Source organism: Hibiscus syriacus, unplaced genomic scaffold, assembly GCF_006381635.1.
Source record: "Hibiscus syriacus cultivar Baekdansim isolate YM2019G1 unplaced genomic scaffold, ASM638163v2 tig00110020_pilon, whole genome shotgun sequence".
Taxonomy (NCBI): Eukaryota; Viridiplantae; Streptophyta; class Magnoliopsida; order Malvales; family Malvaceae; genus Hibiscus; species Hibiscus syriacus.
Window position 1 is genome coordinate 1,112,412 of NW_024062568.1, and position 71,773 is coordinate 1,184,184.

Below are 71,773 nucleotides of genomic sequence, written 5' to 3' on the forward strand. Positions count from 1 at the left end.
TTTATTGTATATGTATCGATACGTATTTAGAAAATTATTAATACCTGGTATCAATACTTTAAAATTTTAGATTTTTTATGACCGTTATCAATACTTTAGCATTTGAAAAAGTTGATGAATGTTAAAATATCGATAATTAATATATGATGTATCTAAATTTTATAAAAAGTTGATGAACTCCCCCGCCCCCACATCAACCTACAAGTATCAATACTTTCGAATTTAAAAAAATCAACGGTTAAGTTGTAAATATTTTACCGTTTACATTATTATTATACCTTTAAACAAACCAATAGCTAGTTTAACGTAATATGTTGCGTCTATTTTATTTTAACTGATTAAGTTATAAATATTTTACCGTTTACATTATTATTATACCTTTAAACAAATCGGTAACTAGTTTAACAAATATGTTTCGCCTATTTTATTTTAACTGGTTAAGTTGTAAATATTTTATCATTTACATTATTATTATACATTTAAACAAACCGACAGCTAGTTTAACGTAATAGGTTGTCTATTTTATTTTACCTTTTACATTATTGTTATACTTTTAAACAAACCAGTAGCTAGTTTAATGTAATAATTTGTGCCTATTTTATTCAGTTTACATTATTATTATACCTTTAAACAAACATATGACTAGTTTAACGTAATAGGTTGCACCTATTTTATTTTAACCGGTTAATTTGTAAATATTTTGTTGTTTACATTATTATTATATATTTAAACAAATCACTAGATAGTTTAACTTAATATGTTGCGTTTATTTTATTTTATCGTTTACATTATTATTATATCTTTAAACAAATCGGTAGCTAGTTTAATGTAATACATTGCATGTATTTTATTTTAACCGGTTAAGTTGAAATATTTTATCGTACATTATTATACTTTTAAACAAGCCAGTAACTAATTTAACGTACTAGGTTACAAGTATTTTATTACTGGCTAAGTTTTAATTATTATTATATTATCGATATTTTTACAACGATATTTTAATAAAAATTTTCAAATAAGTAACTTTCGATCTTAACTTGAACAATTTTTTCAGATAAACAAGTATTGACATTTTAATTTCTATCAACTTATCAAATGTTAAAGTATCGAACATAATAGAAAAAATATCGATATTTTACCATCCATCAAATGTTAAAGTATCGAAATATAAAAAAAAATACAACAATATTTATTTTAAAAAATCGATATTTTTTCTATTTTTTAATTTGAAAGTATTAATATTTATGGAAAATATTGAAACTTTGCAGCCTTTTCATTTTTCTATGTTTTTTAAAAATTTGAAAGTATCGATATTTGTGGGAAAATATTGATATTTTACAGTCTTTTCATTTATTCTTTTTTAAATTTGAAATTATCTATACTTGTGGAAAAGTATCAATACTTACCTATCAAATAAATTTATCGATTACGCTATTGTAATTAATATATTAAGTATAAATCAACATTTTCAGTTGCAGTAAATCAATTTTATTAAAGTTTTTTCAAATTTATGGTTGTGTTGTATTTTAACCTTATATTAATTTATATTTCCTTAGGTAATCCCTATAGGCACTATCTGCTAACTAAACTTATATTTGTCCTACGAACCGAAAATATACTATTTTAGAAATAATATTATTTTAATAATTAAAGTATAAAATGACTGTTATTCATTTATTCTCATAAATTACCCCTTCATTTAAAAAGAAATCTTTTCCATTCAAACTCATGGGTTGACGAACTTATTGAATAAGCCACGAGCAAAGTCCCTAAAATTCTATAATCACAACTTGAAGCATAATTAATAATTCTTAGGTAAGAACAGTTGTCATAATCACAAATTATTGATATTTTTATTAAAAATTATTTTTATTCTCCTAAATATTTATAAATTTAGCTCCTTTTAAAAATTTATCCATCACCTCTAAAATAAAATTTTATATCACAACCCTTCATCGACGGGAAGTCTCACGTGGGGCAACCTAATATATGGCTAAGGAAAAGCGTTACCGGAAATGTTTTTATTTTTTTAACATTTTCGATAAAAAATTACGCAAAACATTATTATTTCTACCAGAAATATTATTATTAGGTGTTTTACTGGGTTTGTTAATATATCCGATAAAATACTACCTAAAATATTATTTTTTCTACAATAAATGTTAATATTAAACAATTTACTGAAAATATTAAAAACATTAATATTTTAGATTAAAAAACATTTTAAATAATTTTTTATTGTAAATATTAAAAATAATAATATTTTCAGTAACATATTTTTTAACATTATTTTAAAACTTTCGTACGGTATAATTTCCACCGGTCACCCCACACTTCCGAAAATATGCATCTTGTCGCTCCTAGACAGCTCGAAAACCAACAAATGAAATTGTTTGACCTCTCCGGTCACCTCCACCAACTAAATGGGATAAATGGCTAATAGGTTAGCATTTTAGGTTCATGATGATTACCTCACTGGTAGACACTATGTATACTCACCCTAATCCCGAGAAATTAAATGTAGGTGAATAAAATTTGACTTTTAACTTAAAAATTCTAAACTTTTTAATTTGATCCATTTTAACGTGATTGTAATTTTATAAATTCCATCCAACCTATAAAAAAAATTTTGCGTTATGAAATATAATTCGAATAAATTAAATTTATAATATTTAGTGGATATATTTTTAAGTTCGAATCAAAACTCTAAAATATATAATATATATATACACGTGAAATATATATGTATATCATATATGATCATAAAAATCATGTTTAAATTGAAATCACTTAATACCAAAATATTGTAAATATTTAAAATCAAATTTAAATAGAAACTCAAACAACTCAACTTAACTAAAAAATTTAATGAACTAAACTTATAAAATATAACTCGTCAACTTGATTAATTAATTTTTTAATTCAAACTTTAATTGCATGTGACTCGATAGAACAAAATATATAAAAAGATTCTCTCTCCTTACACGAGTATACCCCCATTTCATACTCTTACTCTTTCTTTTTCCCTCTCGGCTATTGGTATAAGAATTTAATATATCAAAATTAAAATATTAGGATTAAATTTTATTATAGTATAAGAATATTGAAAATGTTTAAACCAAATTACAAGTATTTAATACTAATTTCATAACATGTCACATCATCAAATTAGGTATAACCGTTTTTGAGATAAAACTAATAGTTTAATAAAAGTATTAGTACTAATTCCATAACATGTGATATCATCAAATTAGGTATAACCGTTTTTGAGATCAAACTAATAGTTTAATAAAAGTATTTAATACTAATTCCATAACATGTGACCTCATCAAATTAGGTATAACAGTTTTTGAGATTAAACTAAAAGTTAAATAAAAAATAGAAAACTGTTAATTTACTTAATTTTAGGTTAAACTATCGAAATAGTCACTTTTGTTTCATAAGTGTTTGCTTTTGATTTTAGGTCATTTACGTTATCGTTATATAACTTTAGTCATTGGGGTGTCAAATACGGTTAGTTTGATAACGTGATAAACAAGTAAAAGGGTTAACTTTTAATTCAACCTTGAATTTAAATAAAATATTAATTTTATCCTTAGACTTTAGGGAATATCAGATTATTTCTTGAATTTTAAATAAAATATCAATTTTACCTCTAAAAGATAAGTGTCCCTAAAATCTATCAACCTCACCTTTCTAGCATATCAATTGAAACTTTTAAAATCTAGATCTGATTTTTAACTACTTAAATCAAGAAGAGTGTTGAATAACAACTAATTGGCTCATTGGTGTGACATGAAGAGGTGTGAAAAAAAATCCTTTTAGCACGTTTGTACACATATGCCTACCTCAGTCTTGCATGTCGCCGGTTTCGAAATTTGCTCAAGTTCTAAACTTATTCATAAGTTGAAAATTTTCTCAAAAGTTTCGAAACTGAGTTGGCAGTAAATTTACCGGTTTCGAAACGTCCCCTCAAATTTTAAGGTTATATATGCAAATGAGTTCTTGATTGTAAGATATAGGTTAAATTTGAGTGCTATATCATTCATTTATAATCGATTCAAATGATATAAAATTTTGATCCGTTAATGTAACATCAAACAAAGCATGTTCAAAGCATGGTGGGAGTTGAGGTGGCAGTAAAGATGTGTTGGACAGTTAAGATCTCGACAGTAAGTTCTCAATCAGTTTTCTTATAATTTTTACTCTACGGTAATGTGATAAGGTTGAATATCACTTAGATCAAGATTAATGCACCCCTCATCTATGGATAAAGTTTCATTATTAAAGATGAACCACTGCAAGCAGTAGGATACAACTGTAAAAGTGACACCGAAAACAGATCCACAAAAGACAGTAAAACTAGAAAGAACACAGAAACAAACACAACAACTAGAAAGGACACAACACAGCAAATCACCAGGACATACTGCATAAGCAAGACTAAACTCAACTGCAACCGCAATTTAATTCCCTAATCGTAACTAAAATTATAATTCTGAATGCGCCTCTTCGGATATCACCCGTGGAGTTGAAGCGGGAGAAGGAGCAGGAGCATGAGGGAGCTGAATTCCGTTTTGATCACAGTGATATTTTGTATCCGATAACTTGGGGCAGTCTTCAAGGTCAGCAGGTTCTCTTCCTTCTACCCTTTTATAACAGAAACGGATCTCCCACAGCTGAGTGTTTTTGTTGCATGCAATTTGAGGATTTACTTTATATTTGTCATTCAATTTTTTCTGTATTTCGGCTAATGTATAAGATTTTCCAACTTCAATTCCCACATCTGGTTGGAGGGCCAAAACCAAACCTCTAATCATTCATCTTATTTAATTGACTTACTCAAAAAAGATGAAATGTGAGTATAAATAAATCACCTTGTCTTAAATTTCCGAATTTTCGGTCGTTGAAGAGAACGGTAACACATTTGAAATAGGCAAGAGGATCGTTTTGGAGATCAGAACAGATCCCATGCCCGTTCCATTCAATTGACCACAATGCCGAATTACCACCCGCTTCATCCAAAAGGTTTGGCCAATCTTCCTTTAAGTTGGTGTAGAATGATTTCCTCGTCAAAATATTCTACAAGTTCAATAATAACAAACAAAAAGTTAATACAAAAACATGCATGCGATCCATAGATTAAAGATAAGTAGGATATTTATATGATTTTCATATGTAAATTCTTATACATTAGTATGCTAAATGGTTAAAGGAAAATTTATGCATAAAAATAGAGTTTTAGTCAAACTGGACATTTAAGTTTCAATTGCACTTCAAGAATTCAAGAAAGAAGAATCTTAAAATCTGCTCACGTCAAGTCTTGTAGCCGTAAAAAAGTTTTCGTTGCACTCGTAATCGGTGGGATGCACCGGGCTGGCATCTTGACGTTGTGGCCATAGACCATGGACGGTAAACTTTTCGGGGATGTCATGAATACACGTGTGTCCCGCAGGCAGGGAATTACAAACAGAAGGCGGCCATTGGAGAACGAGTGCGTAGTAAGTAAAGGGTTTGGCACAAAGTACAGAGCTTATGGTGGCTAAGAGAGCGGCACCTACCAATAATATTCGCCTCATTTGCATTTTCTACTCAATAAGCTTTGTTTTTGGGTTTTGCATTGGTTAAGGTATTCATGCAAGGCTTTTATAGGAAATTGAAATTTGTCTCGTAATTTCATCGTACTTACCGAGGAGCTAGAGTCAAATATGTGGTATGAACAAATATGTTCATTGCGTTCACAATATGAAAAAGACTACTCAATGACCAAAATATTAACAAATTACATAGGTACATGCTTATAGGGTGCAAATTGGTACTCGTATGTCATGAATACATAAAAAAGACAACTCGATCACCAAAATATAAAGAAGGGTTATAAATGGTCACTAAAATTTGAGTAAGTTTTTCTTTTTCCTATTGATGTTTTAAAAGTAATGATTTGGTCACTGACATTATCGATTTATAATAAATCAGTCACTTAGTTGTTAACACTTGTTATTAGAATAACAGAATGTTGATGTGGTGCATTAAGTTGACTGAACTAATTTAGTCATGCGGAGTAATAATTTTAATCGTAGTTTGACTCCTCCTCTTTAAAGAGGACCTCCCAATTCCTAAGGAAACCCTATTTACCTATTTTAAAATCAATTCCTCTTTTGCAACCGGAGGAGAATTTCTCAAGACAAAAAAAGATTCTTGATGCGATGATAAAAGCAATGAGGATAGGAACAATATATATATATACACACACAAAATAAACATACAAAACATTAATCAAGAAAGATCATTTTTACCTTGAGAGTGACTCCAATTCCATACCAGTGATTAGATATATCGGTCCTTCCACTTGACTGTAAGCACTGTAAAAAGATCATAGTCATGTCCTTAACTTTTTCATGGCCCAACGTAAGCAAACCTTTTCCAATTCATGCAAGTCCCGTAATGGCATGGATTTGAAGGGAGGTCAAATTTCTAGCACCATTACATAAATTATTTAAACTTCTTTCATGGACACCAATCAAAATTGTTGTCCCACTTGGCCAAACATTGTCAGATCAATTGGTTTAACGTGTCACGTCAACATTTATTAGTTCAGTAACAGTTAAATGATCGAGTGATTGATTTATTATAAATAAAAAATATTAGTTATCAAATTATTACTTTTTAAAATATAAGTGGAGAATAGAGAAACTTACTTAAATTTCAATGACCATTTATGTAGTTTACTCTATAAAGAACATGCACATGTTTATAGGTGCACTTGTATTCAAAGTATTAGCTTATCTCAAAAATTGTGGTAAACTAACTAACAAACGAGGCTGAAGATAATATAAAGAAAATTTACAGCTTTGTTAAGTTCGTTGTAACTACCAGACCCCAAACCTTAAATTAAAAGATAACATGAATTTAACACGTTTGAATTCACATTCTTCTAAACATTATTATAATAAAATATTAAACAAAACTTAAAAATTATAATCTTATTATAAAATTAATTCTTTTAAATATTAATTAATATAATAAAATGTTGAACAAAACTGAACTCAAGTGGCTTCCGTGATTAAAATAAATATTTTCCTCCTTAGAGTTTTTAGCTTCTAGGTTCAAACAGTTGTTTCTGTCAGTGTCTGTATGTTTTCAATAACTGAAAAAGATTTTAAATAGATATTATCTTGCAACCATACTAAAACTATTAAAAAATAATGTCGAACAAAACTTAAAAATTCCAATCTTTTGTGAAATGAAGCATGCATTTTATCATTAGTACGAGTTTTAAAATTATACGTAATTTTTAATCGAAAATCAAAGAATTTAGACAAAAAAATGTGTACGTTCAAATCTAATAGTAGATTCAGACATACTTTTTAGGGTGAATATATATAAGATACATATAAATAAGATTTTAGAATATATACAATAAATAAAATTTAAGGTAAATAATGTGTTTAATACCTATACTATCGTTTTGATCCGTTATAGTACTTAATCTTTTTTTTCAAAATCATACCTAATATTTAGTTGCTGTTTCATTTTAGTACCCCGTCGTTAAAAATTTAACTCGTTTAGTACTTAAACTATCAATTTTGGTCATCTTTCAATTTTTTAAAAACTTAACGTTAAGTTTTTAACGGGATACTAAAATGAAACAAAAAATAAATGTTGTATGATTTCGAAAAAAATAAAAATTTAGGTACTAAAACTAATAGTTTAAATATTAAAAACATAATTTATCCTAAAATTTATAATTAATTGAAGAAAATTTAAATTTTAGAGGAGAAAACATAAATCAGCCACTATTTGAACCGACGATTTTATGTTTTAGCCAAAGACATACTAATCACTAAGCTAGAGGCGTTGCTCAGGCAATGTTCAAACCGATCGAGACTAATAAGATATGCATGTTGGCGCGAACTTTTTTCGATCGATGTAAGTATTTATTGTCTTATTATTTTAAGTATTTAATATGTCACTACCGTTAAAAAAATATGTTATTTGGTGTGTGTGTATTATACTTTTTAAAACAATGTATTTAAAAAATTAAATTAATATTTAAAAAAACTTATTTAAAAAAAAAAATTTAAAAAAAAAAACTCAAATTCTTAAAATCTATAATTCTAATTCCCGTTACCGGTGTCGGTCATCTTCAGGTGTCATCCATCGTTGGCGCGAACTTTTTTCGATCGATGTAAGTATTTATTGTCTTATTATTTTAAGTATTTAATATGTCACTACCGTTAAAAAAATATGTTATTTGGTGTGTGTGGTATTTATACTTTTTTAAAACAATTGTATTTAAAAAATTAAATTAATATTTAAAAAAACTTATTTTTTAAAAAAAATATTTAAAAAAAAAACTCAAATTCTTAAAATCTATAATTCTAATTCCCGTTACTCCCGTTGTCGGTCATCTTCAGGTGTCCATCCATCATTGAACGACTACCCATTTTAGCTCCCCTACTAACTTGCTATAACCATTGTCGTCGTCTCAAACCCCTAAGTTCTCAAATCCCTAAACTTAAATATTTAAAATTCTAAATACTCAATCCTTGAACCCTAATAATCAATAATCACCAACCGCCGATGAACCTTTGGATGAAAACAACAACCACATTGCCTTCACATTCATTTGCGGCGTTGGTGGCGGGTAGCGACAATAAATGATTCAAATTAGGGATTTTTTGGGGTTTTAGTTTTTTCTTAGATTTTAGATAAAGAATTAGGGATTTTTTTAATGATAATATTGTTAATTTTTTAAATAAAATTTTTAAAATATATATATAAATACGACACGTGTCAGATAACATATTTTTAACAGGCATAATAGACCATGCACTTAAAATGGTAACATTAAAAACGTAAGGTATCTATATTGATCGAAGAAAAATTAAATATTTAAATAATAAAATAGGTATAATTTAAGATTTTTTTATATTAAGCAAAAAAAGAAAGTAATAAATCCGAGAATTAACTCGAAATTTAATGTACCAAATTAGGGGAGAAAAATATAGTTTAGGGACACTTTGTCAATTGGGCGTATAGCATTCGTGCGTTTGGCAAGAAGCCAACCAACCAAAAATGGCATTTAAGTTTGGAGCTGCCATTACTACTTTGACTTTTCTAATAGAATTATTCCTTTCCCATTGTATTATTCAAAATTAATTTAATTTTTGGTAAAATTAATTGAAAAAAATAAATATAATCAAATTCTGTGAATGTTTCCTTTCCCCCTTGTCCATTTATTTGATTCTTTTGGTCCAACTAAACTTGTCAATTTCCTATGCGAACCCTTCATTGATTTTTTAATTTGGTCTTCCCAACAATGTAAGAACAACCATTTTCTAAATTATTGTTTTTGGCATTAGTTTTCAATTTTATCAACAAAAACAAAGCTTCATTCTTCATTCCGATGATGCTCTTATGTTCAACAGAAAAAGGCCAAAGCTTTAGAATGTAAGATTTTCTTTTTTGGATTTCAGTTTATTGTTTTTGTTTCTTTGTTTAATGGATGTTTATGTTATTCTGATGCAGATTAAAGAACTCATAATGGGGGTTTCTAGATAATAGCAGTGATTAGGGTCTCCAATTCGAAGGGTGGAGATGTCTACCCAACATGGAAATTCTGATGCCAAACCCCCTTCTGGTAATGATCCATGCAAGCAATTTAAAGACACAACAGAATGTCTTCCTTTTTTTGTTGTGTTCTTTTACTTTTCAATAATTTCTTAAATGGAATGATTATGAACATGCCCAAGAAGGAATTGATAATCTCAGATTCTGTGAATTGTTAAGATTATGGAAACGCCTGCAATTTGTTTGACAAAATTGTTGTTGAAATCAATAACACTTTTTTTTCCTGATTTAAAACCATTCGGTGAATGCTGACCCTTGATGACAATGGCGGTACTGATGGTTATCTTCTATTTCGGATCGATCTTCAGGGATTGTGACTAATTGTTTACTTATTATGACATGCTGAACTTATTCTTTCTGATCATATGTTTGGTTTATTTATCATGTTGCGTTTGCAGGATCCAGTTCTCGATTATATGATCTGCTATGTGCGGAAACGCCATATTGGAATCGACCTAGTGATGCTGATAGTACATCTTGGTTTATCAGGAAGGGCTCGTGGAGAGCATCTAGTATGTTGCCTTTTACTCCAGTTTTGTGTTTTAAGCATCATATCCCAAGTTATCAAATAGCAATTGCAAACTTAAATGCAATGATGCACAAAGGACATAGTACGAAGCTCCGGTATGCTACAATGTATTGGTCCTAGCACAGATAATTGTACGGTGCATGTATACATACAAACTCTAAATTCATTGTTTGTGAGAGTACACATGTTTTCCTTTGTGCATTCAATCATTCTTTGGTTTATCCCTTTGAGTTACTCGGCATGTGTTCAAATCTGGAACTGATGGTAGCAGTTGTATCTCGTTTGCCTTCCGGTAAACCTATATTTTTATCCAGATTTGTTAATTGTTTATATGTTTTAACTTCTATTATTCATTAACCAGCTGCGAAAGGAAGGCTAGAGAGATTGTCGAAGGAGTCCGGGAACTGTGTTTGTGCAGATTGCGGATCCCCGGATCCGAAATGGGTGTAAGTGTTGTACTTTAATTCATTGTAATGTTTTCTCGTCTCAGATTGTTCACTTCTAGGATGTAGTCCGGGAACAGCATTTCAAGTTTAGTATTCTTTTTCGAGCATATCGATGTTGGATACATATCTAAATCCAACCCTTATTCCAAGCTCGTGCAATATACGTCTATGTGCCTTGAATCAAAAGTTTGTCACAATATCTGTTATAGTGTCAGTAATTCATTTGTTGGCCTCTTTTTCGCTGTTTTCGTTTTAATTTGTGCTTACGTTCGGTATATTAACTCGACAGTTACTCCATATTGACTATTTTTTTCCCGGAATATCAGATCATTAAATCTTGGAGTATTTATTTGTATCAAATGCTCTGGTGTACATAGAAGCCTCGGAGTACATATATCAAAGGTATGGTTTTTGGATTATGCTCGTATTTTACTTGAATGAAGTTTCAAGTGATTATACTCCCTATTCCATAGTGGATTATCCAAGTTACTGTGTCTCTTCATTTTTCTCGGAGTATCCATGTCCAAAGCCATGTATGACGCATTGACGCATATTGAGAGCATTTGACATCCAAGAATCTCCAAGTCCTAGTCACATAGGCGATTAATGTGTTCTCTCCGTACATACACTTATCTTTCGAATTTTCTAATTTGATATGCAATTGTGCTAGGTTTTATCAGTGAAGCTCGATGAATGGACAGACGATCAAGTGGATTCTCTGGAGAATTTGGGTGGCAATAATTTGGCAAACAAAAAGTATGAAGCTTTCCTTCCTGATAACATCACAAAGCCAAGACCAGATTCGTCCAATGAGGGGCGCGCCGATTTCATTAAGTAATGCCAAAATAAACTTGCCGGTGCCTTTTTTTCTGGCTAGAATTCTTGATTTATTATACTCAGTATTGTGTTCCTTGAATGCTTAGGAGAAAATATGAGATGCTGCAATTTTTTGATAACAATGAACATGCGATTTCCCCCCATCCGCCTCATCAACGTTCTCCGTCGTCCTCTTCACAAAGTTCTTTGCCCAACATGTTTGCCCAAGATAAAGGACAGTATGAGAAACAACCGACCAGACATCATCGTATAGGGCACAGATTTAGAAACAGCTGGGTAAGAAGAGAGAACGATCATCATAAGCCCATTAGGAAAAGTAACTCATTGGTAATAATTACTTCTTTTATCGATGCTTATTTTAATTTTCCGATTCCAGAAGTGCTTCTTTCCTCTAGAACTAGCTGATTGATGAATTTCTGTTAGTACTCTTCTCATCAAATACATTTTCTTGCTGATGCTACTTTACTGACAAGTAGATGTCTCTAGATCTGATCCAATCTTCTATACCTAGGATTCCCGAAACGAAATATTGACATGATCATAGAAAAGCCTTCAATGAATTTATTTCTCAGTGCCTCTTAAGGCAAACGTGTGCATGCGCATAGAGTAAGCACATGTGTTTATTAGAGCTGATAATTCCGAAAATGATGGATTTCAAAGTTGTTACAAGACTTACTGAAGCTAAAGAATGGGAAATATATAGAAACTTTATATATTGATTATTAGCTAAGAGATGTTACATACGCAGTCCTCCGAGTAAGCACGGATTTATAACCGATGGCATATAACACTTACTGTATTAATAATATGCACTTTTTAAAGGATCTTATGGCATTAAATTGTGGATATTGTTTTTTCTCTGTATGTGCTGTTTATAGGCAGGTATGGTTGAATTCATTGGGATGATTAAGGGGAATGTAGTCAAAGGCACCAACCTAGCTGTCCGAGATATGGTTTCGAGCGATCCGTATGTCATTCTCACGTTGGGTCAACAGGTATGCTTCTCTGTTACACAAATAAGATATTATTAAATGAACTGAAATGGACAACTCCGGTGAAGCAAATTACCATAGTGATTCGAATTCTTCATAATTTCTTTGATTGCAGTCGGTCAAGACCCGAGTCATAAAGAACAACCTAAATCCAGTCTGGAATGAAAGCCTCATGTTGAGCATTCCGGAACACATTCCTCCTTTGAAAGTGGTGAGTTCAATTCTTTAACTGAAAAACCAAAACACGTAGAATATTTTATTTTGTTCGAGAATGAAACCTTAAAATCAGGTTAGATTGTGGTATTTTGCTTTTATCGTACTCGGACTTTTCATATTTTTTTCTTGAAATCCCGTCTCCGATGCTTATGCAGACATCAATTTGGGGAATACCCTCCGAATACATGAAAAACTTAGACAAAATTGAATATATACACATGCATAACCTGAGTTCAAGCAACATAGGTTTGCTTTGTCATTTGTTGAACACGCAAGTCCTGTGTTTCTTTGGACATCATCATCAGTACTTTTTAGTTCGTTTACTTGTTAACGATATCCAGGACTTTATGTGCAGATTGTGTTGGATAAAGATACATTCTCACATGACGATTTCATGGGGGAGGCGGAGATTGACATTCAACCGCTGGTTACCGCTGCGCGAGCCCATGAGCGTTCCGAGATTGATGAATCAATGCAGCTCGGGGAATCAATTGCGAGCAAAGACAACACCTTGGAAAAAGATGGTATTATTACCGTGACGGATGGGAGAGTAAAACAGGATATCTATGTTCGGCTACAAAAGGTCGAGAGCGGGGTGCTCCAGATCGAGCTCGAATGCATTCTTCTTACTCATTAGCTGTCTGAAAATAATGACTCGGGCACATATGGGAATGCCTGAAAATTTGCTTATGTAGCTAATTTGAATGGATAAATGTAACTTAGGAGGAAATCATCACAGAAAGTTTAAAACAATGCCCCAATGATGATTAAGCTGCACGCAAGAACCCATTCATAGAATGAAACAATGGTGTGTATAAATCTGTAGCACTTCACTCGTACTCGAGTGTATTCGTCGAGTACGAGTGACACAGAGATATTTAAGTTTCATTTTATATTTAGAGAATCATTATCTTATATTTGTATTTGAATATATACCTGATACGAATACTTCAAAACTGATCATGAAAATGTGTATCAAATACAAATGTCAAATATTTGTGAAAATAAAGAATTCGGATATCATGGATAGAGGTGTTCATGGGCCAGGTTAGGTTCGAGTCACATGAGATTTACACACTTCATACTTATCTAAGGTCAAAACGACCTAGAATATAGACCTCAATTTTCACCTAAACTTGTCTAAGGATCGATCTTAAATGTTAGTCCAAATTTGGCTCATATTTTAAACAAGTTTAATTTTTGTCTAAGTTCATTTTCTGGACCCACTATTTTTGTCCAAATCCTCTCAAATTTTAAATAAACCTTCGGACTCGGATGAATAACTCGACCCTTAAACAGGTCTAATCAAAAGCGTCATTCCACGGCAACCATCCCTGCTGGAGAATTTTATACTAATGATAAGATGAGGATTGAAGATGAAGATATTAATGCCTACTCCAAGCCTGGGGAGATTTGATGGCGACTACTCATCTGAATTAGATGGAGATAGATTGTCCAGACAAGCTTAAGTATTGAGTGTTTGATACGACTTACGAGTATGTGTCGGTATGAATATATTCGAATTTTTTCTCTTCGTGTATTTAAAGAGTCCTCATACTTGCATCCAAATATGTTTAGAGTATTTAAAGTAAACCGAAGAGTTGGAAGAAAATAGCAAAGATGAGTTATGCAGGAGATGAAAGCAATAAAAATGGGAAGAAAATAGGAACCATCTTTTAGGTGAAACAGACTTGTCAAGAATAACACACTCCAAAAATGAAGATCAAAATCCTATAAACTAAATTTAAAGAAAATAATCTAAACAGAAATGCAGTAATCATGCAACTCATGGCTCCTAAATAAATAAAAGACTTGTCCCACAAGAAAGGTATAGGATGAAGATAAGAATGGTGTTCTAAACGATCTGGATGTAAGTTACCTACGTTACTCTTAACTCTTCATTTTACCTACGTTACTCTTAACTCTTCATTTTTCCTTAGCAATATGCGATCATTGAGTTTAAGACGTTAAACAAACCAGAAACCAATCCCCAGTCTTGGTTCTGTATGAAGTATGAACAAGAACTAAGGGAGGCATGCACTGCAGCTTCTATAATTACAAAGTGAATTCAAGAAAAGAAGTAGAGTATAAACAAAGTCTATTCTCATAACAATCTGTCACAAGATATGTGAGTCCATTAAATTAATATAACACTAAATATTTACAATATCATAAAGGAGAAATTCCAGATCTCCTTCGAAATCGAAATGCCAAAACCAAATATGGCATTCTGATTTTACATTGCAATACTATTGTCAACATCCAGTTGAACATGAAAACTAACGATCATCAGCTCTCTGCTAATGAAGCGTTGCATAACAAGCACATTAAACTATTACATACAACATCTACATAAACGAATTAAACCAATAAAGACGATGTCTAAATGCAATAACGAAGATGAAAACGAAGTTCTAAATATATCTTACCACCCTGTAGCAATGGAAGCTTTAAGAGCAACAATCTGGGCAACGAATCAAGCCATTTTCATTGCATTCCAAGCATCTTTTAATCGACTCTTCATCTTCGTCGAACACTTTTCTACTCCCACTACAGTTCCAACAAGGCACAAACCTGGCATCCCCACAACCCCGACAAGTCCACCCAGGTTGTCTCTTTGGAAACCCATCAAGAACCTTAGCCAATTCCCCAACTTCAAACATGCTTTTAATCACATCGGCAGCACCAATATACTTGCCCTTTATGAAAACCTGAGGCAAACTCACAGTCTTCTGTTTCAAAACGCTTTGTAACTCTTTCTTGTAAGCTGCATCCATGGAAATATCTCTCTCATCAACCCAAACTCCAAACCCTCTAAATATCATCTTAACAGCATAACAATCCTCGTAAGTCCTTCGAATCCCTCGTAAACTAGTCAAATAAACAACAATTCGATCTTCGGTTCCAGGTAATCTTATCAACGTGTTGTTAAAGCTAGAAGAAAACGAAGAAGAATACGCAATCGATTTCGAGGGTCTTAAAGCAACCTTAGGACTTGCTGAGTTCGACGAAGACTTGGCGGATTCGAACAAATTGCAAAGCTTTTTAACTTTACCTTTGACGGAATCGAATGAATTGTAGAACTTCGAGACGGAAGCCGCCCGATTAAGAGACGATGGGTTGTTAAGAAGAAGATGAAGTTTGGGGGTTTTCGATTCAGCTGCCGTCGCGTTCATCGTAAACGAGCGGTTCAACAACAACGGCCCAGATGACGATTTCTCCTTGTTGTTTTCCATTTCTGGCATCGACCCAGATCAGAAAAGAAAAATGACTCAGAAATTAACAAATAAAATACAAAAAATAATGATTTTTTCAAGAATATTGGGATTTGATGGGAGTTTTAATCTGGGTTGTTCTTGTTTTTAATGTCTGATGAACTTAAAAAGAGGAGCAGTTCCGATCAGTTGAAGGAAATGAAGGCTTCTCTTTTCTCTTTGATTTTATTGTTTTTTTTCCCATAAAGATAACTGAAGACAGCAGAAGCTTTGCCTTTTTCTAGGCGTAGCATTAAAGCCAGAATTTCTATACTTCTCAAATTATAATATTTATTTAATATTATTCTTAATAGAGAGAAGATTTCTTATTTAAATATTCTTTTTTTTAAATGAAAATGTTTAATTATTTCTTAATTCAATATTCATACATATTTTAAATAATTTCATTAAAAATTGTATCTGGAAAAATATATTATGAAATATAAAGTTCCTTAAAAAATAAGATAACGTTGGTTTAAAAACAAAGAAAATAATACTAATAATAATATTTTTTTAGAAAAAGGTGTTTTTTACACTAATTTAATTATTTTTGTTTTTATAAAAAAATAAAGGGTAAACTACAGAAAAGATCACTAAACTATGCTGAACCAATTTTTTAATCACTAAAATTTTTGAAATTATAAAATAACCATTAAATTTATCGAACTATTGCAAAATGATCAATACAAAAGTAATAATAAATTTTGATAAATTTAAAGACTATTTTATAATAATTTAATAATTTTTTATGATCATTTTATAACTATTAAAAAAAATTAGTGGTTATTTTTTAACTTTTGAAATTTTAGTGACTAAAATGATCATGTCAATATACATTAATACCTATTTGTGTATTTTTTTCCTAAAATAAAATAGAAAATAGAAAACTTGCATTTTTGGTGAAGGGTAGGAAATGAGGCGGAACTGTCTATTTGAAAGACGCGGTTTTTAGCTTTGAATTTTTGGGTGTGATGTTTTTTGGACCAAAGTGACTGACTATTTATATTATTTCTTTATTATTCAAAAACTCACGTGTATAACACGTGCTATTAAAAAATACTATATCAAATATACTATTTTTAATTTTTTAATCCCTAGTAATAATAGTGTCTTAATATGGTAACAATATAATTTTTTGGGGGTGTAAAGGACACGAATGGTCCTTTAATTAGAACGATGTTTTATTGAGTCAATCAGTTATTAAAAGTTACAAATGATCCCCTGACTATAGGTCATTGTTTTGTTGAATCCCTCGACTATTAAATGTTACAAAACAGTCATTTGACTATTTATATGTTACAAACTCGTTCTTTTATGTTAAAAGTTAACAAACCTCTAAGCTGGACGATAACTTGGTGACTGAAATATTATAAAATTTGTTTATAAAATCTCAAACAACTATACAACTCAAATGGTTCTGAGATCAGATTTTATCATATTCCAATTAGCATGTTAATGGCCAACTTAAACGATTGTGAAATTTTCAACGAAAAATGATGATTTTGGATCATATAAATAGTTGAGTGCCTATTTTGTAACTTTTAATTGTCGCATGACTCAACAAAACATTGTCCTACAGTTGAGGAATCATTTTATAATTTTTAATAATCGATGGACTCAACAAAGCATCGTTCTATAATTTAAAAGACCATTTGTGTACTTTACCATTTTGACAAAATCTAAATTTAATCTTAATTCTACTAGAGGAGAGGGAAATGGGAGACTATAAAAAGAAAGATGGATACTCATAGTAAATCTATATCTCATAACATAAAAAAAAATATGAGGGAATACAATTATACAATTTGACCAACTGGTCAAATGTACTTTAACAATATAATTGTTTTTGGGTTGTACCAAAAGAAATATAATTACTACGGCATGCTCTCTTAGTTTTCATCCCATTATTTTTCTTCTTTAATTAATTTATTGATATGTTTTAAAATTTTACTGTACTTGAAAAAAAGATTACAATTTATTTCTATTTAGGGTAATGTTGATCAGGTATGGGTGGAGGGTAAAAAATCTCTAATCCTGAATTGACCCAAAAGTAATAGTGTAATTTTTACATATAAATTTGAAGATAATTGTTATAATATCATCTCTCTTTATAATTTTTTAATTAGGTCCTTATTTATGCCGGATCGAATTTATACTCTAAAATTCTTGATTATATCGGATTCGAGTACAAAAAATAAATCTTTGAATCAATTCATATGAATGATATATTTTTTCTGGTCGAATTGATTAAAAACTCAACCCAACCCGATCTATTATCATCTCTACTTGGAAACTACTACCTACAATCAAATTGATTTGGAATTAAAATGAAAAAATTAATTAGACACATTGGTTAATGCTATATATGTAGAAATAAAATAAATGTAAATATGGAAAATATATTTTTAAAATTCAATAGATTATCTATACAAATTCGCTTAATTTAAACTTTTTATGTATAGATATTGCCTGAATTATATTTAATTTTAAAAAAAAATATTGTCTGAATATAACTTTATTATTAATTTAATTGTATTTTGAAATAATTGATTATTGCAGTGATTTTTTTACATAGCATTGGTGATGGATGATGCCGCCACACTCGAATAGCACATATAAACACCGTTAATTATGAACACTATTAAATTAATTTATAAAATAGTAAATTATAAAATACTAAACATATAATTATGAATTAGTTAAAAATATAAATGTAATTTAATTAAAATAAAATAAAATAAAATATTTATAAAATATTAGTTTTAGGATAAATTATACCATTGACCACCTAATTATTGACCCCTTTTACTTTAATCACCGATTTTTTAATTTTGTCAATCGAGTCACCTAACTATTTAAATATTGTCAATCAAGCTACCTGCCATTAAATATTAAAAGATGAGATGATGTGGCAGTTAATAAATTTTTAAAATTACACATTTAGTCCTCATAACTTACATATTCTATTAATTTGGTCCTAACTTTTATTTAATTCAATAAATTTTCCGTCTAATCAAATGGTACCACGTGTCACCAATTGAATGAATGGAAAATAAATTAAATCAATAATTGTTGTTGGTGGGATTTGAACCAGGGACGCAAGCCGAAAAACTAAACATTCTAAACACTAAGCTTGACCACTAAATTTATCTAATATACACAACATAATTTATAATGTAGGCAATGATAATAAATGACCTTATAAGGACTCAAACATGAAATAATTGAATATTATGAAAATATAAAATGTATATAACAATATTAATTGATTAATAAATGAATATGTTTTATTATATTTTAAATCAAAAATTAAAATAAAAGTAAATTTAATATTTTATAATTGAAATGTATAATTTTACATATAAAATAAGTTACCCTTAAAATTTTCTTCAAATATAATGAATAAATAATAAATATAATTCTACTCTAACCATATACAAATATATATGTAAATGCTTACTACGATAAGTTCTCAATTATCAGGAAAATTCTAAGTCAACGAAGCTCTTCGTTATATTTCAGTTATAATATATTAAAATTATTTTTATCTTGATTTGTTCGTTAAAATGATTTAAAATATAAATAAAATACATTCACATATTAATCAGTTATAATATTTGTGTATATATATCATATTATCGTATTATTCAATTATTTCACGTTGGAGTTCTTATTATGTCATTTTTCCTTTTTTATTTTCATTAACTATATATATTATGTAGTGATAAGTTTTTCATTTAAATAGTGTAGCCCAGTGGTTGGGGCGTTTGATTCATTTTCTCATGTCTTGGGTTCAAACCCCATTAGCAATATTTATTGACTCAAATTTTTTTATTCATTCAATTGGTGCCATAATGCCACATGTCATCATCTAATTGTGGATTAAATTTATTGAATTAATTAAAAGTTATGACCAAATTAATAGAATATGTAAATAATGAGGACTAAATGTGTAGTTATATAAATTTTATTAACGGCCACGTCATCTCCTCCATTAATATTTAACGGTAAGTGACTTGATTGACAAGATTTAAATAGTTAGGTGATTCGATTGACAAAATTGAAAAATCGATGGTTAAAATAAAAGGGGTAAATAGTTAGGTGCTCATCATTAACGATAATCATTTGTGCTCGTCGAGCGTGGCAGCATCATGCATCACCCATACTATGCAAAAAAAATCACCGCAATAATTGTGTTTATTTATGCTTGATGAGCGTTGTAGATTTTTCATGGGTGATTATGTTAATTATTGGCAATGCATACACATCTTACAAATACAAGTGTTCAAACACGAATCTTTTAGGAAAAATCGTTTTCTTTTATCATTGAGGTAACTTAATAGATTTTGTTGTGATGATTATTTGAATATATATCATATGCATTTACAATTATTATTAGAGAAACATGATGTCACCAAACTATGATCCATATTCTAAATCGATCCATAAATTTTGAAATATTCTATATCAAACCTTAAATTATGACTTTATTTTGAATTAGTCCCTAAATTTTAAAGCATGTTATATCAATCATTAAACTATTAATACCATGGCCCTTATGTTAACGCGACATTAAATCTATTGGTTTTTGAATACTTTAGGAATTGAACTCGTCACATTCTAAAAAAATAATCTATTTTTAATGTCTCAAGAATTAAACCTATGACCTTTTAAAACAAATTTATTTTATTTTTTAAGGCATGAGAATTTTTTAAGAGGTCGTGGCTTCAATTCCCAATACATTGAAAAACAAATTAATTTTTAATTGGTATAATTAATGTCACGTTAACAGAATGATCAAAATGAAATGATATTAAAAGTTTGAGGGTTGATGTAAAATATTTTAAAGTTTAAGGACCAACTTAGATTGAAGTCATAGTGTAGGGACTAATATAAATGTTTCAAAGTTTAGTGACCAATTTAAAACAAGAGTCATAATTTGGGGATATCATATACAATTATCTCTTATTATTATAATTGGATAACTCTCACCCTTACTAATTCAAAAGAGTTTTGGATTAAATTACCTAAAATTAATCCAATTTGTTTGAAGGATAAGTAAAGGAGTAAATTCCATTTTTTTAGTAAGTTTAATATATTTGCAACTTTTCCATTTCCTTCAATTTAATTTTGCTTGAGTTTTCACCATTTATGCTTCACCAATAAAAGTTATTCATTTATTATTAATTAAGTTTTAAATTATTACTAACCATAATATTTATAATCGGGTAAAATTAACTCAATTAAAATTTCACTTAATTTATTTAAATGTTCATTAAAATATCACCTCAAATTAGTAAAAATAAAATCAGTAATATAAACTACTATAGTTTTAAATCAAAACAACTCAAAAAGACTATTCCTATATTTATTTGGTTTTAAATTTCAAACAATAAAAAAAAGTGAGCAGTTAAAATATCACGTGACAACATATTTTATTAATATTAAATATTAATGCTGTTATACTCAAGAGACGTAGTGATTATGAAAATAAAGTATATAAACACATTGAACATTTTGAAAGTAGAGACATCGAACTCATTGAGCGATCTCGATAGTAAAAGGGAATGTTGTTATCTCTAAGGGTGTGTTCATGGAATGTAAGATTACCAGTGGAAATAAAAGATTACCAGGAATAGGATTACTGTAAATGTTGTATTTTGTGTTTGGTTGGTTTAGCATGAATGTAAGATACGTGTTTGGTTAAAGAATAAAAATATTATTAGAATGTATATTTGACCAAATTGTCCTTATTATATTTGTATATATTACAAATTGTAAAATATTATATTTTCTTTAAAAAATTAAATTCATAATATTTATATAATTTTTTTACAAAATTAAAAATATAAAAAAAATGTTAATGAAAGGGTAAAAAAAATTTTAACCCCTGAATTTCATATAAAATTTTAATTATAGACTTTTTTTTATAAATCTAAAATAATTTAAGGATAAATTTATAATTTAACCTTCGTAGAATTTTTATTATTCAATGACAGAAGAAGGATATTTTTTAAAAAAAATAAAAATTTAAGGGCATTTTAGTCCAAAACACCGGTAATGTTACAATACCTAAGGGAAGGGAGGTAATGACATTTCCGGTAATATACCCCAAAAATTCTACTATTGGTAATAAAACATTACCGAGAATGAGATTCCCGACCAACCAAACATGGGAATGTGGGATTCTCATCCCATGGGAATCCCACAATCTTGAACCAAATACCCCCTAAAGATTTTATATTCAAGTAGTTGCATTTTCATAGCGTGCGTTTATTGTCAATTGATTAAGAAAATTTTAAATGGATACTATTTTACAATAATTTCAGACTTATAAAAGAAATAAAGACACCACATCAATAAAATGATCAAAGTATAAGGGCATGGTGTCATTACCCCTAAAAAGTTATAATCAATGTTTCCGTTTTAGTGAATCATTACTAAAGTCAAGGAAGTGGAATAGTGGATAGGAGCTAGCGAGCGTGTTAAAGTGTTTTTTTTTTCCCTTTCTTTCTTTCTTATATCTTTTACAAAATTTAATATTCAATTGATTTAGATACAAGCTATGATCACTACTTCAACTTTAAATCATCGCTCCATCTGGGTCCCAAATTGGACAGGTTTTGACCTGATCAATTTGATTGGGTCGGAATTTACATAAAAATTAAATTCGGGTCTAGTCAGGTTATTTTTGAAGAAAAAAGTTTAACTCAGTTCGAGTTTAGGGTAAAAATATATGATCCAAAAAATGATATATTTATACTTTATATATTTAAAGATAATTGTAACAATATATCTCTTTATATTATATATTTTCAATTAAGTTCATATTTTATTGAATAAAATTAATAATTTTATATTACTTCAGGTCTGAGTCGGTTTTATCTCAAAAATCGGGTCGGACTTTGAGTCGGATGAAATTATCTTAAACTTGAGTTGGAACGAATTTCGGGTGGAGAGTATAAAATTTTTGGGTTGAGTCGGGTTGGTCGAAAAACCGACCCATATCCATCCCTAATTACTTGTTGTTTTGATCTCAACTTTATTTAATTATATTTTAATTTATGGTTGATGTACTTTATTTAATGTAATCTTTTATTTTTTATAGACAAGTAACATTTTGATAAAATATTTTTTTTAATATTATCATTTATTTAAATGATTAGATCAACCGTATCCATCATTTGCTAATTATTGAATAAAATTTAATAATAATTAATTCGATTTTTGAGTTTTTTTAAAAAAATCAAATTGGATGAGTATTCGTCCTATCATGGTTTCCTTTATATGTAGAAATAAAATAAATTTTGAGGTTGATTAAAATTTTCACATCTTCTTAATTTTAGTTCGACTCGAAATATAAATTTGATCACAGGCTTGGCCCATCTTACTTTTGTTTTGGCATTGAACTTCTTTTTATTAATAAAAAACTTATAAATAAAATATACTTGTTAACTAATTATTAGTTTTATTGGGAAAATAGTTTATTTGTTATTGTAGTTTTTATCCTTGATGTTTAAATTTGAAATTAAGTACCTATACTTATAATTTGACACAATTTAACCAATTTACCTTTAGAGTGATATCGGTTAGTCCAAATAATTATCGTGGATTTTGTTATATGGAATTTTTTGTGTGTTGGGAAAAAAATTCAAAAAGTTTGAGGGAGTTATTTAGAATTTTGGAAGACTTAATGAGAATTTTTTTAAATAAAATGGGGGGTGTAATTGAAAATATTCAAAACTGTTAGGCACGATGACAATTTATAAAAATCCAGGGGTTTTATTAAAATTTTAAAAAAATGAGGGAGTGAGTAATTTTAATTTAATTTTTAAGTCTACTTAAAATTCTAATTTTTTTAATGATTCGAATTAAAAAAAATCAAAAACTATAATACATGATATATATATATATATATATATAAATTTATCTTTCTTTTAAGAAGATGATAATAGTCCCATGATAAGTGATTTAGAGTGATCATTTGACTGTTATTTTTACTTTGAATATCTCAGTAGACAAGATAGATAGGATAAATAACTGTGATGATGACCCATGGTTAGGGTGTAAATGAGCCGAGTCGAACTCGAATATTGTTAAGCTCGATTCGACTTGAAAATTCTGAAATGGAGCTCGACTTGACTCGAAAACTCGCGAGCTTAACATTTTTAAGCTCGACTCGAACTCGAAATCCTAAACTAAAGCTCGTGAGTAGCTCGAAAAGACTCGAAATGAAAAAAAATCTTAAATTTAACTTGATTGGAGCCTCAAACTCGAACCTTAACCTTAAATACATGAAAATCTTACTTTATTTTAGAAAAATCAATACATAAATATTAATATTATTATTATTAATTTATTTAAAAAATAAAATATTAATATATTATATTTTCGAGCTGCTCACGAGCTTTTTTAGTCGAATATCAAGTAACTCGTTTTGGCTCGTTAAGAAATCGAGTCGAGCTCGAGTCGAGTCTATTCAATCCGAGTATTTATCGAGCCTTGAGTCGCGATCTATCTCGCCTCATTTACAGCCCTACCTATGACGTCACAAAATTAGGTGAGGGAGAATCTCATCTTAATAAGATGTGAGACATTAATCCCACGTCAAAATGGAAAAAAAGATTGTGGTATTTATAAATGTTGGGGTTATACATTCTATCACACATATATTTCGAGAAGAATGAAATGATTGCGTGACCAAAATCTCTACCGTTAACAATCTACATAAGATAGAACCTACCCATAAAAGAATTTACGTCAATATTTCAATTGGGGCGTTTAATATGTTAACTTTTTGGAATAACCCATAAAGAGAGGCCATATCAAATCAAAATATAAGTATTTGACCGTGTTCCACGAGAAGTCAACTGTTTGACATATGCTCTGACCAAAACACGTTCCTTACTCTTTCTTAGTTCGAGATATTTCATCATGATTTTCTTTCAGATTACAGAAAAAACTACTCTATAGACTACAGAGACGTCGAGGCCTCTTATTGTTGGTGTTAGCTAGCCTTGTTTTCCATCTATTTTCCATTTTAATTAAAAAATATATAGGGGCTAAATCATAAATATAAGTATTTAGATGGAGCAAAACATAGATTGACCTATTGTTTTAAACAAATAATTGAAAATCTAATGCAAGGAATCTTTATGGATTTGGATGAAACACGGCAGCAGCAGTGGGTAAGAGTGTGACAAATGGCAGTTTTCGGTTCACTTACGTTCATGGTAGTCGTGCAACCAAGTTATACCCAAAATCCCACTCTCAATAATCTCCACGTCGTGTTCGCAAATACAATAACACTGCTCCAATTGTCAAGCTGTGGCGTACACTTTCCTTCATTTCAACAATGGCGGCCATGAATCTGGTTGTTTCAGCCGGGGTTCATTACTCCTGTTCAAAGGCCGGTAATCGGTTTTCAATTTCGAAATCCAAGGGTTACAAGTTGGGAACTCGAGCTGCTTTGGTAGAAGCAGGACCCAGAGTCGATGGTAGTGGTACGCCGGTGGCTCTGCAAGTATTGGGAGGGGACCGGGCGGCGGAACTACAGGCGGAGGTCAAGGCCATGGCACGCGCCGTCAATGCCTCTGTTTACAGCCCCGAACTTCTTGCCAACAAATATGGGTCTCGACCTGTCCAGGTTAGGCCCAAACGAAAATTGGAAGAACACCATTATCGTCCATTCGTTTCAATTCGAATAATGCTTAAATATATTGGGGTCGGTTAAATTTAAATCGAATTATATTTAAAGTTCGTTTTTGGATAACTCGGTACCTCAACTCAGATAGGGATTTTGTATGTAGTAGAGGAGTATATATATAGATAGATACATAAAACCGAATTGACTTGAACTGTTATTACTATGATGATATCGTTTTGGATGAATGAAATGTAGTTGGAATTCAAGTTTGTCAATGTTGATGGAATTGCCATGATTTAAAAAAAAATATGTAAATCGGATTGAATCAGATTTGGATATGCTTTTGACAATGACAAAGTTGTTTTCAATTAATAGAATTTGAATGTGTTCTGTTAATGGTTATAAAATTGGTATGGTTATTATAGGTAGTGAGTAGGACATTGGAAATCTTGGTAGCCTTAGGCTCTTTTAGTACAAAGTTGTTGTTGGATCAAAGGGATGGCACACTGGATCGAAACAAGAGAAAACGAGCCATTGAGTTGAGGAGCATTTTCACTCGATTAGGCCCAACATTCGTAAAACTGGGTCAGGGTTTATCCACTCGACCTGATCTCTGCCCGCCCGAGTATCTCGAGGAGCTGGCTGAGCTGCAGGTAACAGTACACACACATATATATATATATTTGAATCAAGTCGAATCAAATCAAAGTCGAACAAGTAAAGTACTGTCCCACTCCTTTAAATAGTTCCTGGGGCCGACTTTTCTAACTCTTACATGTTCCTAGGATGCATTGCCTACATTTCCCGATGCCGATGCATTCTCATGCATCGAAAGGGAGTTGGGGATTCCGATTGAATCCATATTCTCTTCGATATCCGCTTCTCCAATTGCTGCTGCCAGTTTAGGCCAAGTCTACAAAGCTCAACTTAAGTATTCAGGCCAAACTGTTGCTGTTAAAGTGCAACGAGCTGGTATTGAAGAAGCCATTGGACTTGATTTTTACCTTATTAGAGGCTTGGGATTTTTCATCAATAAGTACGTTGATATCATCACGACCGATGTTGTCGCCCTTATCGACGAATTTGCCCGTAGAGTTTACCAAGAGCTCAACTATGTCCAGGTTAGTTTCTTTACTATATTCACATGGACTACACATATCTATGTACCATTATTGTGCATGAGATGTTAATTTTAGCAGGTTGCTTGCAGGAGGGAAAAAATGCAAAGAAATTCAAGACGTTATATGCTGACAAAGAGGATATCCTTGTCCCAGATATCTACTGGAATTACACGAGTGGTAAAGTACTAACGATGGAGTGGGTTAATGGAGTGAAACTAAACCAACAATCCGCCATTGAAAGCCAAGGTTTAAAGGTTATAGATTTAGTTACCACGGGCATCCAATGCAGCCTCAGACAACTCCTAGAACATGGCTACTTTCATGCTGATCCTCATCCCGGTAATCTTTTGGCGACACCTGAAGGGAAGCTCGCATTTTTGGATTTTGGAATGATGAGTGAGACACCAGAGGATGCAAGGTCGGCCATAATCGGTCATGTTGTTCATATGGTTAATCGGGACTATGAAGCAATGGCTCGTGATTACTATGCTTTGGACTTTTTGGAAACTGATGTAGATGTTTCTCCCATTGTGCCGGCTCTAAGGGACTTCTTTGATGATGCTCTGAACTACACTGTGAGCGAACTCAACTTCAAAACACTTGTTGATGGCCTGGGAAATGTTTTATACCAGTACCCTTTTAACGGTGAGCTGATATATCTTTTTCCATTTACTTCCGAGCCCCAAGTTTGGTTTGCATGTTTCTCGAATTTGGGTGTGATACACGTACTTAAAGAAAAAAAAGTTGGAGCAAGATTGCTATATATTTAAATGATGCTTTGGAGCCCTATCATCAAGTTTGGTTATTGCATGCTATGTTGCTTCAACTCTTTTGTTTTCTTATAGTACTTTACGTCCGTCACACCTGGATACGAATACATAATAATTTCGTGTGGAATAAACTTTGTTATAAGTCTAATAGTTTGGTTTTCAATGTTGTTGCAGTGCCTGCCTATTATGCACTGATATTGAGGTCACTTACAGTGCTAGAAGGGTTAGCCCTTTATGCTGATCCTAATTTTAAAGTGTTGGCTGCCTCATATCCATACTTTGCTAAAAGGCTTCTCACTGATCCAAATCCATATCTCAGAGATGCTCTTGTAGAGTTGCTTTTCAAGGATGGCAGGTTCAGGCATGTATTTCCTAACCTAATTACTTATACACCCTCTGCTCCTCTCTGCATTCCAGTTCATGAAATCTAGCTACTCGTAATGTACATATTTGATACGAGTGTCAGATACAAGCATGCAACTGATACAGATATGTTCAATTTCTGTTCACGACAGGTGGAATAGACTAGAAGACCTTCTTATAGAGGGAAGGAAGGACCGAGACTTCTCAGCAAAAGATGCATTGCAACCTGTTTTAAAACTATTACTGGGACCAGACGGTGAAGAACTTCGGACCTTAACGATTAAAGAGGCTGTTCGTGTCACTGAAGCTGTTATTTTAGGCTCAGCGGCTGATACATACAACTCTGCCCCGTCTTTTGTGCGAACCCTGATGATCAATGGAAATGGCAATGGAGCGCTTGCAATGACCAGTGCTGATTTGGAAGCTCTGATGGATCTTAGGAAACAGGTTTTTAGAATCTGGGCGCTTCTAACTTCCTCTGAAAATTTCGATCCAACACTTCTGCAGCCTATTTTACAGGTTAGTAAACCTTATTTGTGGTATAGCTTGTTCATTCTTCATTGTTCTTGAACTATATAGGTTTGATACTTATATCCGACAGATATTCAGATATGGTATATGACAATCTGAAAACATACATAGAATACGGATATTTTTTTATTTAAAATGAAACACAATTATAGCATTTAATAGAGTTGGGCAGTTCGCTAATGAAGGTGGTTTGGCATAGGTTCTTCAACAACCGGAGGGACGGAGTCTAGGGGGGCGAGTGGTTGGTGGGATAACTCAGCGTCTTGCAGCTCGTTTACTGCAACAGCTTCTAAGAACACCGACCGTTCCTGCTTCAAGTTGAAATCTGCAAGTATTCTTTATATATGTTACAGCGATTTAACAATACAAATATGAACCAAAAAATAAATATTGTAACAATATTAATACACTTTTTTTTTCTGGAATGTATAGTTTTATCAAATTAACAGGATCTACTTATCACAACTTCAGGGTTATTTATATATATTACAGAATTCAAATGAAGCATTTAGCAAAAAATTAATCCTACACGCAGTTTTGAATCACGCCAAAATGATTCTAGAAACAAACAATATGTTTCGCAAACTCAATGCAACTGCAGCTCCTTCTCACAAGAAAGCCTGAAAAAATGCCAACTTGAATCATGAAAAGCTGCAAAATAATCATCTGAAATTGTCTCGATTCTGTGTTCGTCTGTGAATCTTCGGGCGGCTAAGATGTGTGTGAGTGATTCAGCTACAGATGAATCCATACATGAGACTTCCTGATCATAGTACTTAAATGACACATGATGCTCATAAGTTTCAAAGCTATTTCCGAACAGTGCCACTCGATTCAATGCCTCCACTCCCCAATTTGCCTGTAAAAGATTGTTGTATAACTCTGCTTCACAATGCGGCATGAAGAAAAGTGTTGGCTTCTTAGCTTCCCGCCGGCCTTGCTCATTAACAGACAAAACGGAACAGCCAAGGGCTTCTAAAACCCGAGACTCAGTTGCAGATAGAACAGGATCAAACACCTCTATATCCCCGATCCAGCTAAACTCTCTTTTAATTAAAAGTGCAAGGCTAAGTTGAAGTCGAGGAGTTTCATGAGATTCAATGCTGCCAATACCATATATTACCATCTGCAGTTTCAACTCAGATCCCATAACCGAGTGGAAGTGATTCAAGGTTTTTTGACTTTGCATCTGATCCAAGAAAACCAGAAAAAATCTTGAGTTTTCAATTTTCTTCATGCATACTTGTATCTTATGCATAAGTTTTGATTGTCTCTTAGGATCGACCTCAAGATCGGTTGGAACCCACGGCTGTTGTTCATGTTGCTGTCCTTTTTCTGTTGTTATTTTCTGGGAATTCCTTCTATGTTTGCCCTTACGGGGTAAAACAACAGTCCACTCTCCAGTTTGAGTAGGATTATCAAGGTTGAGAACTTTTGTAGAAGCAGCCATTGGCAAAACAAAGATTTCCTGTTTCTGACAATCCGCTTCCCCCCGAATCAAGTACAACTACAGTTATGATCTTGAGGAGGAGCGGGTAGTGCAGGACACAACATCAACTTAAGCAAATATTCTTCTTCACAATGGGGGAGAGATAATTGTGCCTACTACCATTATTGTGAAAAAAACAGACTATAATCAGAGGCGAATATAGAATTTAAATGGGAGGAAAACAACAAAAATACACATACAAGACATGTTTGAATGCACACATCCCAAAAGTTAAATTACATTCTATCATTTTCTTTTGTTTCTCTTCCTCCAAATATCTTTCTTTGAAGTATTTGTGTGCTGACAGCCTTGCGTGCAGTGATGCACTATAAAAAATGGTGACCAATTACGCTGATAGGAGATGATGCTTATATATCCACATGAAAGTTAGATTAAATATCTTCAACGATGCTACAAGGAGATGTATACACATGCACATTAAAAATAAGTTATGGATATATAAGCTAGAGATGAACAGTTTCCTTATCATTGAGAAAATGACTCTCTAACAAGTTTATATGAGGGCGTCTCCAAATTGTTAAAATGTTTCAATGCACTAAGCATATTACAGCTACGTTACTCAGACTCGGATATGAGATTTTGACGAGGTCTTTGTTTAACATGGGTATTTTTAACTTTTTCCCACAATTTTCTCGTATTTGGAAGGTTCTTAAAGGATCATATCCCCATAATTATCTCTCGATATGCATAGGATACGAGTGTCCAACAAGGATAATTCAAGAAAATGAAGATTCAGATCAACATAGCATTAAAAACAATTTATATACACACGCACAAAACAGCCAATATTAGTTCCAAATTAAAGCCAGTCTCACAGATAGCCATCCAAATTCATATTCTGTAACTGTAAGGAGGCATTCGAGAGAGGAACACTACCTCAAGTCAGCTCTACTCTAATGGCGGAAAAGTAAAGAGCTTGAAATCTCACAAGGTAAAAATGTGAAGGAATCCTAATTCTCTTAACGTGATAAACATAAATACCTAAAACACGATACAAAAGAAAATCTGAACTGTTTACTACCCCAATTCCCAAATCAACACACTGAAAGGAACAACTAAAGTCAGGTTTAGGGGTTCCAGTGTGATTAACATAAACCACGAATGTATTGGAGAGATAGATATCAAGATTCTTCGAACAATTAACCTATAACTTAAAATCGACTGTGCAAAAAGTGGAAACAATGTAAAATGGGACTCCTAGATAATTTGTGTGTGGAGTACCTGAAAATCTCCAATGATCGGAAACAGCGTTTCAGACGGCAGACCTGTTTCGACGCGATTCAGTATCGATACAGATATCTAAATTGTGTTAGATTCGGCGGAGGCGGCCGTGGAGAAAGCGGAAGAAGAATGTAGGGTTTTTGGGCTTCGAAAAGTACTGTCAAAGCTAAAATATAAAAGATATTTGGGCTTTGTTCAGAGTTTTTTTCTTTATTTATTCAAAGTTTGTGTTTTATTTATTTCTTTATTTTAACATATTATTTAAAAAAATCCGAATTTATCACAATATCTAACTTTTTGACTTTAGAATACTTTTTCATACTTTCTCTTTTAAAATAAAATTGATTTTACATTAAAAAAAACTTTATCAATATTTTCATTTTTTACTTATTACCTAAATTGAAATGTAATCAAATCAAATTCAAGTAATATTTTAAATTAAAAAGTTTAATTTAATATTTAATTAGATTAAAAATATATTAAACAATAAATTAAATAAAAAAATAAAATAAAATTCGGATATCAATTTAAATAAAAAAATAAAGTTCATTTAGGTTAGATAAAGAGGTACTAAATTGAGCACTGAGATCAAGTTTAGATACTAAAATATATAGTTATCCTTCGTAATAAAACGGAGTAACCGTTCATCGTATAAATACTAATCCATTGTCATAAATAGGTAAAGACCAAAACCCGATTTATTTTTCATTTTCCTTTACACAAAATCCCGCTCCCAATTCCTGAACAGAATTTAGGGTTTAGGGTTTTATTCAGTGCTTTGCAAGTACACTCACTCCAGTTCTTCACCGTTATATGGTTTAGTTTCTCCGGGGTTTTTCCAATGATGTACGGTGATCCACAGCAGCAGCAGAACCAGCCGCACCCGCAAGGTGGGGAGTTTCAGAGAGGTCCTCCGCCTCTTCAAATGACGCGGCAGCCCTCAGCATCTTCTACTACTCTTAACTCAGAGTATCACCACCATGCTCCTCCTCCTCCTCAGAATCTTCCTTATGACGGTAGAATAATAATTCCTCAGATTCTTTTGCTTACAGTTTTGCATTTGTTTTAGTTCAAATTAGTGGACATTGTAAGAATTCTATCAAGAAATAGTTACTTGGTTCTTGAAATCCAAAGTTTAGGTGATTGCATACTAAACCACATCTAAAAATAGTTACTTGCTTCGATTGGTTGTAGGCAATGTATTTACACTTTTAGGTTCATTTTGCACCATGAGCCTTATATTATGGTAACACTTCTAGGTCTAAAAAATATGGCTTATCTCAACTGCGTGTTTAGATTATGAGTTGCAATTCACTTGAGAAATTAGCTAACTAATTCTTTTGCTTTTCTGTTAAATACTTCTTTCAGCTCATGGTGACAATTTTGCTGCAAAAAGAATGAGAAAGATGACCCAGAGGAGGGCTGTTGATTATAGTAGCACTGTTGTGCGATATATGCAGGTGATATTTTCATGTTTTGCCACTTTCATATGTATTTTTATATATCTTTCTATAAGTGGTTGCATGGTCAGAATGGTGATTCTTATTATCGTGGGTGCTTATGTTTTTTTTACATGGCTTATGTTGCTTCTATAATTTTTGTGGTTGAAAGCCTGCTCTTATATCAAAATGATCGTTGATTTCTCTCTTTTCCTTCTGTAGCGTTTTGCCAAGTTTATTATTCAATTTGCTTTACTGACAGCCTTTTTCCTTCTATAGCTTTTTGTGCTTTTTTGTTACATGGATTTGATGTTGCTCGACTGTTGTATTCAATCCTGTATGGTGTTAAGCTGTATGGTTTTGTGCTATGTAGGGACAATATTAAGTTGATGTCCAGAAATGTTTTTATGTTGTAGTTGCTCATAGTAGCTGCTCTTAATTACTTTTTGGATCAAATATCAGTCAATTGCGTGTATCATAATCAGTTCATGATTCATGACTAGATCCTACCATTACACCCATAATCACCTTTCATGATTAGGGGTGTATTGGTTTATATTCGTAGGAAAAATAATGCAGATTATCTGAATCATAGTTGTTGTTATATCTGTGTTTATTTTGTTTGAGGGGCATGTTCTCTTATGTAAGATAGCAAACACATTTTTTGTTTCCTTTTGAATCTCAAATGAGGGTGACATACTTGTAATCTAATAATAGCTGTGATTATGCAGGTTCGAATATCACAGCGGGATGCAAGGGACAGGACAACTTTGCAGCCTACACCAGCAGCTGCAATCGATGTTACTAAAATTTCTTTTTCTTTTTTCTTTTGTTTCTTGGATTATGAATTTTAAGATTTAACTTGTACTTCTGTTGATCTTTCATGCAGATGTTGCCTGCAGCTGCCTATTTAGATAACCCATCCACAGGCTTCGCTGCCAAATTTGTTCATACATCACTAAACAAAAACCGGTGTTCAATAAATCGCATTTTGGTGAGTTAGATTAGAATTTTTTTTTGGTACACTATGTTTCCTCAGGGAGTTAAATTAGAATCAATCTCATGCAATTATGTTCTAGTATTTCTGTGATTAAATGCTTCAGTCTTGCTTGATAATTAGGAACTAGGAAGCAATGGGGCCCAGAATTGTTTGGCATCTGACTTTGGGATTGATATTTTTTTTTAAAAAGTTGAAAGGCTCCATAACTAGCTTTTCTTGCAAGAAATGATAACTCATGCTGTCTTAATTTGTTTAATGTGATCACATACCCATCAAATTAAATTAACTTCTAAAAGTTTGGGATTTCTTGTTTACCCAACAAAGGCTATCTCAATCAACAATTGGATATCAGATAGATAAAAGCCATCCAATTTGTCTTAATTATTTTTTATCCTCGGTTTACTATTAGGTATAGTTAAGTAGTGATACTTAATAGAAGCAACTTCCTTTTTATACTTGCATGTTTACATGCCTTATCTCTTGATGTTTTTTATGGTAATGACAGCTGATGTCATGGAAAAAGCTTAACTTGTTATTGTTCGTGGAAAAAGCTTAACTTGTTATTGTTGCTATTGATGATGCTTCTTTTTTGCAATTGTTTACGACTTTGTGTGTGAAGGGATTTGGTTTTACTGTTGTTTTTTTCTGCCTTCTCTGGAACACCAATTTAACCCCCCCTACTTCCCAAAGGGAGAAAAAGGATTTTTGTTTGAAGTTACTAATTTAGAGCAGTTATACTGAGTTTTTTCCCCCTTTAGTGGACTCCTACGGGTAGACGTCTCATCACAGGTTCTCAGAGTGGAGAATTTACTTTATGGAATGGACAATCATTCAATTTTGAAATGATTCTTCAGGTATACTTCTATTAACTGACATATTTATCTTATTTAGTTAGGATTATTCATTAGAGATTCTAAATTGATGACTTTTGGACCTTTTATTCCCCTTAAAATACTTAGGCCCATGATCAAGCCATCAGGTCTATGGTATGGAGTCACAATGACAACTGGATGGTTTCTGGTGATGATGGAGGTGCAATAAAGTATGTATTCTTCACATTCTTTTGTTGTGTGATTTAACGTTACTGCTTTCATGCTTGTGAATTCTTATTTGGCTTAGTCATATTTTTTTCTCTGTTGTAAGCGTATTTGTGAATTTACCTTTTAGGTATTGGCAGAACAACATGAATAATGTTAAGGTCAATAAGTCTGCTCACAAAGAATCAGTTCGTGACTTAAGGTGCCTTTTCTGACATTCCTTTTTCGGTTTAGATTTTTATCTAATATAGAATTTAAGATATACTCTTTTAACAGTTTTTGTAGGACAGATTTAAAATTTTGTTCCTGTTCTGATGATACTACTGTTAAAGTGTGGGACTTTGCCAGGTGCCAGGAGGAGCGTTCATTAACCGGTAATGTTTCTTGGCTTGTAAAGCATTCGCTATATGAATTAGTATGTTTCATTTTTTCTTGATGGTATTTTTGCCTCATTAATATCTTCCCTATATAGATTTCTGTATGCTTGAATTAACCTAAGAGTTTCATACATGTTTTGAACTCAGGCAGGCCATGGGTGGGATGTCAAAAGTGTTGATTGGCATCCTACAAAATCCTTACTGGTTTCAGGTGTGTATCAAGTTTATTTTCCAAGCCCCTCTTTCATGATATCTTTGCAAGTTGTCATTGTAATGCCATGCTTGGCCACTCTTTAGGTGGAAAAGATAACCTTGTGAAACTTTGGGATGCTAAGACAGGGAGAGAGCTTTGCTCATTGTGAGTAACTTTCTTGGTGAAACACATATAATAGCTAATGATTTTGACTTTTTTTGGTTAATAATGCAAGTCTTTTGCAGTCATGGCCATAAAAACACAGTTCTTTGTGTCAAATGGAACCAAAATGGGAATTGGGTGTTGACTGCCGGAAAGGATCAAATTATCAAAGTCAGGATCTTCTTTATCACTGCAAAGCTGTTATGTGATTAATGGGAGTAGATATATAACTATATATGCTTTTTCTTCTTTTTTTCCCCATATTTACTTTGTCCTTTTCAGCTTTATGACATTAGAGCTATGAAGGAACTTGAATCTTTCCGAGGCCATAGGAAGATGTGACTGGTTAGTCAGATTTATTCTAAGCGGACCCCTTGCATATGGATACTAAAAGCGCCTGATCATTAAATATATGCTTGAATGCAGTTTTTTGGTCTCCAATATGTTGTGATAGAGCTCTTAAAAAGACTGGGTTGATTGTGGCTTATAGTTATTATCTTGCTTGATCATTTAATTCTCTTCTTGCATGATTTGAATAAAGAATTCTTTAACATATTGACCTCTGCTTTTTCCAGCACTGTCTTGGCACCCATTCCATGAAGAATACTTTGTCAGTGGGAGTTATGATGGATCCATTTTCCATTGGCTTGTTGGGTAAGTGTACTGGCTGCATTACTGAATTCCCTAGTTTTGTCTTGTCCTCTATGCTCCAGGTCACAAAAGACCTTGGTTATCATTTGTATGATTTGTTTCACTATTACCTTGGTTATTTGTCTCTTGGAATTTATATTTAGGTTGAATTATTAAGTTGGCGAGTGACAATGTCAATTACAAAAGACATCAAAACATGTTAAAAATTATAGATCTGGATGATGTTAAAACACATAGTCAGAGTCATATTGGCTAATGATACCGTGAGGGAAATAGAGTTTTTACTTTAAAAAAAGTATTTTTTTTCTTCTTCGTTTTTAGTATTTATGTTAAATTATTTTTCATATTAAAATTCATTTTATGATATTTATCTATAAGCGTCCTCATTTATAGGGCTGTAAATGAGACGAGACAGATCCCGAGCTACTCGAGATCGACTCGGTCAAGGCTCGATAAATACTCGGATCGAATGGACTCGACTCAAACTCGAGCTCGACTCGAATTCTTAACAAGCCGAAACGGGCTACTTGATACTTGACTCGAAAAGCTCGTGAGTAGCTTGAAAATATAATATATTAATTTTATTTTTAAAAAATAAATTATTAATAATATTAACATTTGTGTTGATTTTTTTAAAAAAATACAATAAGTATTTCATGTATTTAAGACTTAGGTTCGAGTTCGAGTTTAAGGATTTCAATTTTGTTAAGTTTAAGATTTGTTTTTCATTTCGAGCCTTTTCGAGCTGCTCACGAGCTTCAGTTCAGGATTTCGAGTCGAGCTTAAAAATTTTAAGCTCACAAGTTTTCGAGTCTAGTCAAGCTCAACAATGCTCGAGCTCGACTCGGCTCGTTTACACCCCTACTCATTTATTTACTATATACGCGTACTGGATTCATAATGATGCCTTTTCACATTCATGTACTAAATTCATGATGCCTTAATAAGCCTTTAACCTTTATAACCAAATAGTCCTCTAACCTTTAATTTGTACCTAAATAAAAAAATTCAAAGAAAAATTATTTTTGTGTGTAATAAGAGTGTATTTGGATGAAAATTGAGGGTTAGACTTATTTGGGTACAATAAAAACATAAATGCTTACTTTGAAGAAGTGAAAAATTAAGGGGGGATTTAGACTCTTTAGCATTAATGATGGGTGGGTGATATTTTATACTTACAATTGCTAAACATTATTCTGATGTACAGGCATGAAACTCCACAGGTTGACCTTCCCAGTGCACATGATAATAGTGTGTGGGATATTGCCTGGCATCCTATTGGATATCTTCTATGCAGGTAAACCCATTCTAGGACTTATAATTGTCCTGCATGCTTCTTGTTGATTTCTGTTAGAGAATATTACGGGTTAATAGAATACTATGGGTTGTGTATGGTGAATGTCAGGGAATATTATGAGTAAAGTATGGGTGTGTTATTTATTTGAGTGTTTATGTATATGTATATGATATATTTTTCCTTTCATAACACATATAATGAAAGTTTACTTCGAATCTTCTACCTTTAAAAATTTCCTTGTAGTTTATGCATTTCATATGAAAATTAAAATAGTTGTATGCATGCCTATGCTTGTATTTGTCGATATGCGTACAACTGTTTGACTGCAGGCTAGTGTTGGCTATATTTGATGCTTGACTTTTTGAGATAGAGACTGAACGAAATTGGTTTGTGGACATCCGTGAAACTGAAATATTATCTGATCCTTGTCTGGCTCAATACTATTTGATCAGCGAACATTGTAAATGCAGTGTATGGTTTAAATACAACAAAATTTCTAGAGCTCATCTGGTTTTATTTGATTTTATGTTCTTTTCCATTCTAGTGGTATTTATTCCAGGCTACATCCCTGTACTGATAAGCACCAAGTCTCATCAGTCTTATGTCAAACCCATCATCAGTTGTATAACTTGTTTACATAATCATGCAGTGGTAGCAATGATCACACAACAAAGTTTTGGTGCAGAAATAGGCCTGGAGATACTGCTCGCGATAAATTTAACATTGGTCAGAATCAAGATTTCTACTTATTGCCTCTTTTTTTTTTTTACAGTTTTTCATCTTCCCCATCTGGAAAGGAAATAGGCAAAAAGAAAAGGATGTTTAAGCTGTTATTTATTGTCCACTTTATCTGAATAATTCAGTCGCACAAGTCATTGTATTTATTACAAAACTTCTGTAAATATGTTGGACTATTTGTACTTTGGTTAATACTTAATAGCACTATGAACTGCATGTAGGCTATGGTGAGCAAAATCTTGCATTAGCTGGACGCATGCCCGGCAATTTTGCAGCACCTGAAGGCCCAACCACCCCAGGACCATTTGCAACTCGAAATGAGGGAACAATTCCTGGTATCGGAGTTCCTATGCCATTATCGGTTCCATCTCTTGATGCATCTTCTCAGGGGGACCAAAAGCAGATTCATCCAGGTCCCATGCTTTTTGGAGCTCCTCCTCTTCCTCCTGGACCACATCCATCTCTTCTAGCCAATCAGCAGCATGGATATCAACAAGACCCTCAACAAATTCAACAACAGCAACAACGGACAATGCAACAGCAAATGCACCTATGCCAATGGCACCTCCAAATATGCAACAGCTACAACCTCCATCGCATTCTCATGTGCCCATGCATCTACATCCTCATTTACAACGCCCTCCTCATGGTATGCCTTCGCCAGTTCCATCCTCAATGCCAGCATCTTTCAATCCATCTTCATCAATGCCTGGTCCACTGGTATGACCTTGTAAATAGCTCTACTGCATATTTTTCTGTTTGCAACCATGGTTTTCATTTTCAAATTATTTGCTCCCGTGAATTGTAGTTAATTTGTTTCCAAAGAGGGCACATGTTTTATTCTCTATGGTTCATTTGCCTGACTTGCTGCATACATGGACGAGATGCATACAATTTTTGGACACGGGTTAGACAAATTTTAGAAGCTTGATCAAATGTATTTCAAAATTTTAGGGTATGCAAGGTACTATGAATCAGATGCCTCCTCCATACCACAAGGCCATTTTATGGGTGCGACTCCTAGGCACTCAGGATCATTTCCCACTAGTCGTGGTGGCCCTTCAGTTGGAGGTTTTCCGAATAGTATGCAGAATATGCAGGGCCCAGCAAATATGGGCGTCGGCCAAATGTATCTGCAGGGTGGTGCATTCAATCGTGCGCAGGGTGGTCAGATGCCAATGAGGCCTGGGCACAATCCTTACCAGGTAAATGATGTAATTCTCTCTCCTTGATCTTGTTCTGCCTGTCCCTATATTTTATGTTGGTGACCGGATTCACGGCCAAAATATGTGATAGAACATCAATAAGAATCACGTAACTGAGTATATTACTTCTTTCTTGACTCTCCCCATTTTTAATGGTATAACGGAACACGCCTGCATTTTTCATGCAGCCTCTTCTGAGGCAATTGTATTTAGGTAAAAGTACTCGTGTTCATACGAAACTCACTTGTTATTGCTTCCACTTACTGCAGTCCGGTGGTCAGCCTGGTATGCCGTCTCAGCCGACGACAGGTCCCCCACCTCATGGCCAAATGCCACAGTAACACCTATGATTGTAGAGTATTTGTACTGTTTTGGGGTCTCTCTTAAAACTATGCATCGCTTTCTTTGGACCTGAATATTGCAACCATTGGCATCATTTTGCTGTATTTTATTGTATGGAAATTGGAATGCTTGAACAATAATCCTCATTTTGCTTTCGTTTCCCAACTTTGATTTATTTAATTTATGTATAACTAAAAACGTGGCTGATATTAAGACCTAATTGAATTCAATTTTTAAGAATGTTGAAGTTTGAAGATTTAATTTGATTCAATAATGAATATCGTGTCAACAGTTTTTTTTTTAACTATTTCCAATTAAATACTATTTATTTTCCAATTTAAATAAAGCCTAACAAAACAGAGTATTTGACTTAAAATAGTATGGAATAGATTCCTACAAAAGAAAGCTGGGCTGAAACCTATACCTGATATTAAATAAACAAATAAAAGATTTAATTGTAAAATAAGTGTTTAAATTATATATTTTTTATTTTAAATATTTATTTATTTTGTCAAATAAGTATCTTTGTATTATTATTTTGATATCTAATCATTAACGTCCATACAAAAGTTTCATTATCTAATGAATAGACACGTATTTTACAAATTAACCTAAATAATACAAAGAATCAGATGTCAGCACAATAATTTTCCTACATGCCCATCTAACAAAATAAAGAAAAACGAAGCATTGCATACATTTATTTCCGGTGAAAGAAGGATTGCATACATTAAAATTGGTAAAAAGTCAAAAATGGACAAACTAGTTTATTCATTTTAAAATTGAATAATTAATAACAATTTAATCATAAAATTTTCTGTAAATTTTAGTTAAAAAAGAAACAAATCTACACTTTTAACACCCAAGTGTTATACTTGAGCATAAAAGATCCAACAAATTTAGCAATGTTGAATTCTTTTAAAATTATGATTAAACATACAATGTTAATTTTGTTGTCAAAACGACATTAAAATCATGATATGGATGGTCTTGAAACAAAATATTACCTGAGAGACAAATTACAATTCAAACTTGAATTTTGTTAATGGAGATGAGATAGTGATAGTATTTGACTGTTCATTTCTTCTGAATTGGGTGAAAAAACACAAACGGTGGTTCTGTACAGAGGTAGAGAGTGAGTTAACTCAGGAAGACGATGAACAGTAAGCTAACTCACTATCTACCTCCTCTATAGTACCACCATCTGCGACACTTTGCCCAAACTAAAAAGAGTAAACCGCCGAACATCACCACAATCACATTTCTCCCTTCAACAGAGGTGATAAATTATCATAGTAAAAAGTTGGCAGAAAATAAGAAAGGCAAAGAAGGAATTTTTATGTGACATTGAAGTCGAAATATATGTTCATATTTTCATTCACCCAGAGAAGCCCATACAAATAACTTGATGAACAGAACCGAGGCATAAAAACACTTTTGATTGTAATAATTAAAGCCAAGCCACCATCCTGAGAGGCCTTTAAGAAGAGCAATGAATTGGTTTAATAGGACTTCCCACAATGGATTAGGCTTCCTGCGCCCAAGAACAGTCCGAATATTGCCGCACTACCCAGTGTGGTTTGCCCAATATATCGAATCTTGAGCAGTCCTGGTACCTGCACAATCCGAAAATATGAATCTCGATATGCACAAAGTGATCTTATGCAAACAGCAAAGACACAGCATACTGTTTTCATGGTTCATAGAAATATGAATCATACATCCATGGAACGCTATTGTAATTCGTGTGGTGAGATATCAGCAAATATGAAAACGTAAAAACATAATTGACATTGTTTCATCTCTAGAAATAGAAAGTAAAATGCTGTACATTACCTTGTACCTAATAGCCTCATAAGTCCCATATACAGCACCTGTATGAGCAAAATCACATTAAGAGTCCAAAAGTAAAAGATAAAAAATAAAACCAAGTAATATGATATAGTGCAACAAATAATTAAGAATCGTGTCAAAAAGGATCTAGGAAAGGAGTTTGTTTGGCAAAGATAGAAAGTTGCCACATTTAAAAGATACCAACAGAAGACTCTGACCCTGCAATCCTGTAGAATCGTCTAATCCTCTTCCTAATCATTCATCCTCATTCTTCCAATCTCTAGGGACACTCTGAGTGGCTGACAGGTAAAACAATGTTTACGACAAGAGTAAACAGAAAATTTCTCAAGTTTATTTCATGAATTTGGACGATCCCTTTGGAGGATAAAGTCTCCATACCAATTTTGTCCGGATATGAATCAAACATGGGTTTTATACAGAGGTGCTTCAAGAAAAACAGAGAGTCAAAACAACATAGGAGCACGCTGTCCTAGAACATGGCCTCTATTGTTAGTTGAAAATTATGTGTGTGTGCATTGAACTCAGGCACCATGTTCCTAATGCTTAGAACTTTAGCTTCCAACTAAAGGAATAGGGTTTGAAAGCCATGGAAAGGATGGCTCGAGATCTATGGAAGCTAGCTCTCTATCGTTAGCTGTAAATGAATTGCAACGTGTTTTACATATGCCAAGAATAAGAAACAATGACACTGTTCTGAATCCCAAAACTACAGATTTGCAATAGTTTTGTCTCTGAAATCATTTTCTTTTCAATTTAAGCACTATATTTTCTAAGTATACCAACTGAAACAAACCATCACACGAGATAATTGCTTAATAGTCTAAATGCATATTCAATAAGACAATTTACTATAAGCATAAACATCAGTCTCATTGAATTCATTGAGATCATAAAAGAAGTCAAAGAATCAACAATGAAAAAGAAAAGGGAAAAAAACTCAAAACAAGTACTTAGTTAACCAAAAATCATTAGTTCATACTTTTTACTTGGTCCTCCATACATATAATAAATTAATAAAAGAAGCAATTTTCCACATTGGTACCAAATTATGATCATAAATATAATCCTTCTATTTATTTGTTTGTTTTCCTCTTTTTGCTAGGAAATAAATAAATGGCAAGCCTAATAGCTGATTCTAAAATTACACAAATAAAGAATTCCCTTCCATTCTTAAACCAAAAGTGGGGGTTTTGTTTCAATTTGAGTTTTATGAACTAAAAAGAAAACCCATTTTTTCTTTACTTTGATGGGTTTTTTCTTTCACTCAATTTCCTTGCAAAGAATCAACACTGTGAGCTAAAATCAGTTAAGAAAGAAACCGTTATCCAATGAAAAAAGAACCATTGTTTAAAGCTCAGAATTTAAACATTTAGTTACAGAATCCTAAGCCGATAATTGCTATTTTCCATTTGGCTTTCTGATTTCAAAACGATAATAATAGTTGATGTTACTGAAAATGAAAAGAGAAACTTATTGATTTCAATGTTTTGAGTACCTAACCAAAACAGAGCAATGAGGTTTAGGGTTTTAGTGAGTGGAAGAACTAGGAACTTACCAACAGCACCACCAACAGCGCCTCCAACGGCGACTCCGGCGGTGACGCGAGCCAAGCAGCTGTCTCTTGCCATACTCGGTTCAATATTTCGTCCTCTTCCCTTATTTTTCGTTTGATATGATTTCTTAGGTTTTTGCGAGATTGGTGAGTTTAGATCGATGCTTTTACCTTCGTTTTGTATTGGTTATAAAATGTTATGAAAAATAAAAGAATTAATATAAATATTACTTAAAAGATTCAAAATTATAAACAATATGCCCAATTATTTTTTTATATTTTCATTTCAATCATATTTTTTTTTTATATTTTTGCTTATTTAATCGTTAAATAATTTAAATGAAATTTTTTTATATTATTCAAATTATCACACCTATTCAATTTCGTACACAACTTAATTTATCAGTCATTGATACAAGGACATATTTCAAATCAAATGACTTATGATTTTTAATTTTCTATTTATAATTTTACATTTATAAAAATGTAAATACAAGCTTACCAACAACACAATTTTAATTCCATAACTAAACTAAACTGATCAAACTATGACTTAAAATTTTTCTTCTTGAAACTCCTATTAAAACTACATAAAATAATAATTAAGATAATTCTGAATAAATATTATCTTATAATTATCTTAGACTATTAAAAATAAATAAATAAAACAATAATTATTAAAGCTTAGAGTTATATGAAATACACAATATAGAAAGTCTTGATGTGATATTAAACAATTACTAAATTACTCAAAAGATTTATACGTTAGAACTCAACAAATGTATGAGAATTAAATATTAATAATTCTAAAAAACAAGAAAATACATTAGACGTAGTTTAATAATTTGTTTTTTAATTCGATCGATTTAACGGTTTGGACCTGGTTTATATTAATTAAATGGATAAATTAAAAGTTGTCAAATAAAATAGCACTTAATCTAATTGGTAGATGTGGATGGTATCACTATACTATTACTGGCATTTTCAAATATTTTTTAAAGTTGACTGTAAGAAGTTATAATTCTTTCGGCAAATATAATTATTTATAAAATATAATAATTGATATTTAGTCAGGAAAATATATAATAATTGACTAGAATTTTAAATATTTTTAATAAATTAGTTGAACATAATATCATATATAATAATTTTAAATAAAAGATTAAATTGCTTTAACATGAAAAAAGTTTAAAATAATCTGATGGTTGGTAAGTTCTTACACATTTACAATCTGTTTTGAATCTGCGGTCTACTTACAGAAAAACTCAATCAATTCTAACAACCCTTGTCCCTGTTTATCTCCTAAATCAACGATAGTACAGACATACATTTGCAGAGGAAATTTTAGGTGCTCAAATCATGTTTCGCATCGACGGACTACTATTACGTACCCTCTTAAACGAAAACAAAATCGAGGGCATCTTACCTTGGTTCAGCCTCAAAAGCTCGAAGAACTTTGGATTCTGTAGCATGATTCAGCAGGTCAATGAGCTAACCCAACAGGAGGCTTGTCGACCAAGGGAACATTGTATCTTTGATATATTCTAGCCCTGTTGACTGCCCACCATTGTTCTGCTTGTTTTTCACTGAAACGCCTCCGGCTGCAATCACGAGAAACAATGGCCATTGTCAAATGATTTCCAAAGGTACTTCCATCAGTTACTTTTCATAAAGCTTCCACAATGGTGAACTTTGGTTCGCAAGCAATAGAAGTGATCATCAAAGACCAACAACTTGAACAAAAATTAGATTTATGATTAAAAAAAGACGGTATGAGATTTGAGAATAATGATGTTTCTAGACAGAGTTAAATGTTTTTTATTTACAGTGCAATTGAATAAGAACCACATCCGTGAAATAACCCTACACTCATGTTTTACTTGCCTAAATAAACAGCGAAGACAATGAGTGCAATAGGAGGCCGATGCTGCTTGTAAGGTATGGAACAGCTGGAAAACTACAGAGAGCGTATTACTTGTGCCCTACTGGAGCTGAGTACTACGTACTAACATTCTAATCAGATGCATTTTGGTGGTTTAATCCCTTTAACTGACGTTCTAATATTTTTTTCTGGCAATGCAGTTTATTTAGACCGTGAAACTCAGAATTAGGGGAGAAAGTTGGCAGTGGTTATAACAAACCTGAACCGAACGCGCTTAAGATCTTTGATACCTCCAGGCAATGCAACAAGGGTAATGTATACACCAGGCTCATCTTGCTCAACCCATTCATCCCCATGGGTGGGTTCAACTTTTGTAGTTCGGATCCTATTCCTTGCAGTTCCATCCAGATGATACACTTCAGTGTGAGTTGAAAGGTGGTTAGTAATGGTTCCTGACCCATTAGAAATCACTAGGCTGTTTGGTCCATTTGAATCTATTTCATGGCAACTCATGGGACCGCCCGATTGGTCACTTCCAGTAGAAGAAACATCCCGAGGAGGAGTTGAGCCAGAATAGCAAAAGGAAGGTGAATTGTTACTTCTTGCAGCTCCCATTGGTAACCTTTCAGCCATATCCTTCAACTGCCACAGTTAAGCATACTTGTTAAATATTGGGTGAACTACTCATCCGAGCAAATGTACTTTGGTCATATAAAGGAAGTGTAACAAAATTAATTGTCAACCAAAGAATACTCATACACTTCTGCAATTGTTAAGCTAACTTGGGTTTTAGTAAATTTCATGAAGGAAATCATACAAATAAAGCCAGCTAGATACCGAAACAAGTTACTTTTGTACACTTAGAAGAAGCTTTTTTCCTTGAAGAACTAAATTCCTCCACCCCAACCAAAAGCCCCAATTCAATAGAAACTTTAAGAACTAACATTAAGCACGCATCCCATATTCATGATTGATGTGACAATAGAGGATCTTGTAAATGTCTAAAATAGTATTGCTAGTGTTAAATATAAGTAGCTAAATTATGGAATTTGATGCAAAAGTAGCAAGGTTGATGAGGACATAAAAAACCATTTTGGGAAGGTTTCAGCTTCTCCTATTGGTAGTATTAACAGATATTTAGTAGGTCACAAAGGGTCAAGGGCTCATCATCTATGGAAGCTTAGATGAATGGCATTTAAGTCCCAACATGTGTGGGCCAGGAGGTAGGTATTGCAGGGACTCTAAATGGAGTGGGTATAGCATGATGAAACCAATTATTTGCAGACGTTTTTCCATCAAATCCAGGTCTCTTCGAGCGATAATGAATACTTCAAAAAGTTATTAATTTTACCACCCCATAGATCTTTTAGTATTCAACACTTACCATAGACGACGGTGGCTTACAGGAAGATCAGATACAACTTCTCAAGTTATAGAAAATAAAGACTACTAATAAAAGTGTTAATAAATAAACAATTAAAACCCTCCATAATAGGCTTTAGGAATGAGTTAACTTACTTGAGCAGTGAGTGATTTTATGACTTCCTTTGCTGCTTTGCATTTTGCAGTCTCTTCTGTTGCTACTGCCATGGCTTCCTTCAGCTGTTTAGTAGTATTTTCCAACTCAGCTTCCTGAAGTTGTGCTTTGCAAGTAAGTTCCTCAACCTACATCAGATAGGCAAAATTAAGTACAGTAAACAAACTTAACACCGACATGCAGAAAACAAAAGTTGAAAGATTAGAAAACCGTTTAGTTCATTCCATTCTGATATTAAACTCAAGAGCTTGCTGTTTATGATATGTCGTTAACTTTGTAAGCATGAATATGCATACAGAATTTATTGAATCTCAAATTATTCCATTCTCCCACAGCACATTGATAAGTTCTATTAACAACTAATATTGAAAAAATTGAAAGAGAAACATAAGAACTAATAAGAAAAACACATTTCTCAGCAAATAATTTAATTGTGAAAATACCTGAGTCCTTAATTTAACAACTTCTTCGCTTAGACCTTCATTTGTCCTTTTAGCATCATCCACAACTTTCTTTGATGAAACTCCTGACAGAGTTGGTGTAGGTGTTGTAGCACGATGTGGGCTGGATCGTCTAGATGTAGGTGATGTTGCTCGAGATACAATTCGTGAAGCAGGAAGAGAAGCTGAAAAAAATTTCTTGGATGACCCAAATAGAACATTCGATGTTTTGGGGTTGTTTTGAGGAGCACATTGAGAAACTCCGTTTGGGAAGGGTGAAACTCGAGTACTATTAAAATCCAATCTCTTGTTTCTTGAAGATCCATTGTCGAACCCTTTAGAAGACTCAATTGAAGCATTTCGACTAAGTTGGGCATGGTTTCTTGAATCCAACCTTTTAACCTCCTCGACACTGTCATTTGATCCCTGATTCATACTTCCTATTCTACTCAGAGCATAATGGTTTGAAGAGCTGGTTTCAGGAGCTTTTGTGAGTTTGGCAAAACAATTATCACAAACACGATAAGGTTTGTTAGTATTTGGTGCCATGGAAGCCTTAAAAGACTTCTTACTGCTGCATGTATTACAGAATAAAAGCCCACAATTATAACAGTTATGACGTTTTCTTTTGAAATTAAACAGAAGACGGCAGCCAGAACATTTTGATTGGTCAACACTGGACACCGATTTATGAAGACAGATAGCTGCAGTAAAACTTGTACCACAAACAACACTCTTGACCTGTTTATCTTTTAGAGCTTCCACAAGAAATGGAGAACTTCTATCATCTGTATCCCCATGACCTAACCGTCCATTTGCACCCTTTCCCCAAGTGTAAACTTCAGTTTTTGAAGTTAAAACAGCAACATGATAGGCACCACAAGCTATTTCTTCAACAAAATTCCTTTTGAGCTTCCCCTCAACACGTATAGGAAGTTTTCCATCAGCTTGAGGATTCCCCAATTGCCCATAAACAGGGCTTCCCATAGCATAGACATGGCCATTGGTTGTAAGCGCAATAGTCATGCTATGCCCACAGGATACTTTGCAAAAGATAGGCTCAACAAGAGCAGCAACACAAGTTGGCACTAATCTAGCTTCTTTGTCACCATGGCCGAGACGACCTTTATCTTCATCCCCCCAAGTAAAAAGCTTTCCTGAAGAGCAATAACTGGTGCTTGGAGACCCAACCATAACTTCAACAACAGCAGCAGTGTGCCAAACACCGCAAGCTGCTCGGACAGTGCGTAGGCCCTTGAGGGATTCCACTTCCCTGGGTACAGATATGCTTTTGCGGTCACCATGCCCCAAAACACCAAATGTTCCATCACCAAAAGTAAATAACTGTCCAGAAGAAGTTACAACAGCTGTGTGCCACGGTCCACAAGAAACCGACGAAACATGTATTCCCTCCAAAGGTCCATTTAGTTTCTTTGGAACCCATTGACTTGCTTCACTCCCATGACCAAGCAAAGAAAAATTGCCTGAGCTACCACCCCATGTATACATTTCACCAGAAAGCGTTACAGCACAAGAATGGTACTCTCCACATGTGACAAGTTCAACATTTATATTTTTAAGAGAATCTACAAGTTTTGGATGGGAGACATTAGAATCCACACCATGCCCCAATCTGCCACCAGCTTCCACTCCCCATGAGAAAACCTCTCCTTGCTTCGTTACAAGAGCAGCATGTTGCCCACCACAAGCTATGTTCTGAACATCCAAAAGAACTGCAGATTCCAAAGCTTTAGGCAGAAGAGCATCTATCTTAATACCACTAAAATTTCCAATTCTATGTATTCTTCCACCTAACACACCATCACCGGTGCCCTCACCCCAAATAAAAACATCACCTAAAGCATCACCCTCATAGTGACCAGACCCCTGACTTGATGAACTAACAGCACTAGATAAACTAACTCTGTAAGCATCCCCATTCAAGCCTTTCATGTACCCAGCCGTTCCATCTGAACCTGCTGACGACAGAGAATGGGTTGAACTGCAAGCAGGTTCTGAAGGATATAACGCCTTGGGGGGCACAGAATACAATATTACATCAGACAATGCCTTCTCTAAACCAGATCTAGGAGGATTCTCATGCGGAGTGTGAAGGCGAAGGGAATCCATCCCATCCTATATCAGGAACAAGAGAATTCTCTCATTAAATATATAAAAGATAGAAGTACACGATAGAAAATGGAAGGGGGGAAACCTTCTGTGAACTACCACCACTACCAAATGGCGAGCTTAAAGGTGAACTTCTTCGGGTATGTTCTTTAGGACTAGTTGCTTCAGATGAAATTCCATCCCTTCTAGATTCAAGTCTTCCTTTCCGATTATGGCCGCGTGATATCAATGCCTTTAGACCTGTAAACCATACTTCTGCTTCATCTTTATCTTTGCAAATCTGGTGCAAAAGAGAAGTTGGATCATGGACTATAAAAAACTTTCATCCAACAAAAACTTGGTAATTAATTTACAATGCAATGTTATGCATGCATGGAGAATAAAAAAACTAGAAGTTAGGCACGAGTGTGCAACTCTATGGCATTGAAAGAAATGGAGTGCTTACCAAATCAAGTGATCTCTCATTATATATAAGGGAAAACGACTGGTATTCTTTTTCAGGTCGAGGATACCTCTGAAATATTGGCTGTAATGAGCAAAAAAGAAAAAAAACAATCAGTAAAACTCAAAACATCAAATAGTTGCTAATTTGCATTTCTTATTGCTAGAACTAAAATTGGAACTCAATTAATCATATCCAGGTTAAAATATTTTATTTGAATAAAAGTACTCCAACTCATAAAAATAACTGCTGCTTAGATCCATCTATTATAACTGACGAGTCATGCAACTAAAACATGTAAGCTACAATTATGCATTCTGATGAGATGGTTACACAATAATATACCTCAAGCATACCATGTTATTAAAATCTTTACAAATTTAGAATTTTCCTTGTAAAAGATACAAGCACACCCCTTGAAATTCAGGAAAAGAAAACTCTCGTTCAACAATATTTAAAAGCAATAGCCTTAAAACATTGCAACCATTATTGCGGAGAATCAGTTGAATTTAAGCAGGCTTAGTCTTTAATGCTTGATATGAGTAACAGACACATGTAACAACAAGAGTAAAGAAAAGATTGACTGGGATAAACTTACAGTGCGCTGACCAGGTATAATTCTGGAGACCTGGTTTAGTTTAAGGTATTTTTCCTCTTTGCCAGAGATCCATATTAGAACAGATTCATCCTGAAAAGAAGAAGAAGATAAAGACGTGGTAAATGAAGTTTTAGGTTACAGTAGGTTGCTGAAGCATACATCAAGATAACTGTTCTCGCAGAAAGGAACAAAAGAAATGAAATACAGCCAGCAAAATTCAGTGTAGACATATTATGGTAGTCTTCTTGCAACTAGTCATAACAAAACATCGTTCACAAGCAGAATAAATGCCATTACCAGGTGAGCACATTTGAATTACCTCACATATTTTTCTCAAGAAAGTAACATACAAATAGTACCAAAATTGACACGTAAAGCTTCATCAAAATCTAGTAAAAGCAAAGAAATACCAACAGATAAAAGTTGTGCGAGACAGCAATCCAGCAAGTATTGCAGCCCTCATACAAAGTCCCTTCATCACAAGCTTGATGGTCACTTCCAATTGTTCATTGCTTCAATGATACAGCAACTTACAAAATTTCCATGAATAATTTCCATATTTTTTCACTTATGCCTTTACATATAACTGTTGCAATGTTACTTATAAGACTGAATTCAAACCCAATTCTAAGGCTTTCTTGGTAGGAAGGATTAAAAGCTATTTAATCTAATAATTAGGTTTAATCATCACTTTCCTGCTTTGAGTTTACCCATTGTATTAAAATTGAGCCTTTCTTCCTCACAACAAGAGCATGGTCTAAGTACCAATATGCATACACCACAGGTCTGATGGAACAATCAAAAACTTAAGAGTTGCAACTTGTAAGCAACATAAGCCCCCAGACTTAGTTAATGAGAAACCAGCACTGGTTAATACAAGAAAAATAGTTGCTCAAAAGTGAAAATTCAAAGCCACTATTTTGTTAGAAGATACTTTACTTGCACGTCTTACACAAAGGAAGCTCAGGTGATCATCACATACGACTAGATTTTTATAACCTTCTCCACCAAGCTTTATGAAATTCTAGGTAACGAGACTTCTAAATTAAGTTTGTTTAATTTATTCAGGAAAATAGTCATGCTGAGGTTGCTAAAATAATCCTTTTATTTTTAGTAATCTGATATCTGTTGAACCAATATGCATAAAACATATCAGAGCTATTCTATCATTAAGAAGAGATCATTTAACACCCCTTCCTGGTATAGTATATACATAAGGAATTTCTGTTCACTTTCAGTAAAATGATAGCTTCTCAGACATCTAACTTCCACAAAAAGTAATAATGATCAACTTTTCGAAAGCCCCATCATGATACATTTTAAATAAATAGTAGGCCAGATGCGGAGCTAATTGCATTCAAAGATGACTTTTACTAACAGGAAAAAATGGTTAATAATTGCAGATTTATCAACAGAAATATATGCATCTTCAAAGGCATTCGCTCTTACATTGGACAGCCGGAAGGGGCAAAATTTGGGTTTTCCTCTACGACCATATTTGAGCAATGGCGCCTTTTTTAATGGCAGTGATGGCCTGTCGTAAACGAAAAGAATGAAAAAAATGAATTGAAACATAGAATCCAACTTGAAAACTGAACTTCATATCAAAAGAAAAGATTTCCAGTTGTGGATATATATAAGAATTACGAAGAAATAGATTAAAATAAAGAAAATAAAAAAAACATAGTGAATACCATACATTAACTTAAATCAGAAAGTTCACCGGAAATCAAAAACAATAATACTTGGAGAACATCTCCACATTTCAGTGAAGTTTTGATTTCATACAGAATGTAAGAGAAACAATATTTCTGGACATCAGATTTGTTTCACCCTGAAGCTCCAGCTAAGCTATGGCTAATTATGACAGTTAATTTCGATATTATTCAATCGTAACAATTTTGATGATATATTTTATAGTTTCCTTATCATATGTATATTCACTATCCTAATTAACATCCCTGACATTCAAATGTTGGCATATACATACATATAGAGAGAGAGAGAAACTCAAGCTTTTCCCTTTCCATTGTATCAAGTAACAATTATTCCACCTAACGCCATAAACTCCACCAACAACAATCAGAATAAAAAATGAACAAAAATTCCCAATTAACAACATGCTTAACGGTTCTGCATCTGAAATCTAGACAACATTGCTACTAGTAATAGTAACAACAATTTTCTATTTTCTACATTGTCACTGTACATGCTAAGACGTTAGAAAAGAGAAACGTAATAGCATAATTCACTCTATATTACATGCCAATCGATTTCCTTTTATAATTAAAACATTCTAAGAAAATATCAAAGTACAAAGGTATACCAATTCAATATCCCTCTCTGGTACATCCGCCGCCCTCAACTGCTCCGCCCTGACCGCAGCCATCCTTTCCGACTAACAATAGATTCCTCCAATCACACTCCGATCCATCACTACCCTAAAATGCACCCGCGCACACATGATCAAAACCTCTCTCACTCTTCTTCAACCTCATTAAACCGTTTCAAACAAACCCTAACTCGATCGCAGCTAAGCTAACCCCGCGTTCCACGTCGGGAACAAACCTCAAGCAAATCAAAACTAAAAAAAAAAGAAAATAAATTTCCTTCAAAAATCAACTTCTTTTCATCAAACAACTAAAATGGAGCTAAAATCGGAAGAGACAAAGAAATACAGAAACTATTGAATCATCTTTAGGAAAAACCTAATGGGTTTCTAGGTTCTTGAAGCAAAGAGACAGAGAGTAAAGTTGGAGAGAAAAAAAAGATTAAAAAAAGGTGGGAAATCCTAAGATTCTCTTTGTCCTTTGGCTTTTAAGGTAAGGTCCCGTTTGGTTTGAGGGATTCTTTTCGAGAAAATGCGAAGGGAAAATGGAAGGATCAGCTGGGGGAAAAAGACATTAGTGGGAAGGAAGCGAGCTCAAAGTGTAGAGTGAAGGGGGAAAGAATCTGATGGAAAAGTTTGTTGAAAATGATTGATTGTTTGGTTTCACAGCCCTTTCAACTTGTTGACTTTTCTTTTAAAGTCAATCCATCAATCATATTTTGCCACGTCATGTATAAACTCAATTCATGCACATTTAATAATAATAAATAAAAATTTATCTTTCATATTTAAAAAATATTTTATTTTTTCCACTAACAAACTATCAGATCCAATACTGCATATGTGAAGATGATATGAATTTACTTTACAAATGATAGGATTTAAATATTTTACTTTTGTTTAAGGGATATAGTATTTCATTTTAATAGTTCAATTTGTTGTTGATGTATTCTTCATATTTTTAGTTTTAATTAAAATATTTAATAATTTTTATTATTAAGCCGTATTATTAGAATAAGTTTAGATTCGAATCAAAATTGATAAGCTATGTATTTAATCATATCGGGCTCGTATTGGGCCCAAAGGACTAGGCCGATTAAATGAAAAATTTATTGGGCCTGGACAGGAATTTTCCCAAAAAGAAAAACCGGGTCGGGGCAGCCAACACAAACACACCCACATGACCACAAAAACCTAAAAGCCCTTAAATGTTTAGTCTTTTTTATTCTTTTATGCCCTTTTAAATTTCCCTTCCATCTTTTTCATACTCTACCCGTTTGCCGCCGCCGCCGTTGTTCATCAGCGGCGCCACCAACTTTAACTCCGTTTACTGAGTAAATTTCTTGTTGCCTCTTTTTTGAATGCTGATTTTTTTTCCCAATATATAAATTTTCCGTTTTTCTAAAAGAATTATATGAAAAACAGAAAGATGATGACGGGAGAGGAAGGACAGCCATTGCCGTATGTATCGGAGATAGTGTTGAAAAAAAGGAAAATAAGAGATGAGTTAGCGATTACGAGGAGGACCCAGTTGGAGTTGGGTAAATATGGAGCGAAGAAAAGCAAGAAGCAATCTTATGTTTCCGACATCAAAAGACCAGAACAGTTCATAAAAGAGTTCAGAGATAAGGTAATTGTTGTCTCTTTATCATGTCGATTACGTTTCCTGTTTCCTGAATCGGCTGTTGATATGATTCTATGAATTATTGTTTTCAAAGTTTACTGCTTTATTTCTTCTGCTAACTGTAATGGCGTCCATTATAGTATTGTACTGTAAGTTTGTAACTGCATATGAGTGAAAGCACTTGTTGAGTACACAAACACCACTTCTCCAAATTCGAGGTGGAGCTTGAGTTAAATCCGGAGTAGCTAGAGATCGAGTTAACTCGTGTTTGAATATCTTTAATACATGAATTCAGCAACTCATGAGCCCGAAAAGGAATTTGATTTTATTTACAGGTTTTCAAAGTTGTGTGTTTTTACTCTAGCTTGAGTCAAGTTTCAAGTTCAGTATTTTGGTTATGATAATTCTAATCAAGTCTTTTGTAGCTTGATTGTTTTTTTAGCTGGGCTCCAGCAAGATTTTGGGTGGTAGAATAGTCAATTGAGTCAAGTTTGTTTATCTTTAACGGTTGAATCGAGCAACCCATGAGCCTAACATGGATTTTGGATTTTTATTATTTTATGTGGTATGCATGCATACATATGATTCGATTCATTTTATCTGTTTTCAAACTTGAGCTCTAGTCAAGTTTCAAATTCCTACTTGAATAATGTTAATCCTAATCAAGTATTGTGTAGCTTAACTGTTTTTCAAAGCTGAGCTCGAGGTTGAAATGTAAAAGGCTCATTTGGACTTAGCGTTGCTCTGTATCAGCTCCTTGCACCTTGTAGTTGTACTTTCTAATGTTGCTCGGACTCTTCATTTTGCTTGAAGTATCTGTATCCGACACATTTCTGACTCTTCAACTTAGTAAGATAGCTAATTAAGGTAATCTTAAATCTATTTTTGGGTTTTAGGAGTTGGATCTGATCAGAATGAAACAGAGGGCAAAGAGGCCAAAGTTGACAATACCAAAACTGAGGTCAAAGTTACTTTTCATCATCCGTATTCAAGGGTTGGTGACCTTTTTTATCTTGGCCATGTTCAATATTTTTCCTTTCAAAATTTTCGATCTGATTTTTTCCCTTTGTTGCAGCAAAAATGATATGCATCCAAAAACTAGGAAGATCTTGTACAAACTGAGATTGAGGAAAGTTTTCAGTGGTGTCTTTGTGAAGGCAAGTGAGGGTGTGATGGAGATGTTGCAGAAGGTGGAACCGTATGTCACATATGGGTATGGAGGCAACCTTTGTTTCTTTCAACTTCCCCTTTTTCTTTTTCCTGGTAAATGTAAAATGGTGAATCTAATTTTGTGAAAACTTGTATAAATTTTAATGTGTTCCTTCATGTGTGTCGATGATTTTTTCCTCTAGTATATGCGTATCGTCATTTTATCAGTGCCCACTTTAATAGCCTTCAACTTCTTATAGGGCATGTGCCGAATGTCACATATGGGTATGGAGGCAACCTTTGTTTCTTTCAACTTCCCCTTTTTCTTTTTCCTGGTAAATGTAAAATGGTGAATCCAATTTTGTGAAAACTTGTATAAATTTTAATGTGTTCCTCCATGTGTGTTGATGCTTTTCTTCCTCTAGTATATCGTATCGTCGTTTTATCAATGCCTACTTTAATAGCCCTCAACTTCTTATAGGACATGTGTAACCATTGCTTATGCTTGACGAATTTGTCAAATTATCATCCTTATTTCCGTAGTTCATGCAAATGATCCTCAAGTTATTTGGCATTTTCTAAACTGTTGACTGTCATGTATTGGACATGCTTTCCTTTAGAGAATTGTTAGAGGTTTAAAAAGGGTTGTAGGCATATGGCCGAACCATCATTAGCTATAATCTTAAGCAACTTAACAAGGATTCTGTTAGTTTTCCATTGTTTGCCAGTTCTGGGATCGTCTGGAAAGTTCAGTTCTTTTATTTTTGTTTCTTTAAGTTGCCATTTATAGACGACCTTCGATTTTAATTGCTAACGATCGTTTTATGCAGATATCCTAATCTTAAGAACGTGAAGGAGCTGATTTACAAGAAGGGATATGCAAGGATCGACAAGAAAGCAGTACCTCTGACAGATAACAACATAATCGAACAGGTATAATAGTTGTCGTAACCAAGTCCCGTAAGAAGTTTCAGCTTTAACTTTGTCCTAACCCCCAAGGTTCTTAATCCTTGCAACCAAAACTCCTTTTTCAGACATTGGGGAAGTATGGAATTATATGCATAGAAGACATTGTACACGAAATTGCGAATGTCGGTCCACATTTCAAGGAGGTTGTTCATTTTATGGGACCTCTAATGCTGAGCAAGCCAGAAGATGGATTAATCAAAGGGAAGAAACAGCCATACAAAGAAGGCGGAGATGCCGGAAATCGTGAAGATGAAATCAATGACCTAATCAGTAAGATGAACTAGGTTGAATATTTGAGTTCGTAGAAGTAAGTTTTGATGGGTGGAAGGTGTCTAGTTTTGAATTGACTTTTGTTTTCATTATAATCAAGCTAATTTACTATTTTTTGTATGTTGAGAAAAAATCCCTTTGAATCTTCTGGTTTGCTTAATATTTGCACATGGTTGTGCATTTTGATGCTCAATGATTGTTTGGCAACCGAGAAACTGAAAGAGGAAGAAAATGTGAGAAATTTTAGGGTTAAGCAGTAGTTGGTTAAACCAACTAAAACGATCGAAACTGATTTTATTGGTTTATTCGGTTCAGTTTGATCAGTTCTGGTTGAGATAAGATTTTATTTATCATATAATATTTATACTAATTATTTGATAGTAGGTCTATAATTGAATCCTTAACATTTGGTATAGAGGCATGGACTCGGGTTTTGGTTCTAAATTTTTTATAATTTTATGATGATTTAATTTTAATTTTTTAAATATATTTTTTATAATTCATATGCATAAAATCTTATGTATGATTTGACTTAATTCACATGTAATAGTCTTTAAGAGAAAAATAATAATTAACAAAGTAGTAAATTTATAATCGAGTTCTTACAGTACGACTTATAGATGGAAAATTTTATTTTTTATACAGTTTAAATATTTTTTTTTATTAATAATTTAATTTTATATATTTGATATCTTAAAATTTACGCTTTTAAATTTTTAGTATTAAATTAAACTTTCAAATGCTAAATCCTGTATTTATTCTTGATCTGAATCATGTTTAAAAGAAAAATAATAAATAACTCAGACATGAAAAATATCATGTTATTAAACCAAAAAATTTGAGTTATATCTTTCCTGCTAATGATTTACAAAGGAAATATACAACTCTCTTCTTTCAAAAGAAACTAAAATCATATACATTGCATTTGTAATGAAAGTAAAAAAGAAAAAGGAATTTTCCCGATAAAATATATCGATCGATTCCCAGTGCTGATCAAACAACTTGGCCTTGTTCTATCAGGGGAACATCAATGTCTTCAGATCTTCCTTTCATTAGACGAGGCCTGAGCTTGTTTACATCAGATAATTGAACTGGTTTCAAAAGGAATTCTTCTGCTCCATCTTCCAAACATCTGAAAATCCATTCATCAAAAAAATTCAAAACACTGGATACAAAAAAAATCTGGGAAAACGTGTTGGTTTCGTGGTATGAACCTGTTGATTCTTGATGGGATATTCTCGGAAGACATGATGATAACGGGAATGTCTTTGAAAGATGAAGATTTTTTTATTCTTTTAAGAAGATCATAGCCTGTGATTCCAGGCATGCAATAATCCGTGATGATCAAATTCACTCCCAGATCCTGATGATCTTGATCTTCATCCAACGAAACAGAATCCCTTTGTTCATCTTCATCATCATCATCATCATTAATCCAAGAACTTCCAATGCTTTACTCCCGGAGTCCACAGCAGTAACTGGAAAACACATTAAAAGAAAATATCAATCGACGATTCGATTCTCATGAATACGAAGATGAAGAAGAAAATGGAACCTTGGAATGAAGAAGTCTTGAGAAGCCTTTCAATGAGATTTCTGTCAATGAGACTGTCATCAACAGCAAGAACATGAAACTGGGTTTTTTCAACAGCTATTCCCATCACTTTTGAAGCTTTCGAATGTATGATTTAAAAGAAGAAGGCGAAGAAGAAAATGTTGTTAGGTTCGAGAGAAAAAGCAATGGGAAGGTGAGTTAATAAAGGGGTAGAAAATCTGACAGTTTGGAAAGCAAATAAGATCGGTGGAGATTTTCATACAGAATCTCGTGGATCTTTTAGGTTGATTTTTGAATTAGACAACAAGCAAACATGGTGCACTTTGCCCTTTTTCTAATCCTAATAATATTAATTTAAAATAACTTTGAATGAATTGTGTTTAAATAATCATTTTTATTCATTGCTTTTAAATTTTATGTTTATTAGATATTAACTTTTGAAATTTAAATTTAATTTTTCGACTTATATTCATTGAGTGATTAAATGTAATGTCCACACACGTATATCGTTGTTGTGACACGTACTCAATTTTTTTTTTTATGGATGAATTTCGTTTAATTTTTCTTACTTATTTTATTATTTTTTAGAGTTCTATTTTCCTAAATAATTTGAAGGAAAAAAATCAGTAAGCGTTAAATAGTCGTGTCATTATAATAATCGTAGGTTAATACATTTATGATAATTTTGCAACATTTTGATAAAATTTAGAATAAAGTACATAAATAGTCACTAAGCTATGTCAAAATGAAATTTATGATCAGTTACATTTGGGAAGTTATAAAATGGTCAATATACTTATACGGTTACAAAATGATCACTTTGTGTCATAAAATAGTGATAAATTTCAATAAACTTAAGGAAATTTTTGTAACAATTTGATAAGTTTAATAGTAATTTTGTAGGCGTTTTTCCAAAAAAAAATCATCTTTTTAATTTAATATTTCCGATCAGGCACCGGTCAGACTATATTTCTCGACCTAACACCCTTTGCATTAAGGCTTTCCCCTGCAATGCATTATACGTTGATTTGGCGTCACGTGGGATAAGGCGCCCCCTGCGGCGCGCCTTATGCTGACATGGACACACGTGTGTATGGCGCGGGATAGGGGTCGCGTTGTTCAATTATCTCAATTATCAAACATTCATAATTGCACCGCGCCTTGCATTATTTTCCCAAACTTCTCGGCTTTAAGGCATCCTCTATCGATTATAAATAGCCGTCTCCCGTAAACTCTCTCACCAACAATCCTTTGAATAAGTAAATAACATCCAACAATCATCTTATATTTGATTCAGAAGTTTGTTCGATCTTTCGTTATAAGGTAATTTTGTTATAATATTTATTTTATAGTTTTGAAAAAATATTATACTAATTGTTTTCAATTAATTTATGTGTTTGTTGAATTAAAAAGTGGGAGCATACGTCGAAATATTTTTGTGATGCGGGTAATAATATGGAATTATATTATTTAAATTATTTATGTTTATGTGTAAAAAATTTATTCTGTTATATTTTTGGTCATATATTATTTATTTAATCAGGTTTGTTTCAGTTATTTTTTACAGATATAATATTGTTGCACTTTTAAACTCTAAGAATAACGCGACTTACAGCTATTGTTTATTATGATGGAGAAATTCGAGAAGATGAAATTGACATTGTTTTAGTATCAAATGAACATGTTAAAATATCATTCAAGAGAAACATAACTCTTGAGGAGCTGATAACGAAGATTTCGAGGAAGGTTCATGTTGGAAGTAGTAGAAGAATGTCGTCGTTCCAGTACAGATTTCCAACATCATTGTTGTCATTAATTTATACAGCGTTCGAACTATCGAACAATGATGATGTTGAAATGATGGATGATTCTCAAAGTAATTATTCTGACGGTGATATTGAGATGTATGCAAAGTTTGTTCAAGTGCGTGTTGTTCGGCGTTAGCCGTTAAGCTCACACTATGGGCTGGCTGAACAAGTTGATCAAGTTGACAGCCCGACTACAGTAATGTGTAATGATTTTAATGCCATAATGGGAAATCCACATCATGGTGTCGGCACATCAACTTCAATGGGAAGACATTCATCCACAACTCCTTACGATATGTACCGAGGTGGGTCCACAAACAATCCGTATGTTAACATTGCGTCTAGTTCGAGGGGAAGCCATTCATCTACAATTTTTTTGACCTTAATATGGAGATGCCATCGACGCAACAATCTGTGCAGTTTTCATCTGACACGATGACTTCAAGCTTCAGGGGGAGGCATTCGACTGCTAGATTTCTCGATCTCAATCCAGATATGCCTTCTAGTTCAAGGGGAAGGCGTACTAGTAGTAGGTTCTTCGACCTAAATGTGGAGAGCATGGAGGAACCATCATCTCCACCAGAAGAACCGCTTAGTGGGCCTGGTGCGAATGGTGCTGAGACTGGACTATTCATTTACCCAGAATCACCGCAATTCAACTCTGATGGTGATGATGATGTAGATGAAGTTCCAGAAAATGTGGCACAAACTGACCCTCCAACACACATGTATGAAGTTGATATGATGCAATGTACGAGCCAGAATTTGCAGATATGCCTCATCTCGGTGACTATGGATATTACTCATCAATAAATAATGGTGAGTTATCTTTAGGCATAGAGTTTTCAAGTAAGGAAGAAGCGATGATAGCTATCAAAAATTACAATATCAATAATTCTGTTCAGTCCAGAGTTGACCGCTCCACGACCAAAAATATGTATGTTACTGTGCCCGACGCGAAAACGGATGCAATTGGATGGTTCGCGTATCGAAGAGGAAAAACAACAGATGGGAACTAACAGTATACAACGGTCCTCACACATGTTGTGCTGGAGGGGTCAACCAAGATCAACTTGGACTATGAAGTGATATGCCAAGCCATCATGCCCATGGTAAAAGCAAGCTCTCATATAGCTATTGCAGTGTTGATTTCAGCTATATAATCGCAATATGGCTACAATGTCTTATATAAAAAAGCTTGGTTGGTAAAACAAAATGTCATTGTCAAACTTCATGGCGAATTGGATGCATCTTACAACGAACTTCCAGGTTTGTTTAGGTTGGTGTGGACGTTGAATCCTGGGATAATTGTGGACTTCGAAACCTCCTATGCATACCATAATGATCGAGTTCTATGCGATCGATGCCAATTCTACCGGGTTTTTTGGACTTACCCACAGTGCGTTAATTCTATCAAATACTACAAGCATGTGGTCCAGATCGACGGACTTTCTTGTATGGAAAATACAAGCAAGTTTTATTATTGGCAGTTGTCCAATATGGCAATCGCAACATTCTTTCAGTTGTTTTTGCTCTTGTCGAAGGAGAAGATACAGATTTTTGGGTTTTTTTCCTCTGAAACTTACGTGCACATGTTATCACGAGGGAGAAAATCTATGTCATTTCAGATCGCGGAGCTGGGATCAAAGCAACAATGGAGTCTTTGGGTCCAATGTGGCAACCACCCTTTTCCAACATAGGTATTGTCTCCGACACATTGCTGTGAACTACCATGGAAGGTACAAGAAGAATGATGAGCGTCAATTAATTGTGTGCATGGGTAAGTGAAACCAAGTTAGTAAGTTATACATTTTTTGATCATTTTAATTTTGCAAAGAAATCAAGTTATTAAGTTATACATTTTTTGATCAGGTTATGAACTACTTCCTCGAACGTTTGAATCAATGCTTCAAGATTTGTGGGTGAAGTACTAGGAAGGATACGATTACATCAGCCTCATCGATAAAGAAATGTGGATGAACGCATATGATGGTGGATATCGATATGGACACATGACGACCAACTTGGCTGAGGCAATCAATTCAACCTTAAAGGGTGCACGTCACTTACCTGTAGCGACTTTGGTAAAAACTACATATTTTCATTTGGGTGCGCTTTTTGCGAAGCTCGGGGGATAAGCTGAAACCTGGATGCAAGGCGGTCATGTCTATCACCCTAGATTAGTTGCAGATATACAGAAAAAATTTGCTGCATCAAATGGAATGTCTGTAACAAGCTTCTCTAGAAGTCATGAAATGTTTCATGTCACAGAGTTGTTGCAACCTCTTCAAGGGATTGAAGTTGAGTCGTTAAGAGTAAATTAAAGGACAGAACGTGCGACTACGGGTTTTTTCAAGCTCTGAAGTATTCATGCTCTCATGTGATAGGTAATGGCAAAGACCCTGATGAGGTTCAAGATTGGCTTTTGATTCTACCAAACTTGAGTTTATTGAGGGAGCGTGGTCGTCCAACATCCAATCGAATTCATTGCGATATGAATATTCGAGAAAGATCTAGACAAGACAGAAGATATGGCATTGTAGAAACCCAGGACACACTAGAAAAATATGTCCACTTCTGTTGTCATAAAGTAACAATTGATGAGGAAATGATGTAGTTGTTTATCAAATAATAATTATTGTACTTTACTTTGCTTTTACTTCAAGTTAATGTTATTCGATAACCGCTGATGAAGATTAAAAAGACGATATAATTATACGAGATTAGACGTTGGTGTTATATTAACGAATAATTGATATTAATGATACAATAAGTATTAAATGATAACCAAATTACAATAACTTATATTAAATGATAAATTAACAAAGTAAGTATTAAATGATAAATAAAAAAAATTACAATAAAAAAGTCCAATAAACAACTACAATAAAAAAACACTAAATACAAGTATAAAAAAACAAAATCTATCGATGCTTGCGACGGGAATGTGTTCCGCAGGGCGGTGGCTGTCGATCTTGAGGAGGATTTCCTCGTATCACTAGTTGTGACTCCTCGTTGTCATCATCATCGTCGTCGTCGTCCTGAGCAGCTACATTTTATTGATGAGGAGATGATGATGATGAAGCATCTCCATAGAATAAGGACCCTCGAGGTGTATGACTGACTATCCGACCGGCCTGCGAAAATTGAGAAAACTCATAAAACCCATACATCGCTGAGTGTGAAAACTGTACAGGAGGTGTCTGTGCTGCGACCATGGGTAATGAGGCTGAACCCGCCAAAATGTGAGCATATGAACCCCAAGTCGGATCTGCAAACATAGACCCATAATAGCCTCAAGAGGGGTAATATAACTCTGTGACGGCGGTAGCGGCGGGGTCATAAAACCATGTGAAGGCGGCGGTGGCGGCATCCGATAATGGAAAGACGGTGGCGGCATCATATATGGTTGTATGTAAGTCGGTGGATACGGTGACTGTTGTGAATGTCCTGCTGGTGCAACTGAGGATGAACCGAAAATACATGCTCTCCGTCCACGAGTCGGGGGACGATGGTGTTATGTCGGTGAACGTCTCTGTCGACGTCGCGGAAAGTTCTGCCCTCGTGCATCCTCGGGAAGTAGAAATAGTTTCCCGCTACAGTTGAACCACTCGTAATAACTGTCAGCAACCATCAAGAGGTCAAGTAAAATGGGCTCTCTACAGGGAAGGTGTCGATGTCGATCCTCCCACAACACGACCCACGCATGATGTCTCACCAACCAATCTGTATCTATCTTGTCACGTCTATCTGTGTTATGCAACTCGTCCATATTGCGAGTGCTTCCGGAATTGGTTGAAAACAACCAAATTGTCAGAGCACGCGATCAGTGGAGTGCCACTCGACGGTCGCATAACATATCAAAGGGACTATCGCCATCCAAACATCTGATGGGCCCCTCAACTCAGGTGGGATCATCGCCCTCACATCATCAGTAGAATATGGCACCCATTCAAACTAAAACAAAAATATATAATTTTTATCAAAATAATAATCTAATTATATAACTATAATCTAAAATCGATTTTAAACATTAAAATTTATAAATGTGTGCCAGCCTCATGATCGATTAACACCCTATTTTTTTCTAAATCATCAGGTAGCTCCTGATGATTTTTCTATCAGTAGACCTATTTAAGAAAAATAATTTCTTATTCACTGTATAAAATTATTAATATACAAAATCAGTTTTATAATTACCTCAGGAGTAGCGGAAATACGAATGAGTTCTTGACAACAGGACATAAAAAGGGCAATTGATATCATGCCCAATACTGCAGCAGCAGGAGACATCCGCCGATAGCATTACGCCTGTAGTCAATGGCTCGACACATCTCCCTGTACAGGCAAGCCAAAACTGCCGAGCTCAAACTGAGTGATTCGGCCAGATGAAAGTCGCCAAGATGTTGCAACCATATACAGTGAACTTGGTTGCGCGATTTGTCCGGCATCAGCAACCCTCCTATCAGCTGCATATGCATGCCCGTGCATACTGTTTAACTTCATCGTCAGACGCGTCCTCGCTCAACTCTCGAAAATTGGTATCTAACCAATTTATCGGTATCCGTCCACCGTTAAAATTTTTCGGGACACGTCCTATACTAACCCGACACAAAGTAGTCCAATAACCGGAAGCAATCCCTGATATCACACCTCCATCCACCGAAAGCCCCAGGTGCATAGAAAATCCTCAAGCGTGATCGTGCACTCTCCATACGGAAGATGGAATGTGTGGGTCTCCGGCCTCCACCGCTTACTAAGGCAGAAATAAGGCATGGTTCTATCTTACAGTGACCATGATATCTACCTAGGTGACCAAATCCAACCTCTACTAAATACGGCATTACACGAGTAGGTATAACTAACTTAAGGTTCATAATAAAATGATCTAATATACGGTCTCTCTCCTAAAATATAAATAATTACACAAATTAATTTTTAAACTAATAATCATGCATTAAATAAATTAATTAATTAAATTAAAACGTTAAAATGTTACCGTATCAGCAAAGTGTCGAGATATATGATTTCCATCCAACCAAAGTAGACTACCTTCCATTTATATCTGCAAAAAAATTAATTAAATAAAATATTAAACAATTAAAATAATTAAATAAATTACTAAAAAATACTAAATATAATAAAATATACCTTAATAAGAGAATATAAGAGTATTTGAGAGAAGTTGAGAGGATTTGATGTGATGAAAGTGATTGAGAATGGGGGTATTTATAGGGAGGGATGGGTGTGAACGGGCGGGGTAGGTTGGTAATTAAGGGTATAGCGCAGGGCAAGGGCTGCGCCTTTCTGGCGCGTGTCAAAATCACGGGTAAGGTGCGGCCCCTGCCCCGCGCTATACTGTTAATTACCAACCTGCCCCGTGCCATACACACGTATATCCATGTCAGCATAAAGCGCGCCGCAGGGGCCGCGCCTTACCCCACGTGACGCCAAATCAGCGTATACCGCGCTGCAGGGGGCGCGCCTTACTGCAAAGGGTGTTAGATCGGGAAATATAGTCTGACCGGTGCCTGATCGGGAATATTAAATTAAAAAGATGATTTTTCGGAAAAACGCCAATTTTGTAATGGTTGATAAAATTTAATGATCATTTTGTAATCGTTTAGAAAATTTAATGATTATTTTGTAACTTCTAAAACTTTTGTGATCAAAAATATCATTTTAACATAATTTAATGATAATTTGTGTACTCTATCCTAAAATTTAATGATCATTTTATAATATATCATAAATTTTAATGACAATTTTATAATATTCTATAAAATTAATAATCGTCTTATAATATTTAAAAATTTAATGACTAAAATGATTCATTGGAGCATAGTTTTGTGAGCTATGATATATCCAGATTTTTAACATTGTGTTCGGATTTTAACGAGATTTTGTTTTCAAGTCTTAAATATAGAGATTAAATCTTAAATTTTACTATATTATAAGGATTGATAATATATTTTAACCTAAAGAATATGAAAGAGAAGATATTTCGTTAGTTATTGTTTAAAGAGAGGTTTTTTTAAAATAATTTAAATTTTCAAGGAAACTACATATTATTTAGTAAATGGTCAGATTATGGCACCTTATTGAAAATTATAAAAAAATAAATGAAAAAGATATTTATAATGAAGATATTATTTGATTCATTGATATATTTATAAATACAACTATAATAAATTAATTTCAAAGGTAGTGACCAGCCTTTCACAAGGGCAGTGTTTTACTAAACTACATGTAAAGATTCCAAACATAAGATTTTCAAATATTTTTTTAAAAGGAAACCACGTATTAGCAATGCACATACATTTTGACTTTCATTTATTTTAATTATTTGAAAAAAATAAATTCAACCCATAAAATATGCTTTTTATTATTTAATATAGAAATTAATATTTATTTAATAATAACAGTTAATTTTATTCAACACCAACACACAAATGAATATAACAATAATAATATATTGCTTAATTGACTTTGTTAAACTTAAATACTATATATATATTTATGTATGTATATATGTATGTATGTATTACAAATATCTCCATTTATTAAATTCATGAATCTGATACATATTTATTTATCCATTTATATATATGTGTGTGTATTTCATTTTTAAAAATTAATATTGTATTTTTTTAATTGGGTAATGAATTTTTTTAGATAAAAATTTAGATTACATGATTTTATCTATTTGAACATAAGTTGTTCTACGCAGTGTTCAGAGTTTACGTTCATAATTTTAGATTTTAAGATTTTAAATTTTAAGATTTATGATTGAAATGATAAAGATCGAAAAGTTTTAAATTTTAAACAACTTGTGTATTTAATAATTTTTGATAGAATAATATATATATATATATATTGATTTTGTCTAAGGCCAATTTTACTTTATTTATAATAAGACATAAAATGCGGCTTTTGAGAATCAAATATATCAAGTTTACAAATTTTTTTAAGGTATGATATAAAGATATATATATATATATATATTTGCATAGTTACTTTGATCGCTATTTTTTTGAAGTATTTTAGATTTTAACGTTTTAATTTTGATCAAAACAAACATTTAATTAGTTGACTAATAATCAACACTTATTATTGATGTGATATATTCACATGTACATATTTACTTGAACTAAGGACTTTTTGAACAAAATCCGATACCTAACCACTAAACCAAGCATAGAAGTTGTTATATAATTTATAAAACTAATGTTTATATTAAATGACGGTTGAAATCAATTTTATATATATTTATAAAAGTATATTAATTATAATCCAATTAGTAATTAAACATTATTGAGTTATTTTTATGGTGAGAGAAATTATTTGGAGTTATGTTTGTATTTCAGATGATTCAATTTCGTGAGAAAAAATATTACAAGCTCGAAATCAAAGTAGGTAAGCTCTAATTCAAGATATTAAGGTGAGTGCATTTCAAACTCTAAATGTTCCATAGATTTTCATGATGGTAATGCTTAGCATGACATATTTGGACGTTTATCTTAACATTAAATTAGGAAATAGGAAGAATTAACAAAATATCTCTAGATTTAAATAATGAATATTAGTGGTAAGAAATAAATACTATAGGATATAATTTTAAGAAAATATCCTAAGATTTTAGTAATTAAGGTGAGAAAAAAAAAAGATTAAAAGCTAGAAATCAAAGGAGTAAGCTCGAATTCAGAACATGAAGGTGAGTACATTTCAAACTCTAAATGTTCCACAGATTTTCATAATGGTGATGCTTAGCATGACCTATTTGGACGTTTGTTTTAACATTTGATCAGGAAATAGAAAGAACTAACAAAATATCTCTAGATTTAAACAATGAATATTAGTGGTCAAAAATAAATACTATATCGTATAATTTTAAGAAAATGTCCTAAGATTTTAGTAATTACGAGTTAAACCTTAGTAAAGGACCATAATACCCCCGATTGTAGGAAATGAACAAAATGGCCCTAGTTATAGAAAATGACAAGAAAAGTCAAGATAGCAAAGAAAATGTTATAAGACATTAAGAATTAATTAAGTACTCCATTTATAATATGTAAAATATTTGATATACTCTCGAGTGTGAAAATTATTAAAATGATTTTATGGAGTAAAATGACTAAAAAGCACATGCGATATTATACTTAGCGACCATGAGTGAGACATGATTATTTGTCCAACGACCATACATGATTGTATGTCTATTTGTATAGCGTACATGGTACGCAAGTAACTGATTGTTAATAGCAAGGTACGTCATATGTGACGATGAGATGGGAAAGATTTGACTAGCAGTTATATGTGACGGCTACTTCAATATACGATCACATGTGATGTGGGATTATCAACATACATGAATGAGTATATAGTATCATCTATAGTACCTAAAATTCTATCATCTCATATATTGATAGCATTATGTTTTAGTTATGTAAATAATATATAATTGCGATATTATATTTGAGTGGGTCGTAGCACTTGATGATCAGTAATTAAAAATAGTGCTTCTACAATTATCATAACTTTTGAATATATATATACTACTCCATACACTTTAGTAAATATGTTGAGTCTTTAGATGCTACGTCTAAGGTTTTTATGTTCATATATAACACGTATGCTTATTTTTATGAAACTCACGAAATATAACAGAGTAGATGTGTACTCACTAAATTTTGTTAGCTCAATATTCAAATTATTGACCTTCGCAAGTTATATGTTCAGTGGACTGTGATAAGACAACGATATCATCAGAGGAGTCTCAGTGAAAATACTAAAATATAGTGGTGATAACTTATGCATTTATGTTAAGGTTATGGTTTGTTGTTATTATTCAAGTCGTGTTGTAAATATTTTATATTATTTTATTAAGTGTTTGCTTTTAAAAAAAAGGTTATGATTTTGTAATTTTTATGTTTTTCGTGTTTATTATATTATATTTTAATTTAATTTTTTTTAGTAAATCACATTTTTTCAAGAGTAATGAAGTTTCATATCTCGGTATCGAATGTAGCACTCGCGAATTCGGTGTTGAGTAAAGGTCAGGTTTGAAGTGTTGGATGAAACTTATCATCGATGATTTTTGGACATCATCAATGGTGACCGACAACTACAAGTCTGATGGTCAAAGCAACGATAAACATCAATTATAAGAGGATCAATGATTGTATTTCGAAAGAAAACAATGAGGAAAAGAAGGATAGAGAAAAGAAAATTAAGAAACGAGGAGAATGGATGAAAAAAAGGATTTTTATACCATTCAAAATAATATCGTTTTATTGAGGGATCCAGACCATCTAAAACGATATCGTTTTGGGCTGCTGGACTGAACCAACCCACATCTGCTCACACGTTCGGCCTAAACCCAAGCCAAAGCGTCTTATTTTGGTCCTTTTGCTTTACATAATTTTAATTCTATCATTTCTAGCATGATTTCTTTACTATTTTAATCTATTTAATTTATATTTTGTGTTAATAAAAGAAAAACTTCTAGTTGTGGATTGGACCCTCCGCATGTCTGTATTATTATATTATTAATTATTATTTGTGCTTTTTATTATTATTAACATATATATTTTTCCGCACGTCTGTATTATCATTTTTTAGGAGTGACATTGATTTTTTTTGGAGACAACATAATATTCTTTTGAAAGAATCAATTTTAAGCGCCGTGAAAATGTGATAACTTTCTCCACGTGTTGATTAATGACAATGTCATTCAGTTAACAAGTTCTTTAAAGACTTAGGACTGTTTGATAAAATAAAATGATTAAATGTTAAATGGTTTAACGGTCTGAATGATTTAAATGTTCTGTATAAATTGACTCTGAATGTGACATGTTGTTTGATAATGGTTATGAATGTACAATTTGAATTATGAACATTTTCATTTTTACCTTCATAATGATTTATTATATTATAAAATATGATTGTTTAATAAAACAACATGTGAAAAAATAGGTATTATGGTAAAATATCGGATGCTTAATAATTCAGAATGTACTTTAATGTTGAATCATTCAGCATGTTTTGTTGTTTAATTCAGCATAGTCTTCATTCAGAGGTGAGAATCAAACACGCTGAATGCTGAATGTTGAACACTAAACAGTTCATCATTCACGCTGAATGATTCCATTAAAGAGTAAACAAACGACCCTTTAATATTTTGGAGCCACTACAAAATGGCTTTGACACGTACTATAAACAAGTTTAACAAAGTTGTTGGTATTACAAGTGCCTTTGGTTCATTTATTACTGAAATAATTATCATTTTTGAAAAATTATATGTGTTTGGTTTGTAAATATCTCTTTCACGTTATAATGATATACCAGTGATCGTGTCAACTATTTCAAAATGGTGAAGATGTGTAATTTTCGTCTATTTCTTTAGTATTGGACAGTGTCTAACAGTGGTCCACAATGTTAATACCTTTAAAATAATATGTTTTTTTATTTGAATCATTGTATTTTCTATTTGTCCATTTCATGAATAAACTAAACAAAATTCTCCTAAACTAATTTAACTAATAATTTTTAAGTTTGATAATAAAAATTTTATACTGATTCTTGATCAAATTGTTTACAATGTCAATAATTTAATTAATCATCTTCTCAATTTTGATTTGATTAAATTTATATATAATTGGACAACTTTTACGTATATATGTAAAATTTCTTTATGTAAATTTAATTTTTAAATATAAGATTATTGGTAAAATTTATATAGTTGAAAAAAATATATATGAATTTTTATATAAATATATTTAATTTGGTAATAAAACGTTTTTCTAGTTAAAAATACATATTATTTTAATAAAGTTTACTCCCAATTAATTTTAAGATAAATTATCTATTTAGCTACTCATCTGTCACTTTTGATTATGTTTTAGTCATCAAATTATTATTTTTCAAAATCATATATGACTCTACATTTTGATTATGTTTTAGTCACATATTATTTTTCATATATATGGTGACATGAAAAATCATCACATCATATCACATCAACGTTAATATTAATTTTTTAACGACGAATTATCAAAACAGAACCAAAACGTAACATTATATATGTTTTAAAAGAATAATAATCAAGTGACCAAAATAAAACCAACGTGATAAGTGAATGACTAAATAGATATTTTACCCTTAATTTTATAAAACCAAACAATATGATTCTATATTTTTCTAAATAAATCAAATCAAAGAATATAATAGTCTAATAAGACTATACAATATAAACCAAAACCACTCATATTTTATAATGAGAAATCCATGGCTATAAGAAACAATTAAATAAATAACGAAGACCAAATAAGAAAAGAAAGGGAAGGGCAGGCCAAAACGGAGCTCGAAATCAGCAGCCATGGGACTGATTAAGGTAGCCATCGGAGATGCCTTGTTGACATCGATGTGGGTGTTTTCCATGCCGGTTATGAAGATCTTCACCGCCAAAATAGCCACTTTTCTCGGCGTCCAAGCGCTGCCTCTGGCGGCTCGCTTCATCTCCACAGTCTTGGTCAGCATTCTAGTCATAACTTTCTCCGCCATCGGGGAAAACTTCGGCGGCGCGAGCTTCAACCCCGCCGCTTCCCTCACTTTCCATGCCGCCGGTCTCAGGAAAAACGCCTCCTTCCTCTCCATGGCAGTTCGCTTCCCAGTCCAAGCCGCCGGTGGAGTCGCCGGAGTCAAAGCAGCTCTAGAGTTCATTCCGGTACCATATAGAAAGAACCTGACCGGACCTTCCCTGAAAGTAGATTTACACACCGGCGCCATCGCCGAAGGAGTGTTTACATTTGTCCGAAGCTTTGCTTTGTTGATGATAATATTCAAGGGTCCAAAGAACAACTTGATAAAGCAGTGGTTGGTGTCTGTAACGACGGCGGTTCTGGTGATAACGGGATCCAATTTCACGGGAGCTCCGATGAATCCGGCAAGTGCTTTCGGGTGGGCGTATGTGAATAATCGGCATAATTCTTGGGAACTTTACTATGTTTATTGGATCGGAGCTTTGATCGGGGCGGCTTCCGGTGCCTGGGTTTTCAGATTCTTGGTTTCTCTGCCATCGCCGCCACCAACCAAGCAGAAAAAAGCTTGAATTGTAGGTTAAATT

At 32.9% G+C, this 71,773-nt stretch overlaps 7 protein-coding genes, 1 long non-coding RNA gene and 3 pseudogenes across 11 annotated transcripts in view; 5 read left to right on the top strand and 6 right to left on the bottom strand.

Moving 5' to 3' along the window:
• Window positions 1–4,580: 4,580 nt before the first annotated feature.
• On the bottom strand, window positions 4,581–5,028 carry LOC120213060. Its single transcript, XR_005524757.1, has 2 exons — window positions 4,878–5,028; window positions 4,581–4,786 (listed from the first exon to the last, which is right to left on the bottom strand). It is a non-coding gene; the product is annotated as an uncharacterized LOC120213060 (long non-coding RNA).
• A 4,522-nt stretch (window positions 5,029–9,550) lies between these two features.
• LOC120213140 (probable ADP-ribosylation factor GTPase-activating protein AGD11) lies at window positions 9,551–13,433 on the top strand. 2 transcript variants are annotated; one of them, XM_039211288.1, is made up of 9 exons: window positions 9,551–9,643; window positions 10,032–10,145; window positions 10,524–10,608; window positions 10,935–11,010; window positions 11,279–11,442; window positions 11,532–11,772; window positions 12,324–12,440; window positions 12,553–12,648; window positions 13,009–13,433. In XM_039211288.1, exons 1-9 carry the CDS (start codon window positions 9,601–9,603, stop codon window positions 13,288–13,290), a joined length of 1,218 nt encoding a protein of 405 aa, XP_039067219.1. In that variant the 5' UTR covers window positions 9,551–9,600; the 3' UTR covers window positions 13,291–13,433. The 2 variants fall into 2 exon arrangements, with proteins under 2 accessions (XP_039067219.1, XP_039067220.1); XM_039211289.1 differs by having other exon boundaries at window positions 9,552–9,643; window positions 11,532–11,721; window positions 13,009–13,432.
• Window positions 13,434–14,741: 1,308 nt separating this feature from the next.
• Window positions 14,742–16,096, bottom strand: LOC120213143 (uncharacterized protein At5g39865-like). The gene has a single exon (XM_039211291.1). It carries the CDS (start codon window positions 15,896–15,898, stop codon window positions 15,104–15,106), a length of 795 nt encoding a protein of 264 aa, XP_039067222.1. The 5' UTR covers window positions 15,899–16,096; the 3' UTR covers window positions 14,742–15,103.
• Window positions 16,097–25,194: 9,098 nt separating this feature from the next.
• Window positions 25,195–28,798, top strand: LOC120213139 (protein ACTIVITY OF BC1 COMPLEX KINASE 3, chloroplastic-like). Its single transcript, XM_039211287.1, has 7 exons — window positions 25,195–25,553; window positions 25,979–26,206; window positions 26,339–26,674; window positions 26,764–27,319; window positions 27,619–27,805; window positions 27,960–28,326; window positions 28,538–28,798. Exons 1-7 carry the CDS (start codon window positions 25,263–25,265, stop codon window positions 28,658–28,660), a joined length of 2,088 nt encoding a protein of 695 aa, XP_039067218.1. The 5' UTR covers window positions 25,195–25,262; the 3' UTR covers window positions 28,661–28,798.
• Window positions 28,799–28,828: 30 nt separating this feature from the next.
• Window positions 28,829–40,765, bottom strand: LOC120213141 (protein SENSITIVITY TO RED LIGHT REDUCED 1-like). The gene is made up of 2 exons (XM_039211290.1): window positions 40,757–40,765; window positions 28,829–29,806 (listed from the first exon to the last, which is right to left on the bottom strand). The coding sequence occupies exon 2, from the start codon at window positions 29,786–29,788 to the stop codon at window positions 28,925–28,927; it is 864 nt and encodes a 287-aa protein (XP_039067221.1). The 5' UTR covers window positions 29,789–29,806; window positions 40,757–40,765; the 3' UTR covers window positions 28,829–28,924.
• On the top strand, window positions 31,776–39,675 carry LOC120213144 (annotated as a pseudogene).
• A 186-nt stretch (window positions 40,766–40,951) lies between the features above and the next one.
• LOC120213148 (reactive oxygen species modulator 1-like) lies at window positions 40,952–43,019 on the bottom strand. Its single transcript, XM_039211296.1, has 3 exons — window positions 42,920–43,019; window positions 41,347–41,384; window positions 40,952–41,126 (listed from the first exon to the last, which is right to left on the bottom strand). The coding sequence occupies exons 1-3, from the start codon at window positions 42,990–42,992 to the stop codon at window positions 41,013–41,015; spliced, it is 225 nt and encodes a 74-aa protein (XP_039067227.1). The 5' UTR covers window positions 42,993–43,019; the 3' UTR covers window positions 40,952–41,012.
• Window positions 43,020–43,980: 961 nt separating this feature from the next.
• LOC120213146 (60S ribosomal protein L7-1-like) lies at window positions 43,981–56,509 on the top strand. 3 transcript variants are annotated; one of them, XM_039211294.1, is made up of 6 exons: window positions 43,981–43,985; window positions 53,683–53,904; window positions 54,795–54,892; window positions 54,974–55,111; window positions 55,878–55,980; window positions 56,082–56,508. In XM_039211294.1, the coding sequence occupies exons 2-6, from the start codon at window positions 53,689–53,691 to the stop codon at window positions 56,298–56,300; spliced, it is 774 nt and encodes a 257-aa protein (XP_039067225.1). In that variant the 5' UTR covers window positions 43,981–43,985; window positions 53,683–53,688; the 3' UTR covers window positions 56,301–56,508. The 3 variants fall into 3 exon arrangements, with proteins under 3 accessions (XP_039067225.1, XP_039067226.1, XP_039067224.1); XM_039211295.1 differs by lacking the exon at window positions 43,981–43,985 and adding an exon at window positions 53,519–53,608 and having other exon boundaries at window positions 53,700–53,904; window positions 56,082–56,509; XM_039211293.1 differs by lacking the exon at window positions 43,981–43,985 and having other exon boundaries at window positions 53,646–53,904.
• On the bottom strand, window positions 44,138–52,873 carry LOC120213145 (annotated as a pseudogene).
• Window positions 56,510–57,265: 756 nt separating the features above from the next.
• On the bottom strand, window positions 57,266–57,998 carry LOC120213147 (annotated as a pseudogene).
• Window positions 57,999–70,968: 12,970 nt separating this feature from the next.
• The window catches only part of LOC120213150 (aquaporin SIP1-1-like), an 847-nt gene continuing 42 nt past the window's right edge, over window positions 70,969–71,773 (top strand). Inside the window, exon 1 of the mRNA XM_039211297.1 lies at window positions 70,969–71,773. This exon is cut by the window's right edge and continues 42 nt beyond it. Within this exon, the coding sequence (XP_039067228.1) occupies window positions 71,027–71,758 (732 nt within the window). The 5' untranslated portion in view covers window positions 70,969–71,026 and the 3' untranslated portion in view covers window positions 71,759–71,773.

Excerpts from the sequence above, each read along its gene's own strand:
- LOC120213140 (XM_039211288.1), top strand. The coding sequence starts at position 9,601 with ATGTCTACCCAACATGGAAATTCTGATGCCAAACCCCCTTCTG. Across the intron at positions 10,609-10,934 it reads TCCCCGGATCCGAAATGGGT|ATCATTAAATCTTGGAGTAT; the intron begins GTAAGTGTTGTA and ends CCGGAATATCAG. Across the intron at positions 12,441-12,552 it reads TTCTCACGTTGGGTCAACAG|TCGGTCAAGACCCGAGTCAT; the intron begins GTATGCTTCTCT and ends CTTTGATTGCAG.
- LOC120213143 (XM_039211291.1), bottom strand. The coding sequence starts at position 15,898 with ATGCCAGAAATGGAAAACAACAAGGAGAAATCGTCATCTGGGCCGTTG.
- LOC120213139 (XM_039211287.1), top strand. The coding sequence starts at position 25,263 with ATGGCGGCCATGAATCTGGTTGTTTCAGCCGGGGTTCATTACTCCTGT. Across the intron at positions 26,207-26,338 it reads AGGAGCTGGCTGAGCTGCAG|GATGCATTGCCTACATTTCC; the intron begins GTAACAGTACAC and ends ACATGTTCCTAG. Across the intron at positions 27,320-27,618 it reads ATACCAGTACCCTTTTAACG|TGCCTGCCTATTATGCACTG; the intron begins GTGAGCTGATAT and ends ATGTTGTTGCAG.
- LOC120213141 (XM_039211290.1), bottom strand. The coding sequence starts at position 29,788 with ATGGCTGCTTCTACAAAAGTTCTCAACCTTGATAATCCTACTCAAACT.
- LOC120213148 (XM_039211296.1), bottom strand. The coding sequence starts at position 42,992 with ATGGCAAGAGACAGCTGCTTGGCTCGCGTCACCGCCGGAGTCGCCGTT. Across the intron at positions 41,385-42,919 it reads CGCTGTTGGTGGTGCTGTTG|GTGCTGTATATGGGACTTAT; the intron begins GTAAGTTCCTAG and ends TTGCTCATACAG. Across the intron at positions 41,127-41,346 it reads ATGAGGCTATTAGGTACAAG|GTACCAGGACTGCTCAAGAT; the intron begins GTAATGTACAGC and ends CGGATTGTGCAG.
- LOC120213146 (XM_039211294.1), top strand. The coding sequence starts at position 53,689 with ATGAAAAACAGAAAGATGATGACGGGAGAGGAAGGACAGCCATTGCCG. Across the intron at positions 54,893-54,973 it reads TTCATCATCCGTATTCAAGG|CAAAAATGATATGCATCCAA; the intron begins GTTGGTGACCTT and ends CCTTTGTTGCAG. Across the intron at positions 55,112-55,877 it reads GAACCGTATGTCACATATGG|ATATCCTAATCTTAAGAACG; the intron begins GTATGGAGGCAA and ends CGTTTTATGCAG.